A 71,028-nucleotide genomic window follows, 5' to 3' on the forward strand; every position below is an offset into this window, starting at 1 on the left:
TTATTGCAGTGTCACATCCCACTATTAACCCTCCTGAGAATTTCTGCCATCTTTCAGTTCGAGCAGAGAACTCAGGGACTTCTAATCTGTGTTCAGCTGTTAAAATGATTTATCCAGCCAGCAGAAAAGCATATGGACTTGTGTGCGTTTGTGTGTGAGCTGTGCATGCTTTTCCATGCTCTGTCTGCCCGGGTGGCGTGCTTGTGAAGTGTCTGTCAGTGCAAAAGAGGCTGGTGCCTCTGATGCGGTACGCCGCGTAAATATTTTCCTTCCGCATGAGCACGACTGTAATTTCAAACCTCTCAGGGAATCATCGTGTGGCGCATTGACTGGGCGGAGATAACTGACCGAGGCGAACATACACATCCCAGTTCTATTCTATCTCCCCTTACAGCCCACTGCTCCCCATTTGTGCGTGCGCGTTGGGTTTGCATGTTCAGAGACAACAAAACAGAGGCAAACATGAAAAGAGAAACTTATGGCTGCGAATGTTTTATGCATTGCGCATAATGACACGGTGTCATATCTTTCCCCGCAAGTGGATACCTGCTGTCACATCTTCAGCGAGTGTGCATGCAGATATCTGCCATACCCACTGCAAAGCCAGCTAAACCAGGTGCCCTTGCTCCCAAAGATAAACCCCCTAAAGCTTGAATGACAGTTTGAGCACTTTGAGGCCACACACACACAGAAACATACCAATGCACTCACAGTCCCTCTCTCACTTTCTCTTTTCATCTGTCATATTGTCTTTGTCTCTCTGGCCTCAGATTGGACACTTTCGCGTCACCCTTTTCCAGTTGTCACATCCTCATACTTTACAGTGATGTTTTGTTCGTCCTGAGAAACGGAATGCATAAACGCAAATAAAAGCATCTGAAATTCTTCCAAACCTCTTTTGCCGGCCCACTGAGGATTTAAGATTGAGAGCAGAGGGAAACAGGAGGACGCAGTGCTCGGAACCAAAAAGAAAACTCACAGCTGATAGACTACTATGAGAGATAGCTGAGAAACTGAAGAGAAGAGACTGCCAAGCCTCATGTGTTATCAAGGGAAAATTCAAATTGAGATAAAGAGATCTGGATCCTGTAGATGATTTAAAGCTGCTACGTCTGTAGAGAAACTTAACAGGTAACACCCTACGGCCTCTGTTGGGAGATAAGGTGGGGTACCCTGAGGAGGGGATTGGGGGGGGGTGTCCCACTGCTGGGAGACTGGAGCTCTGTTTGAGGGTGTAAGGCCCATCCTGGACATCCGTTCTCCTGTAGAATGTGTTCTGTGAAGAATTTTCCATCGTATATGCAAATTTGGATTTTTACTTACATCGAAGGTGTTAAAACATATTTGCGACCAGCAGTTTTGACCCTAGAACTGATGGAAAGGTCTGTCTCCCACTTTGGGGTGGGTAGAGAGATTGAGTCTTGGACGGTAGTATATCTTTTATAGTAATTTTGGGGTACAGAGGTTTAGAAAAGTCTGCAACCCTATTAGGAAGTTTTAGGTTTAGTTGGTTGAGTTATGGAAAATGCGTTTCTGCTGACCCCGTATTGTGATGTGAGTGTGTTGAATGATGTAAAGTTTCTACTTTGGATTATAGGTTTGAAATGCTTTCTCCCTTTGCTGTTCCACAGAGTGAAGTTTAGCTTTTTTTTGGTTTTGCAGGATGTCAGGGTTGTTCCAGATGGGTGTAAGCCTTCACGGGACAAATGAGAACGTGATTATTTGAAGAAATTCCCTCCAGGCTGTCAGAGAGGTGCTGGTGTTAATGCTTTTAAAACTGTTAGGGTGTTTGAATCTTGAGCTGATAACATCTAATCTACATCTTTTTACATTCTGAGTAAGTTTGGATTTTCAGTGTCTTGTGCAGAATTTGGGCACATTTGAATGTTGCTTACATTGCTTGCGTTGTTTACACGTCCTGGTAACTGTCCTTTACATGGAAGGTGTTGTATCTTTATATACAGTCAGGTCCACTTACATGTTTTAGTTAAGAAAAATATCCTGGTTACAGCACATCCAGCTCAGTCTCACCCCATAATGTGTGACCCATGTTTGTCCGTGGTACAGAAATGTCTTAGTGTCACAATAAAGGCTTAACGAGTTGTGAAATGTCTCGGGCAGCAATCATGTGGCAAATCCCAACCCTGTATTTTTAACACTTTAGCCTAAAGAATTGCACCTCACAGCGAATAGAAACGTGAACAATCTTCAAAGATGTATCAGATAGGAGAAGATTCAGTCTTTTGCATGACACACCTCTCCCTAATATCCATCATTAGTAATTTTGTAAATGTTTGAACACGAAAACATTAGTTTCGGGACAGTTTGATTTAGTGCAAAACGAATGTCGCTGTTTATAAAAGGCAAATTTAGGTATGTAATGATTTCGGAGCCGTCAAATTGTTGTCATTTGAAATGTTGGAGACTTTAGTATGAAACTGCAACGTTTTGCACAGATGCAGAGACGCGGGAGTTGACAAGTCAATGATTTAGAATGTTCTGAGTACAAAGGGAAAAAGAAAAAATATGCACCGGTGAGCTTGGCAACATAACAGCCCTGTCTTTGTAAGCAGAACAAACAACAAAAATAAAAAAGGAAATCACAGAGCAAATACAGAGGGCTCACCATCAGGTGCAAACCATTCATTCACCTCATGAACAGAACACTTATATCAGAATAAAAATAAAAAAACAAGAGCAGTATTGTAGCAGCATTCTTTAGGCAAATGGAACTAAGATCAACCTACACCAGAATGACACAAGGAATATTGCACAGAGAAGAATTGAAACAGCTTAAGATTTGTAGCAAACAACCTGATCTAAGAAGCAGGTTGGATTTAGTTTGATGTCATGGTGACACATGGCTTCCAATGGCACTGGGCTGACTTTCTGCTCACATTCAGCTAAATGCAGCATGGCTGATTGGATGGTGCTTCTGAGTGCAGATGGACAATGACACAAAACATACTTCAAAAGCAGCCCAGGAGTTTTTGAAGGTAAAGAAATGGAATTTTCTGCAATGGCTGAGTCAATTGCCTGTTCTCAACTTGACCGGGATGCACTTAACTTGCTGGAGGCAATGTCTAAAGGTAGAAAAGCCCACGGAGTGCAGAAAGCTGCCTGGCAGAGCATCAAAGAGGGAAAAACCCATTCCTGAGTGATGTCCATTGGTTACACTTTAGACACAGCCTGCAAAGGATTCTGCAGAAAGTGTGAAAACTAAACAATTATAATGGTGTTAATTTGTTGTTGGACTCCATGAGAGAAAGGATTCTGCATAATAAAAAGAAGGCATGTCTAAATCTTCCCTCCCATTTGGATTTAACTACCCTCAAATTAGAATGTGCACACTTTAATTTGTTCTAGTAAACAGCTAAAAAGCCAAGGGAAAAAGTGTGACTGTTTGAATATTTCTGAGCCCACCACTACATGTTCCAGCAAGGCTGCGTTTTGATAAATGATACCCATGTTTCACTATAGTAACAACAAATGTTTGATTCAACACAGATTTAGGTAGAAAATAACCATTTGGCTCATGGTAAGCTGATGCAAACAGCAGTTGGTTGATGAGATTGGGTCAGAACTCCACAGGAGTCGTGCACAACTCCAAACAAGAAAAACTCTCAACTAACACGAGAGCTACAAAATACTCGAATCGTGACTCCTCTTAAACTGCACAGGTCTTTCATTCATCCTGTTGCCATTCCGTGGACATACAAACTTACTGAGCCCAGCAAGCCACGTACGAAATGAGCGCTACTGGAACAATTGTGCGGCAGACTTATGGTTATCTGGTGGTTCCACAACAATGCACATCTCCATTAATGTGGATCTGATGGCTCTGTTGTGTCAGCCATGTGAGCTCAACAAATCCCAAAAGATACTGAGTGTTATGTCACTCGCACAGTTGAAATAATGAACATTAACCAGCGGTAACAATGCGAATTAAGTTATTCCAGTTCACATTAATCCATCAGGTATGTTTAAAATGTACATTTTAAGTAAAGTCCAAAGCCCCAAAATGATGCAGTTTCATTGTAAAAGTGCAAAGAATATAAAATAACTAGGGCTGGGCAGTGTTTACAGATGACTTTGGTTCTGTCGACTCCGCCGTCTGGAAGAACTTTAAAATGAAAATGGCCGAGTAAAAGTTCCGTACCCTTCTCCATGTTTGGTGGATCCGCCGATTACTTTCTTTTCTGGTTCCGCAGCAGACAGCAACAGACTTTTACAAAATAAAAGCCTGTGAGCAACAGACTTTTACAATAATAAAATACATTTAAAAAAAGAAAAAAAAAAGGACTGCGTTAATGCGCGATAAAATATTTATCGGCGTTAAATAATTAGCGAGTTAACACGATAATAACGAGTTAACTCGCCCAGCCCTAAGAATAACTATATAATGATCTCTGTGCAACAAACCGATTACATGCCACCATCTCCCTTTCAAATTCATAACATCCCTACATTTAGGTAGATTCTCAGTCACCCTCTTGAACAGAAGGCAGTTTGGTTTCTTTTCTTGGATTGAATAACATCCCTACATTTTGCTTTGTTTTCTGCGACAGCCCCTCTGAAATTGTGTCTTCAGTGAACAGTGGTGCAATGCCACAAACTGTCACCCAAGAGAGCCAAATTAGAGTCACATCTGACCCAATAATATATATGTTTTTGTCTTAGCTGTCTGTCACAGATTAGGATAAGTTTGAATGATAATTAGTTGAAATTAGGAGAAAAAAAACATGGTAAGATACAGGCTTGCACAATGTACTAAGAGCTTTGGTTCACAAAACAGGTAAATAAAATGGTTGCCATCTCAGAATTTCTGCACCTTTATTTTGACATAATATTTCAGACATGTGGACAAATGTACCCATTACACATTTGGCTGGATGCTTTCAGAGTTTAAAGGATTATCAGATGGTAAAACGCAACAATATTCGACTTGATCTCAGAAGTCCCATAAAGCATTTCTTTTAGGAAAACACTTCCAATGCTGTTGCCGTATTTCAACACGACATCTGATACCTCAGCAGGGTCTCTGCCTATAACAGCCAGTGTGGTCAAGGAGACAAGGTGAGACGAGAGACCTATGAGGAAGGAGTGGTGACCCATGCTATGGGTCAAGCATGGATTCACACGCTGCAGCATTTTCCAGAGAAAACACCACCACTGTGACCAGAGTAGGTCATGTCAAATAGATGCTCACAATTTCAAGCAAGCCACACACACACACACACACACACACACTCAAGCATACCATACAAGCCTACACGCAGCTTAACTCGTGGCTTTGGCAAAGGTGCACAGGCTGCTCAAAGCATTGGCAAAATGACATTTTCAGGCGTGAAAAGGGGGGGGGGGGGCTGGGGGGATTTATCAAAGGATCATTTGGAAACATCTGTGCTCACAATCAGTATACCCCTCCCTCTAATTAACTTCCCCTGCATCCTCATTATTGCCCCCCATCATGTCCTTGCCATCTTGTATCTCTTTCCAAAAACAAATCTTCCCTCTGCTCTCCATTTTGCCTCCATTCTCCTCTATCCATCCTCTTCTTCTCTTTCATTGCACCAAGAGGCAAAAATATGATATATATATATATATAGAGAGGGAGAGAGAGAGAGAGAGAGAGAGAGAGAGAGAGAGAGAGAGAGAGAGAGAGAGAGAGAGAGAGAGAGAGAGAGAGAGAGAGAGAGAGAGAGAGAGAGAGGGGGTCATATATATATATATACAATACTTTAATGGAAGCAAGTGCTGCACTTACACACCAAAAGGAAAAAAAACAAACAAACAAGAAGACATGGATATACACACATCACTTTGATGCAAGGTTGGTTTCTAATGCCATCGTCATGGTAACACTCCCTCGCTCCTTTGTTTGCACAAACGAACAGAGTGCATATCCTAGGAATGTGTGTGGATTCTTATGTAACTACACAACCCCACGCACGAATAAAGAGACGCACAGAAAGACAGACAGATAGATGGGAATGAGTCAGTGCTAGACCACACAGTGAGAACATCTGTCATCAATGTTATACCTTTCACTGTGGCAAGAACAGTATGTACCACTGTGCTACTTCAGGCTCATTATAAGACACATTCTTGCGCACATGCACCCACGCACACACACACACACATCCTCTGTGCTTCACTACAGAGCGAGGGGGGGAAATAGCTGTTCAACTAGTTATGGCAACACCACAGGCTCATGTATCAGCATACTAATTACTACTCTTTCTCCCTGAGGGGGCTCAGCATGGAAATGGCATTGGGTGAGAGTGGTCAGGAGAGCTGGACAAATGAAAATGGGGTCAGTACAGGCATCACTGTAGATATAACGAAGAGGCCGGTAATTCCTCATAGCAGAGCAACAAGAGAGGAAATCGTGTCCGAAACAGAAAGAGAGGTAATGACTTGCGCTGGCATTCTTCGATGCAGTGTATTGATTAAAGAGTGAAGGAGTGAGCAAATGGCAAGTGTGAAAGCACATCATTATATTGCATTCAGTATCTGGAAAGGTAGATGATGGAGTTATTCCAGGATGCTGCGCTTCACCTCCTCTGCCACTTTTTTTTACCTTCGTAGGCATGGAGTACTTAACCTGTTGTTTTCAATCAGCCTCGCCACAGCAAAACAATTCAAATAAATAATAGTTGTATTACTGTAGAGCAACTTTGCCTCCATCTTTTTATTCCAAGGTAATTCTAACACACAAAATGTCACATTCACCAGATGGGAAATGGGGGAGATTTGCCACCGGGTGGAGCTGTTCAGTCATTATCAGATCAGTTCCACACATGTCAGCCAGATTATTGGTCAATTTCTTCCCTGCCAAAAAATGCAGCTCCATGTAATGACTGCAGCTGCTTGATAATTGAACCACAAAAAAAAAACATGTTGGGTCAGCATGAGCAGCTTGTGTTTTCCCCATGTAAAGTTTCTGATGCCTATAGAGATGAATGATTGTGAGAACATAACACCGAACGGTTTTCCACTGCAAACGGAGACGACATCTCTTTAATGAGAACAAATATTGTGACTGCGCAAAATATCCTGAAATGCTGACACAGGGAGACCTTCTCGCTGTTGAACTTACCCTAAAGTGAATGAAAGAAAATAGAAATAGAGTAGAATAGAAAAATACTTTATTCATCCCCCAATGGGGGAAATTCAAAAGAAATGACGCAGTACCTGCAAGACAAAAATACAATTAAAGCCTGATACAGTCCGATCATTGGGCATCTGTTAGCTGAAGTGGTGGGGAAATCTAGATGTGAACCACAACTCAAAGTTCACAGAATTCATATTCCACTCAACAGCAGTGTGGATATATTACCACTATTTCACCTCTAAAATAAATGCAGTTCTGGGCAAAATTCCCAACTTTTTTTTATGTCTTTCTTACAAGGAGACATATATTTTTTTCATTAGCTTTTTGTGGACTTCAGCAATAGTTTCTGAAGGTCTTTCAAAGATGTTCTGTGGTCACTGGCTGCTTTTTCACTTGGTTTCAGTCCAGTTCTCATTTTTCCCAAGTCAACTGTATAATCTAGGATTAGAGCTAAATAAGAACTGAAGTAATTACTTTTCACTTCTTATTGATACGAACAATAGGAAAAATGGCATAATTACAGACAGTTTTACTGTTTTATTAGCAGGGTGTCATACCTCAAACAATGTTAAATTCAATTCTGAAAGTATCAATCTGAGCATCTGTTTATAATGTATAGTCAGTGGTGTTTCTGTTTCACCTACCAACAGGATGAAATCCAACAAGTTGTCCAATCCCTCTAACCTTGTTGCAAGCTGCTTCGGAACAATCAAGTGAGGAGGTATGGTAATTGGTGGCCACAGGCTCACACACAATTGGATAATCAAGATTTCAGCATTTGACAAAGCCTCCTGAAGCAACCGTGGACCAATCATCTCTACCACTCCGAGACAGACCACGTCTGTTTGCCTGTAGTGCATGAAATCTGGCTGTCAGGGTCTGCTGATACACCTGTCTGCGAGACACGCACCGACGCATTTGCACAAGCAAACACGCACATGGACAAACACACTCTGAGCCTGGTAATTGGGCTCATGAAGCCAAAGGACAAGAGCGGCAACACTCCCTTCCCGTCTTTGTGTTGGGTGGTACGTGCACGGTTGCATGATTGGGTTTCCGTGTTTCAGTTCAAATGCCCTGGCATTCCGTTGACTTCCTAAAAGCCAGGCAATTTCCTGTGAAGCCATCCGAGTGTGACAGCAGCAGGTGCCTAATGGGCAAGGCTTAGGAAACAGGGCATTACCACAATCCAGCAAACTCAATTGTATTAATCCTCTGGATTAACAGCTTTAATTCTCAACACGTTTACAGTGTAAAAAGTCTTATTCCTCACTGAAAATGGGAGCAGGATGTGAGGTGAATATTCAACAGTTTCAAGTAGTGGAGCTGAGAGAGTTTTCTCCTTTGCTTTATTCGGGAAAAAGGTTGTTAAAACTTTTACAATGGCAACATTAACGTCTTTTTGTTGTCCCTCCATGAGGATAAAACGAGTTTGGGTGCGTGTTTTCAGATGCACCTTCCAATCACTGGTTCACCTGTCAGTTTCTTGATGAGCTTAGTTCTTGTTAATTCACACTGCAATCAATCTTTCGCTGATACCAAAGACCTACTGTCTCAACCTCACTCCGCACATTGCCCCGAAGACCACGAACAACTGTCAGTTTTAATCTCTCTCTTTGCCACCGTTCCCCTGCCTCACACACAGCCCCCCCCCCCTCCCCTCACACACACCGAGCTTTCAAATAAGGGATTTAGATTACAGTGAACACTGCTAGCCTCATGATAATGAAATGTGTGTACTCTGAGGGTGAGCCTTATTGGAATTCATATGATGTTTGTTGACTCCCTTCACATAAACAGGTGGCTGTGTGGAGATAACGTTCAGCACAGTGTTGTAACGGTGTTGCTCCTGCACACACACACACACACACACACACACACACAGTCATTCTGGTGATGTTGTGAGTGTGTGCATATTTTTTAAAATCCTAAAGCAGTCAGAAAGACATTTATTAATCTCTCTGTTTCAGAAGAAGAGCACCAAAGCCTTTCAGGTGTATGAGCAGAGATTCCTGAAAGGATGTCACCTCGCATCCACCAGGCGCCGAGCTGCGACGCCGCACAGCAACGCCGCCTTTGTTTTGTTGCCATTGCTGCAGAAATGTGAATAATAATAAAAGGTTCCATCTTCCTGTTCCCTATTACCTACCTCCTGCTCCAGCCTGGATGTACTTCCGTCTTATTATCACGGCTCAATTTCACGCATTCAGAAGTCATATGAGTAGCCCAGATATGTGCCCAACAAATAACTGACTACTTTCTTGAAAAGGAAAGAAGGGGTGTGTTCTTTTCCAGAGGCACATGCAATCACACACACAGAGGTCCTTCATGCGAATGCTCATTGTCCAGGTAACAAGAACCCAACTGTCTCCTCAGTGATTCGCGACTCCACTTATCATGAACTGTGAGTCAAACAGACACAGAAGCAATCATTATACTTGTGTGTTTGTCTTTTGGCTGAAGTCTCGGTATGTGTGTGTACGCGTGTGTTTCGTTGGAAGATCGTGTCTAGTCGAGATTATTTTTCTGCTGATGTCTCGGTTGCCTTTACTAAAGCTTTTTCTACACGCTGACCTCGTCACCTCACATCCACTGCCAAGCTAACCTCTATATTGATCTCTTTTTTTTAAAGGCCAAGAAACAGGTGCTGACAGAGCAATCACAATTCATCCTGGCCAAATCAAGGAGGCTCCGATCTATGACGGAACGTTTTAAAAAGGTATAAAATATTTATTTTACTCTGGACTTAAGCAAGCATGTGTCCATGCAATTACACCGTTTGAAGGAGCCCCCCCCCCAAAAAAAAAAACCAAGATGTAATTAAAGTTATATATATTTTTTTTTCATTAAATAGTTTTGATTAGGGAAAAGCAACTGTTTGAGTTCCCCAGAGAACGGCATTATAGAGATCGGTTGTATATAGCTGTAAAATTGAAGGTGAAAAGGTCACTAAAGCCCCTTGGACATGGGTTGTTTTTCATTAATCATGGGGCCATTGAACATTTCGGTAATGGTCCCATCGTCAGTGACACCCCCCTACACACACAACAGATGAAAAATTTACATGACTATTAAATTGCTTTTAGCTGCGTGCTGGCTATCTAACAGGGATTTGCACTGGTAATTTCTATCTTGCTGCCCATTGATGCAACACATTACTAAGCTAACAATTTTATGGCGGCATAGATGAAAACACACACCGCACCAGCAGCGGTTCATTTTCTGTCTCCATTATCTTCAGCGTGTGCAAAGGACTGTGGGTGCTTTTAGAATACGGAAGATGCACACAAGCATCCTTGACATTCTACAGAGCTAACAAAGAACTCAGAGAATGAGATCAGAGCAGATGAAAAAAACTGACAATCCATGAGAGTTTAAGAGATGTGTCCCTCCTGATTTACTGGCTGGTCTTAAATGAATTGGTGACATTGCTCACACCGTGGCTCCCTCCATCATGTTCACACGAACGTCTGAATGAGGCGAGAGAAACGTGAACAGGAAAGCGACCAGTGTGCGACTGACTGAGTGCAATCGCTTTGACAGACTAATGAAGCCATTAATATTACACGTCTGAAAACACAACTTTGAGTAAGAAATATACAATAAAATATACTGTTTTTTTAGCTGGGTACATTGTAATTGTGCCTTCACATTAGCTGGTATTGATCACATTGCCCCCCTCCCGCAGGACCAATAGCAGCTGATCAGTCTAATGATCTGTCATGTGGGATAATGTTTGCAATCATCTCCTGTCAAGAGTGTGAACTGCAATGGCTGTGGCTCAGGAGGTGGAGCAGTCACCTGCCAATCAGAGTGCTTCAACCCCTGTTTTTTCCCAGTTTCTCGCCAATGTTCTTGTGTTGAGACAAGACACGGAACCTTACGCTGCTTCTGATGCATCTGATTGAACATATTTGGGAGTGAACCTGCTCCATCTGTAAATTTAAACTGAGGTGTTTTTTTTTTTTTCCTGTAATTCTACACAGGTGAAAACACATCTTATACATATTACATTGTATTCATGCCAATGGATCCCTTTAAATGTTAAAAATTGGAACTTAGAGGCCAAAATGTAAAGTAAGCCATGCCGAACTGAGACACAATAGTGTTTCGGTTTCTGAGTCACCTGGTTTGTGCATTATAATATAAATAACCTTCTTTAACAAAATGATTCTCTGAAAAGCCACTCCGACTCACTCAGCCCACACGGCATTTATTTGAATAATACAGTAAACCACTAAGAGCTCTCTTACTGTATAAGGTTACAAAGGACTGCATCATCATTGGCTACTGACAGAGAAAAGGTTCATTGGCACAGCAAAGCAGCCCAAAAAACATCTTCTGTTTGATTGATTTCAGAGAAATGAAAATAAAATCCTCTTGGCACAGCTGTGATTTAAAAAAGAAAAGTGGGCTGCTTTTCGACAAAACGCGAACCACAACAATGGAAACCAGGTGTTGCCGTCACCTTTTTTGGAAATTCTTTCTCAAAGCCAGATTGGCTTTGCTTTCGGCGATTAGATCCTTACAAAAAGAAAAAAGTTCTGCTTTAATGACACGCTAATTGGACGCCTCTACTTTAACATTAACGAGCATAAAGTGGAGCTCAACCCTGTAAGAGTATGCTGTATGTTTCATTTAAAGCAACACTAGAGAAGTTTCTGAACCCTAAACTATGTGCACCCTGACTTTTGTTACGCACGTTCCCGGGCCTGAAACTGCCCTGGAACACCCAAGGGACCTTGCAGTCAACAACTTTGGTTTCCAACACTGTTTCGCTTCATGCTTTTGTTGTTTTGCTTGACATTATTTTGAGCTTTGGGAGGCGTCTTTGTGGCCTCTTCGACATAACAACAAAATTCATGTCTATGGCTGTAAATGTGCAGAGATTTGCTTTTATGACAGCGGTGATACTTCCCACAACTGTAAGGGGGGGAGCTGAAGAGCAAAAGAAACTGCCAGATTCTCCAGGCTACTAAAAGGACCCCAAGTGCCCTGACTTTAAATTAATTTAATTTAGGACCTTTACTGAGTGCATTTTTATAGTTTCTAGCTTGCCTTTAGCCATACAAAAGGAAAGCATAATTACAAATTTGCAATGGCATGAAGCATTAATGCAATAAAGGTTTATTAAATGTGACAATTTACATTCAATTGTATTATCATTATTTCACTCGAACACTAAATCCCAAATTAATTCAAAAGACACAAAAACCGGGACAGCATTTCAAAGGCAAGTTACTGAATGAAAAGGGGTTGTTGCCCAGTGCTCGCCTTGGGCTGGTTTATCCTGCAACTGCATGAAAGACATCAAGTAAAACCAAAAGAATGTATCTTTTATCCTTAATTTGATTATCCTTAATATTTTATCATGGATTCATGTGCTTTTAAATGGGTGGCGGGAGTGTCAAGAGGACACGTTGAGCTTATAATACTCCATACATCGTCCTGTAAAGGCGTCATTACTATCAATGCCCATAGGTATGATGTCGTTTTAGCTCCCTCTTCTGTTCATTTGCATGTTCCTGTATTTTTGTATTTCATCTGTTGAGAATTTGTTCATAGAAGTCAGAGGTTTAGATATGCAGTAATCAACCCCACTCGACTAAACTCTTATTTTTACATTTGTGACTTTTGTGCTTTGCTGATGAAAGCCCTGGACGAATGGCATTTCAGCAGCATCATTTAGTAGCTAATTGGGGGTCCTAGCAGCGAAGCTGCAGGAACCCATTGAGTTAGTAGCTTTTCCTATTATTATTAATCCGTTTCTGCTGCAATTGAAGTCTATGGCAGCCCCATGAACGCTATGGTAAAAAGTTGTGAAATTTGGCACACGTAATCAGCTAAGTACCAAAGCCAATATCAAGAAATTTCATGCCCCAAGAGCTTACTCTCTAGCGCCACCAACACGCCAAAGTTCAAAGTGCATTCAGCCTAATAACTTTGGACTACTTGGTTCAAATTTCACAAATGAGGCATCGTTGGAATCCTTGGATCATGACGAGTCCAACGCACCCTATGAAGTCAATTTGCGTATACTTAGATTTTCCGCCATTTTGAATTTTATCAAAAAGCTTAAAAAAGCATTTCAGGTCACAGAAATTGTCCAATTATCACGAAACTTGGCACATAGACTCTTAAGACCAAGCCGCACAAAAGTTATCGTGTGGAATTTTTAATTAGGCTTCCATTTTTCCATAAAAGCCAATCAAACTCGAGGTTGACGCCTCCAAACCGGAAGTGAGGTCATATCTTGGCAACCATTTGATATCATGACGTCAAACTTATAACACAGACTCAAGACTGCTAAGGTAAGAGGCCCAAGAAGTTTGGTGACGTTCGGCCTATAGGTGGCGCTATATGTAGCAAAAATGCATTTTTGCTCATATCTTTGGACCCCTTGGTCCACATTTCACAAATGAGGTACCAGTAGAATCCCTGGATAAGGACGAGGTCAACACACTTAATGACGTCATTTGCGCCACCTTGGATTGTCCGCCATTTTGAATTTAATCAAAAACCTTCAAAACGCATTTCAGGCCACTAAGATTGTCCAATCTCCACGAGACTTGGCACATTGAATCTTCAGACCAAGCCGCACATAAGTTATTATGTGGATTTTTTTATTTAACTTCCGTGTAACCGCGGCAGCCAATCAAACTCCATGCCGACGCGCAAATGGGACATTTGGCCGTATCTCTGCGATGCATTGATGTATCGATGCCAAACTTGGTGCATGGACTCACGACGCCTTCCTGAGCAGCCCAAGCCTTCCCTATTGTGCCATTCTGCTAGGACCCCCACATCGCTGCTTGCAGCTATATTTGGGGGTCCTAGCAGCGAAGCTGCAGGAACCCATTGTGTTACTAGCTTTTCTTATTATTGGGGGTCCTAGCAGCGAAGCTGCAGGAACCCATTGAGTTAGTAGCTTTTCCTATTATTGGGGGTCCTAGCAGCAAAGCTGCAGGAACCCCATTGTGTTAGTAGTTATTCCTATTATTGGGGGTCCTAGCAGCAAAGCTGCAGGAACCCCATTGTGTTAGTAGGTATTCCTATTATTATTGATCTACTTTCCGCTGCAATTGAAGTCTATGGCAGCCCCATTAACGCATTGCGGGAAAGTTGTGAAATTTGGCACACGTAATCAGCCAAGTGCCAAAAGCAAAGTCAAGAAATTTCATGGCCCAAGTGCTTACTCACTAGCGCCACCAACACGTCAAAGTTCAAAGTGCATCTAAATGCATAACTTTGGACTACTTGGTCCAGATTTCACAAATAAGGTATTGCTGGAATCCTTGGATCATGACAAGTCCAACGCACCCAATGACGTCATTGGCCAATGCCTACAATGTCCGCCATTTTGAATTTAATCAAAAAGCTTAAAAAAGCATTTCAGGCCACGCAGATTGTCCGATCTCCACGAAACTTGGCACATAGAATCTTCAGACCAAGCCCCACAAAAGTTATCATGTGGAATTTTTAATTAGGCTTTTGAATTTGCATAAAAGCCAATCAAACTCAAGGTAGACGCCGCCAAAGCGGAAGTGAGGCCATATCTTGGCAACCATTTGATGTTATGACGTCAAACTTCGAACAAATACTCAAGAGCCCTATTGTAAGAGGCCCAAGAAGTTTAGTGATGTCTGGCCTATAGGTGGCGCTATATGCAGCAGAAATGCATTTTTGCTCATATCTTTGAAATTATTGGTCCAAATTTCACAAATGAGACATCATTGGAATCCTTGGATCATGACTAGTCTAACGCGTCCTATGACGTCATTGGCATATGTCTACAATTTCCGCCATTTTGAATTTAATCATAAAGCATAAAAAAGCATTTCAGGCCACGCAGATTGTCTGATCTCCACGAAACTTGGCACATAGAATCTTCAGATCAAGCCTCACAAAAGTTATTGTGTGGAATTTCTTAATTAGTATTCCGATTTTCCATAAAAGCCAATCAAACTCGAGGTTAACGCCGCCAAAGCGGAAGTGAGAACATATCTTGGAAACCATTTGATGTTATAACGTCAAACTTCTAACACAGACTCAAGACCCCTACTGTAAGAGGCACAAGAAGTTTGGTGACGTTTGGCCTATAGGTGGTGCTATCTATGGCAGCCCATTATCGCAATGCGAGAAAGATGTGAAATTTGGCACACGTAATCAGCCAAGTGCCAAAAGCAAAGTCAAGAAATTTCATGGCCCAAGTGCTTACTCACTAGCGCCACCAACACGTCAAAGTTCAAAGTGCATCTAAATGCATAACTTTGGACTACTTGGTCCAAATTTCACAAATGAGGTATTGCTGGAATCCTTGGATCATGACGAGTCCAACGCACTCAATGACGTCATTGGCCTATGCTTACAATGTCCGCCATTTTGAATTTAATCAAAAAGCTTAAAAAAGCATTTCAGGCCACGCAGATTGTCCGATCTCCACGAAACTTGGCACATAGAATCTTCAGACCAAGCCGCACAAAAGTTATCATGTGGAATTTTTAATTAGGCTTTTGAATTTGCATAAAAGCCAATCAAACTCAAGGTAGACGCCGCCAAAGCGGAAGTGAGGCCATATCTTGGCAACCATTTGATGTTATGACGTCAAACTTCGAAGAAATACTCAAGAGCCCTATTGTAAGAGGCCCAAGAAGTTTAGTGATGTCTGGCCTATAGGTGGCGCTATATGCAGCAGAAATGCATTTTTGCTCATATCTTTAAAATTATTGGTCCAAATTTCACAAATGAGACATCAATGGAATCCTTGGATCATGACTAGTCTAACGCGTCCTATGACGTCATTGGCATATGTCTACAATTTCCGCCATTTTGAATTTAATCATAAAGCATAAAAAAGCATTTCAGGCCACGCAGATTGTCTGATCTCCACGAAACTTGGCACATAGAATCTTCAGATCAAGCCTCACAAAAGTTATTGTGTGGAATTTCTTAATTAGTATTCCGATTTTCCATAAAAGCCAATCAAACTCGAGGTTAACGCCGCCAAAGCGGAAGTGAGAACATATCTTGGAAACCATTTGATGTTATAACGTCAAACTTCTAACACAGACTCAAGACCCCTACAGTAAGAGGCACAAGAAGTTTGGTGACGTTTGGCCTATAGGTGGCGCTATCTATGGCAGCCCATTATCGCAATGCGAGAAAGATGTGAAATTTGGCACACGTAATCAGCCAAGTGCCAAAAGCAAAGTCAAGAAATTTCATGGCCCAAGTGCTTACTCACTAGCGCCACCAACACGCCAAAGTTCAAAGTGCATCCAAATGCATAACTTTGGACAACTTGGTCCAAATTTCACAAATGAGGTATTGCTGGAATCCTTGGATCATGCCAAGTCCAACGCACCCTATGACGTCATTGGCCTACGCCTACAATGTCCGCCATTTTGAATTTAATCAAAAAGCTTAAAAAAGCATTTCAGGCCACGCAGATTGTCCGATCTCCACGAAACTTGGCACATAGAATCTTCAGACCAAGCCGCACAGAAGTTATCGTGTGGAATTTTTAATTAGGCTTCCGATTTTCCATAAAATCCAATCAAACTTGAGGTTGACTCCGCCGAAGCGGAAGTGAGGACATATCTTGGCAACCATTTGATGTTATGATGTGAAACCTCTAACACAGACTCAAAACCCCTACAGTAAGAGGCACAATAAGTTTTATGACGCCTGGCCTATAGGTGGCGCCAAATGCAGCAGAAACTCCACGCCCACGCGCAAACAAGACGTTAGGCCATATCTTTGCCATTTATTGATGTATCGATGCCAAACTTGGTTCATGAACTCACGACGCCTTCCTGAGCAGCACAAGCCTTGCCTATTGTGGCGTCCTGCTAGGACCCCCACATCGCTGCTTGCAGCTATATTTATTATTATTCTTCTACTTTCCGCTGCAATTGAAGTCTATGGCAGCCCCATTAACGCATTGCGGGAAAGTTGTGAAATTTGGCACACGTAATCAGCCAAGTGCCAAAAGCAAAGTCAAGAAATTTCATGGCCCAAATGCTTACTCACTAGCGCCACCAACACGTCAAAGTTCAAAGTGCATCCAAATGCATAACTTTGGACTACTTGGTCCAAATTTCACAAATGAGGTATTGCTGGAATCCTTGGATCATGACGAGTCTAACGCACCCTATGACGTCATTGGCCTATGCCTACAATGTCCGCCATTTTTAATTTAATCAAAAAGCTTAAAAAAGCATATCAGGCCACGCAGATTGTCTGATCTCCACGAAACTTGGCACATAGAATCTTTGGATCAAGCCTTACAAAAGTTATCATGTGGAATTTCTTAATTAGTATTCCGATTTTCCATAAAAGCCAATCAAACTCGAGGTTAACGCCACCAAAGCGGAAGTGAGGCCTTATCTTGGCAACCATTTGATGTTATGACATCAAACTTCTAACACACACTTAAGACCCCTACTGTAAGAGGCACAAGAAGTTTGGTGACGTCTGGCCTATAGGTGGCGCTATATGCAGCAGAAATGCATTTTTGCTCATATCTTTGGACTACTTGGTCCAAATTTCACACATGATACATCATTGGAATCCTTCGATCATGTCGAGTCTAACGCACCCTATGACGTCATTGGCCTATGCCTACAATGTCCGCCATTTTTAATTTAATCAAAAAGCTTAAAAAAGCATATCAGGCCACGCAGACTGTCTGATCTCCACGAAACTTGGCACATAGAATCTTCAGATCAAGCCTTACAAAAGTTATCATGTGGAATTTCTTAATTAGTATTCCGATTTTCCATAAAAGCCAATCAAACTCGAGGTTAACGCCACCAAAGCGGAAGTGAGGCCTTATCTTGGCAACCATTTGATGTTATGACATCAAACTTCTAACACACACTTAAGACCCCTACTGTAAGAGGCACAAGAAGTTTGGTGACGTTTGGCCTATAGGTGGCGCTATCTATGGCAGCCCATTAACGCAATGCGAAAAAGATGTGAAATTTGGTACACGTAATCAGCCAAGTGCCAAAGCCAAAGTCAAGAAATTTCATGGCCCAAGTGCTTACTCACTAGCGCCACCAACACGTCAAAGTTCAAAGTGCATCCAAATGCATAACTTTGGACTACTTGGTCCAAATTTCACAAATGAGGTATTGCTGAAATCCTTGGATAATGTCGAGTCAAACGCACCCTATGACGTCATTGGCCTATGCCGAAAATGTCCGCCATTTTGAATGTAATCATAAAGCTTAAAAAAGCATTTCAAGCCACGCAGATTGTACGATCTCCACGAAACTTGGCACATAGAATCTTCAGACAAAGCCTCACAAAAGTTATTGTGTGGAATTTTTAATTAGGCTTCCGATTTTCCATAAAAGCCAATCAAACTCAAGGTTAACGCCACCAAAGCGGAAGTGAGGCCATATCTTGGAAACCATTTGATGTTATGACGTCAAACATCGAACACAAACTCAAGACCACTACGGTAAGTGGCCCAAGAAGTTTGGTGACGTCAGGCCTATAGGTGGCGCTATATGCAGCAGAAATGCATTTTTGCTCATATCTTTGGACTACTTGGTCCAAATTTCACACATGATACATCATTGGAATCCTTCGATCATGTCGAGTCTAACGCACCCTATGACGTCATTGGCCTATGCATACAATGTCCGCCATTTTGAATTTAATCAAAAAGCTTAAAAATGCATTTCAGGCCACGCAGATTGTCCGATCTCCACGAAACTTGGCACATAGAATCTTCAGATCAAGCCTCAAAAAAGTTATTGTGTGGAATTTCTTAATTAGTATTCCGATTTTCCATAAAAGCTAATCAAATTGGAGTTTGATGCCGCCAAAGCGGAAGTGAGGCCTCATCTTGGCAACCATTTGGTGTTATGACGTCAAACTTCTAACACACACTCAAGACCCCTACTATAAGAGGCACAAGAAGTTTGGTGACGTTTGGCCTATAGGTGGCGCTATCTATGGCAGCCCATTAACGCAATGCGAAAAAGATGTGAAATTTGGTACACGTAATCAGCCAAGTGCCAAAGCCAAAGTCAAGAAATTTCATGGCCCAAGTGCTTACTCACTAGCGCCACCAACACGTCAAAGTTCAAAGTGCATCCAAATGCATAACTTTGGACTACTTGGTCCAAATTTCACAAATGAGGTATTGCTGAAATCCTTGGATAATGTCGAGTCAAACGCACCCTATGACGTCATTGGCCTATGCCGAAAATGTCCGCCATTTTGAATGTAATCATAAAGCTTAAAAAAGCATTTCAAGCCACGCAGATTGTACGATCTCCACGAAACTTGGCACATAGAATCTTCAGACAAAGCCTCACAAAAGTTATTGTGTGGAATTTTTAATTAGGCTTCCGATTTTCCATAAAAGCCAATCAAACTTGAGGTTAACGCCGCCAAAGCGGAAGTGAGTCCATATCTTGGAAACCATTTGATGTTATGATGTGAAACTTCGAACACACACTCAAGTCCACTACGGTAAGTGGCCCAAGAAGTTTGGTGACGTCTGGCCTATAGGTGGCGCTATATGCAGCAGAAATGCATTTTTGCTCATATCTTTGGACTATTTAGTTCAAATTTCACAAATGATACATCATTGGAATCCTTCGATCATGACAAGTCTATGACGTTATTGGCCTATTCCTACAATTTCCGCCATTTTGAATTTAAACAAAAAGCATAAAAAAGCATTTCAGGCCACGCAGATTGTCCGATCTCCACGAAACTTGGCACATAGAATCTTCAGATCAAGCCTCACAAAAGCTTTTGTGTGGAATTTTTAATTAAGCTTTCGATTTTCCATAAAAGCCAATCAAACTCGAGGTTGACGCCGCCAAACCGGAGGTGAGGCCATATCTTGGCAACCATTTGATGTTATGACGTCAAGCTTCGAACACACACTCAAGACCACTACAGTAAGTGGCCCAAGAAGTTTGGTGACAATTGGCCTATAGGTGGCGCTATATGTAGCCAAAATGCATTTTTGCTCAGATCTTTAAACCCCTTGGTCCAAATTTCACAAATGAGGCACCAATGGAATCCCTGGAGACAGACAAGGTCATCGCAACTGATGACGTCATTTGCACCATCTTTGATATTCCGCCATTTTTAATTTGATCAAAAACCTTAAAAAAGCACTTCAGGTCACACAGATTGTCTGATTTTCACGAGACTTGGCACATAGAATCTCCACACCAAGCCGCACAAAAGTTATTATGTGGAATTTTTAATTAGGCTTTCGATTTTCCATAAAAGCCAATCAAACTCGAGGTTGATGCCGCCAAACCGGAGGTGAGGCCATATCTTGGCAACCATTTCATATTATGATGTCAAACTTCTAACTCAGACTCATGATTACATTTCTAAGAGGCCCAAGAAGGTGGCGCTATCTATGGCAGCCAATTAACGCAATGCGAGAAAGTTGTGAAATTTGGCAAACGTAATCAGCCAAGTGCCAAAGCCAAAGTCAAGAAATTTAATGGCCCAAGTGCTTACTCACTAGCGCCACCAACACGTCAAAGTTCAAAGTGCATCCAAATGTATAACTTTGGACTACTTGGTCCAAATTTCACAAATGAGGCATCGTTAGAATCCTTGGATCATGACGAGTCCAACGCATCCTATGACGTCATTGGCTTATGCCTACAATGTCCGCAATTTTGAATTGAATCAAAAAGCTTAAAAAAGCATTTCAGGCCACGCAGATTGTCCGATCTCCACGAAACTTGGCACATAGAATTTTCAAAGCAAGCCGCACAAAAGTTATCATGTGGAATTTTTAATTAGGCTTCCAATTTTCCATAAAATCCAATCAAACCCGAGGTTGACGCCGCCAAAGCGGAAGTGAGGCCATATCTTGGCAACCATTTGATGTTATGACGTCAAACTTCGAACACACACTCAAGACCACTACGGTAAGTGGCCCAAGAAGTTTGATGACGCCTGGCCTATAGGTGGCGCTATATGCAGCAGAAATGCATTTTTGCTCTTATCTTCGGACTACTTGGTCCAAATTTCACAAATGAGGGATTGCTGGAATCCTTGGATGATGACTAGTCTAACGCACCCTATGACGTCATTGGCCTATGTCTACAATTTCCGCCATTTTGAATTTAATCAAAAAGCTTAAAAAAGCATTTCAGGCCACGCAGATTGTCCGATCTCCACGAAACTTGGCATATAGAATCTTCAGACCAAGCCGCACGTAAGTTATCATGTGGATTTTTTTATTTCACTTCCGTTTAACCGCGACAGCCAATCAAACTCTACGCCGATGCGCAAACGGTACATTTGGCCGTATCTCTGCGATGCATTGATGTATCGATGCCAAACTTGGTGCATGGACTTATGACGCCTTCCTGAGCAGCCCAAGCCTTCCCTATTGTGCCATTCTGCTAGGACCCCCACATCGCTGCTTGCAGCTATATTTGTAATTCTAATTGTCATCAGGAGCAGCTATGCAACACACTCACTTTTGTTCCTTGGAGGCAGAAAATTGCTTTCAGCAGCGTGTCTGCCTACAGTTTCACTAAATGAGAAAAATTAGTTTGTGGTGTCGCTCATTTGTTCATTAAGTTTGAAGATACACGGATTTGAAGGATTGATGGTTTCCTTAATCCTTTCTAGCCTTTAATGTGTTTCTTATTTTGAGGAAAATGAGGGGATGAGGGAGGATGTTGGAAAAGCAAAATTGTGCAGAGGATGTTTTATGCATCTGCAAACCCTAGAGATACACGCACCGTGAACAGAATAAAGCAGCATGTGCATTGGAAACATGTTTTTTTGTGTGTGTTTTCATTTGGCCTAAAACCATGCTGTAATCTGCAGCAGATTTAAATCTCTGCCTCTGTCCTCCTCATCCCTCATCTCTCTCTCTCCATCTTCTCCTCTTCCTATCTTCTGTTTTCCTCCTTCTCCTTTCACCTCTGTAGCTGTCCTCCAGCTGGTTAGGTGAGATAACTCCTCCACACTGAGATACTCTCATCTCATTGGCCGGATGGTGGAGCGCAGGTCACCAATCAAACGCTGCATCATTAGTCGTGGTGATCATGAGACTAGGTAGCCTGCTTATCTGGTTTTACTGATCCTGCCCTTTTCTCACCCATCTCACACATGCAACAACTCCCCTGAAAAAGCCCCCCCCCCCCCCCCCCCCGGCTTTTGGATACCTAATTTCTGTTTGAATGTAGACTTTGAGAAACAGCTCAGACACAAAGATTATTCTCAAAGGCCTCTGCACATCTGAACTGGAGTTTCATCACTGTTAGTTTAAAGCTGATAAGAGTGCTCAGCAGGATTTCATTTATCCGCATGAGGTTCAGAGTTATTTTTCCTATTATTCAAGGACAATGGCTGAAAATTGCCTACTCAGTTTTGAAAACATCACCTGCTATCAGCTTGGGATTATGACACATCTGGAGTTCAGGAAGGCAATAGTTCTTCCATCAGACCACAAAAAAAAGAAACTAGAAGGGAACTCAGACAGTGTGGATAGACTAATGTTCTGAAATCTTAAAGAAAATGATCTGGGTATGCACCACAATTCATTGGGCCCATTTGCTCAGATTCACAGTCAGCATGCTCTGTCAGGGTGTGTATGTCAGTGCTGACCCATGCAAAAACTAACCTCAGGTCCTGCAGCATCAAGCAGTTCAAAATAAATGTTTCTCTTCCAATGGTGTCCTTGAACACCACTGTGTTTTTATCATTTCCATTTACTAAAAACTGGCTTTTGATTTAGTCTTACACACTTCTCTGCAGCTTCCCACCTGCTGCTACCCACCCAACCAATTAACACAAAAGGAGCAAATCCTCTTGTGCAAAAAAAAAAAAAATTAAAACAAAAACTTTTAACTGAACAAAAACATCAAACTAGTAAATGTGGTTTGCTGAATATCAGATCTCTCCTTTCGAAGTCTCTGTTAGTGAATGAGTTGATTTGTGATCATCATATTGATATATTTTGTCTTACAGAAACCTGGCTGCAGCAGGAGGATCATGTTAGCATTAATGAATCAACTCCCTCTGACTGTTTAAATGTTCACGTTCCTCGAACCACAGGCAGAGGAGGAGGAGTGGCAGCTATCTTCAGATCAGGGTTACTAATCAGTCCCAGACCCAAGATTAGTTTGAGCTCTTTTGAATCTCTGATTCTCAGCTTTTCCCACGCAAAGTGGAAATCCCAGAAACCTCTTGTGTTTGTTGTTGTGTATCGTCCACCTGGCCCTTATTCTGAGTTTCTGTCTGAATTCTCAGAGTTTTTATCCCAGTTAGTGCTGAGTACAGATAAAGTCATTGTAGTGGGTGACTTTAATATTCATGTAGATGTTGAAAATGACAGCCTGAATATGAACTTTAATTCTATATTAGACCCTATTGGATTTTCTCAGAGTGTTCACAGACCTACTCACTGCCTTAATCACACCCTTGATCTTGTGCTGACTTATGGCATTGAGAGTGAACAGTTAACAGTGTTCCCTCATAACCCTGTCTTATCTGACCATTTTTTGACAACCTTTGAGTTTACATTACTTGACTATACAGTTTCTGAGAAGAAATTTACATATAGAAGGTGTCTATCAGAGGATGCTGTAACCAGATTTAAAGAATTAATTCCATCATCCTTTTCTTCACTGCCATGTGCAGATATGACAGAAGACGACTTCCTAAATTTTACTCCAGCAACACTCGACTCTCTTGTTGACAGCACTATAGTTTCAATGCGTACAGCACTGGTCAATGTTGCCCCTCTGAAAAGGAAGGTAATCAGTCAGAAGAGGTTGGCTCCTTGGTATAATTCACAGCTGCGTGCTTTAAAGCAGACTGCAAGAAAGCTGGAGAGGCAGTAGGGTTCCTCTAATTTAGAAGAGTCTCAATTAGTCTGAAAAGATAGTTTAATAACGTATAAGCAAGCCCTTCATAAAGCTAGAACTGCTTATTATTCATCATTGATAGAAGAGAATAAGAACAATCCCAGGTTTCTTTTCAGCACTGTAGCCAGTCTGACTAAGAGTCCGAGCTCTGTTGAGCCACGTATTCCTTTAACTCTCAGCAGTGATGATTTCATGAGCTTCTTTATCAATAAAATTGTTTATATTAGAGAGAAGATTGATGGAGTCCTTCCCACTATTATCAGTGATGTATCATCAAGTACAGCAGCTTTAGAGGTATCTTTAGAACCTGATTTGTATTTAGATGGCTTCTGCCCAGTTGATCTCTCTGAGCTAACAACAGCAATAGTCTCTTCTAAACCATCAACTTGTGTTTTAGACCCAATCCCAACCAGACTGTTCAAGGAGGTTTTCCCATTAATTGACATTACCATATTGGATTTGATCAATCTGTCTTTGTTGACAGGATATGTACCTCAGACTTTTAAGGTTGCTGTAATTAAACCTTTACTTAAAAAAACTACTCTTGATTCAGAAGTGTTAGCTAATTATATACCTATATCCAATCTCCCTTTTATGTCTAAAGTTCTTGAAAAAATAGTTGCAGCTCAGCTTTGTGATCATTTACACAGAAATAATCTGTTTGAAGAGTTTCAGTCAGGATTCAGAGTGCATCATAGCACAGAAACAGCACTGCTGAAAGTTACCAATGATCTCCTCTTAGCCTCTGATAGCGGACTTGTGTCTGTGCTTGTCCTGTTGGATCTCAGTGCTGCATTTGATACGGTCGATCACAGTATCTTATTACACAGACTTGAACATGTTATTGGGATTAAAGGAACTGCATTAGGCTGGTTTAAGTCATATTTATCTGATAGATCAGTTTGTTCTTGTAAATGAAGAATCTTCCTCACACACCAGAGTAAGTCATGGAGTTCCCCAGGGTTCTGTGCTTGGACCGATTCTTTTCACTTTATACATGCTTCCATTAGGTAACATTATTAGGCAGCATGGCATAAATTTCCATTGCTATGCTGATGATTCTCAGTTGTACTTATCTATAAAACCAGATGAACCCAATAGGTTGGTCAGACTACAAGCATGTCTTAAAGACATAAAGACCTGGATGACTCAGAACTGTCTGCTTCTAAATTCAGACAAAACTGAAGTCGTTATCTTTGGACCTGAGCGCTCTAGGGAAAAATTGTCTAGCTATATAGTTACTCTAGATGGTATTTCCACTTTATTATTGGGCTGTCCTACATATTCTCTGAAAAGCCTTCAGTTGATCCAAAATGCTGCAGCCAGAGTTCTGATGAGAACTAATGGGAGAGATCATATTTCTCCAGTTTTAGCTTCTCTTCATTGGCTCCCTGTTAAATTCAGAATAGAATTTCAGATTCTCCTCTTCACATATAAAGCTCTTAATGACCGAGCTCCATCATATCTTAAAGATCTCATTATAAGATATTTTCCTAACAGAGCACTTCGTTCCCAAACTGCAGGTTTACTTGAGGTTCCCAGAGTTTCTAAAAGTAGAATGGGAGGCAGAGCCTTCAGTTATCAGGCCCCTCTCTTGTGGAATAAGCTGCCAGTAAATGTCCGGGAAGCAGACACCCTTTCCACTTTTAAGACCAGGCTTAAAACTTTCCTTTTTGATAAAGCTTATAGTTAGGGATGGCTCAGGTAATCCTGAAACATCCCATAGTTAAGCTGCTATAGGCTTAGACTGCTGGGGGGCCTCATCTGTCACACTTTTCCTCACTTTACTCTCTTTTTCCTCTGTTTAATTGCTCAAATGATATTATGTACATGTGACATTATTGTGGTCATTAACTCCTGTTTCCCTGTTCCAACAGATATCCTTTGAATGGTGTTACAGTGGTTTTTTTCCCCCTCTTTTCTGTCTTCTCAAACCCCAGCTGGTGGAGGTGGATGGCCACCCTTCCTGAGTCTGGTTCTGCCAGAGGTTTCTTCCTGTTAAAAGGGAGTCGTTCCTTTCCACAGTCGCCTCAGGCACGCTCAGGACGGGAGATTGGACTGTTGGTTTCCTTAGCTAGGAAATAGTTTTTGAATTGGCTCTATATGAATGAATCGGATTATTTTATAAATAATTATGATTACAATTAATTGAATTCCAATTGGCTTGAGTTTGACTTTATTATTATAAGTGCCATGAGATGACATTTGTTGTATTTGGCGCTATATAAATAAAAATGAATTGAATTGAATTGAATTTAGTTATGGAGTTTAGCCTGGCCTAAACGACTGCTCCCTGTGGCCTAAACGACTCCTCTGTCGGCCTAAACGACTGCAGGGGGGCCTAAACGACTGCGGCCTAAACGCCAATGGCCTAAACGACCTGTATCCCAAAAAAGCAGCTCTTTAATTTGACACAATCTGTTCGCCACCATTTAACACACTTTCCGTTTATCAGAAAACATATCAGATGCACTGGACATATGTGTAAATGATTTATAGTAAATAAATCCCACTTGTTTCCCACCCTAAACGCTTCCAGTTCAATACTCTTGTAGACTCCACCTTGGAAAAAGAAGTTAGTTATTCTCCTCTTGTGCATCAAATTGGTCTCTTCTCTTTTCTTTTCTTTTCTTTGTGACACCTCTCAGACTCTGTAGTGCCGGAGACTGACTGAAACTTCCCATTCCCATGTGAGCACAGACTCTTTTCTTATCACTGAGAATTAAGTATGTTCATTTTGCCAAAATGCCAAGCAGACCTGCGCCTCCAAAGTAGATACACAAAGAGCAGTCAGTGTTGCTGTTTAGTAAGTAAAGCATCATTACTAAATAAGCTATAATTCGTAGACCCCCCATTTTCTACTCACCTCACTATGTTTCTATGTGTCAGGAGGAGAGCACTTCGACAGCTGGCCTGAAACCCTAATTGCTATCAAGGAACTAGTAAGCAAAAAACGGTGGTTGGAACAGTGTGAGGATTTTTTTTTTTAATTTCTTTTTAAATCACATCAATTACAGTAGGAGGCAAGCTCTTAGTTATGGCTGAGGGATGAGTGCACTCTGGTGGTCCCTCACAGACTGTTTACCTCAATGCAGCTCAGATTGGAAACAGTCCTGTGCTGCCATCCTCTGCTCAGTCTACAGCTGGACGGGAGGGGTGTGCTGCTTCCTTAGAGGACCTCTCCATGTTTTCATCTCAGCCACCATCATTAATCTAGACACAGTCAAACGGGGCGGTAAACAGCTTGATATAAAAAAAAAGGTTTACTGGCCTATCACCACCCACCGACATGCAGGAGGTTGTCGGATTTTTTCTGACAGACCGTTTTGCCCCCAAGTCTGACCTTTGTCGGCGAACATCTCGTCTGCAGGCTCCAAACACGATGACATTTCAAGCTGAAAGGTTAATAGGCGGGCCTGGGCAAATTAGAGAAGGTCAAAGATCTTTTCCCCTGGCGCAATATCACAAAGACACAAGCAACTCAATGGAAGCATGTTCCTGATAGGCCGAATCAGTATGTGATTTGAAGAGCATTGAAATATAATGAGAGCCAAAGGGCGGTCAGGTATACGATCAAAGTACTGCGTGTGGCGTTCTGAGAGCTTTGGGGTGAGTTGAAGGGAACCTAGGCTGCTGGTTGTTATTCGATCGGTTTAAATGAGTCAATCCCAAGTGCTCAGTGGCTCTCAAATGAAGCAGTTCAGAGCTTCAGCCAGTAGGTGGTGCTGCTGCGTAATTGTATAGCACTCACAGGAGTCAATGGTCTCACTGTGATGTTGAGGTAATTCAGAAAAACACAAAGTCATCCAGTGATGTCACACATTAACACCAGGAAGAACCACTCAGTTTCCTTCGGTTCGCTTGACTCTTTTCGCTTGACATTAATTTTAGAGATTATATGCCTGTCCCCCAAATACATTCAAAACAGAAATGTAGAAAAAGCCAAGAGGCTGCTTAGAACGCAAATAAAACCGGAATGCAAAGATATAAGCAGATTCACACGAGTGTTTGCAACATTTTATGGACCATTTGGTTGATACTTTAAATGGGCAAAAATCCTAACAGACAAAATTCAATGATAATGGGGGTCGAGGTGGGGGAGGGGGTGTTTTATTTCGACTGCCTGATCATATCTTAGCAGCTGAGCTCATGTTGAGTCATGCTATTCTGAGATGAGCGGCCTTTTCTGAGACAGATTTCCTCAGCAGCTGCCATCAGCAGTCTGTAACTGTACCTCTGGGAAGTTTAAAGAGTAAAGACCAGCAGGTTTCATGATGTCAGCAGAGGACTCCGAGCTCGTCGCATCACGACTTTATTAGTGCATGAGGTGATCAGGGGATGGTTTGTCTGATGCAAAATAAGGGATATGACCAACATAGACACACAAACTCACTCACACACATGGCAATTATAACAAATTCATTTGATGATTATTTTCTCATTTACAGTTTGCATTCACTGAGCATGGACTCCGCAGTTGTTTCACGCTGGATTTATGACATTTCAAGTAATTAAAGCATCCAAGTGAGACATGTCGGATAACTGAACTGGAACATGGGCTTATGATAGCTGCTTACGTCAAAGTCTTTCAAACATTCACCATCAGAGAAAGCTTAGCTTTTTCCCCAAAATAGTATGGCAGCATGTAGCCAACTCCTGTTGTGGATTGTGGAATGTCAACCACTTTATGTGTAGGTGTTCTGAAAGACAATTTCAGGAGATTTCCTTTCATTTTCTATTTTTTTTTTGCTTAGGTTAAAAGCTCATGGCAGACTTCTGGCTGGAATCTCTGCTGCTTTTCTCGTAAAAAAAACAAAAAAAGCAGAGCTCAACTGAAAACTTCTAGGTTTCTCAAAGTAAACATGTTTCCCGTGGGGTTGAGTTCACCCATTCAGCAACAAACTTTGATGTATGTTTTTTTTTTTTATATCATTCTTTTTTTTTTTTTTTTTTAATCGGAAGACCAAACTGTGCAGAACTGGCACAGACAAGCTACCAGCTGCCATTAAAACGTGATCGGTAAAAGGGAATCAAGAAGTCTTGGTGAGTTGTTTTGGAACTTTCAGCACCACAAAATGAATCATGAAAGTGGGCACTTTTCGAGCATGCATTCCAGAGATGCCAGAATAATTCGAAACTCGAGCAAGGATTTGTTTCCTAGTAAAGATGTGTGCTGCGACGCTTCTGCTCCAAGAACAACTATCCATAGTGTGTGCATGTTTCCACTGTCTCTAATTATCCCTATAGTTTATAAAAATGTCTGAGATTTGTGGAAACACCTCATTTCCCACTCTATGTATTCTGTCAGATCAACTGCATCGAAGCCTAATGGGATTACACAGTTTGTCATGCCGTTCGATGCCGTTTTGCGTGTATTTTCAGATTTTGTGTCGCTGCATGAGGACGGACGGACGCTTTTAAAGGAGGTGGGCCCGCAAACTACAGCTCGTGCGACAAATGCTTCTGTTTGCATCGCTCCTCCATGCCCATCACTGCAAATGAACAGCAAATAACCAATAACCATTTGAATGTAATAACGTTTTCAGGTAGAGATCATAGATATCGGATATACGCAGAACAGAGAGATACAGTAAAACTGTTGAAATACAAAGAAAATAGTGACGGACCATTATGACTGCCTACATTACAACTGATTGTGCAACTGCCTTGAATTTAGTTTGTAGTCTGTGGTTTAGTTTTATGACTTTCACAGCAGAAGCAGATCAAACACTCTTAGTCTCAGCAAACACAATATAAGATATTATATAATACATAAAATACATTATGTTAATAATTAATCATGATCAGTCTCTCATTATCCACACTTAGCAGCTGTCCTGTATCAGTGTTTGCTTTCCTCTTTCCCCATGAACATTAATATTAATGACGGAGGAAGGCTGACTGAGCCTTCAGTCCCTCTCTCTCCCCCTCCTTCCCTCCCTCCCTCTTATACCCGCAGCCTGGATGCAGGAAGGCGCACACAACACCGGCAGACTGTCGCGGCTTCCGTGTTGCTCTCTCTTCTCCATCTCTGCATCGCTATCCCTCCCTGCTTTCTCCGCCGGTGGATTTCAGCCCACTGCCTTGTGGAACAGCGGTAAGAAAGACTAACATTCTTCGCCGGGCCTTTGTTTGCGTGTCTCTTTGTGGCTCTGCTTTTCTAGGATTCACACAAAGGACCGGGGTGTGGCTGGATGGTTAGAAGGTGGCTGCGGTGAAATGATGTTCAAATCAAAAACGGATGGGATGCGTGTGTGGATGTTGATCATGACTGTGCTGATAAAGAAACAATGGGGCAGCAGAGTTTGGATGATTAGGTTTAGTAATGAATGGAATGGGGTGATAATGTGCTACTTGGCAGCATGTCCGGGTGAAATGATTCAGAGTGCTTTATTAAAAACTGTGGACACCTAGAAATTAGTGTCACGAGCCCGGCAGATCTATTTCCATGTCGAACCGAGAATAATTTTGCGGGCTCAGGCAGAGCAGCGGCTTCCACCAGGCATGACTGGGCTAGACTGTGAAGTGATTAGTCAGTCCTGAGGCCAGGGCTGACTGCAGTGGAGTTTGTGGAACGTTGCCTACATCCATACAGCTGCAGGGGTGGATGCAGAGGAAGAGGGACAGACAGAGGGAGGATGCAGAGGAAAAGAACAAAGAGAGGGGAAAGCAGAGACAAAGGAGTAAAAAAACAGGCACATGCTAGCTACACAGACATGTGGGAGAAGCAGAAATCCAGACGGAGCATGTGTGGGAGGCAGCTTCCAGTCACAGACATCCATGTGAACGTAGTCTGTGGGGCACATGTTGTAGCCACTCCCTTTTTCTCCAGTCACTTCCGAAGATTGAACATGCTACATGTCAGACAAAGACTGATGGATCTCTTTTTCGACTTTTTCGAATTCGGAGACTGGTTTTGAATTGTAGTCTATTGCTGCGCATTATGTCATGCTGCATTATCAATCTGATGCTTGACGGGAAAGGTCAAAGCCCTGCGCTCATGGATTTGTCTCCTCCTCATTCACAGCCAAAATGTCTGACAAGCCTGACATGACCGAGATCGCCCGTTTCGACAAGACGAAGCTGAAGAAGACGGAGACTAAAGAGAAAAACCCTCTGCCTACCAAAGAGAGTGAGTGTCCCCCGAGTGTGCGTGTGTGTCTTTATGAGCAGGTCCCGTGATCCCCTGCAGTCATTTTCCTGTCAGTACCAACTCATCATCACTTTCAAACATGCTCAGCAAGCAGAGCAGCAGCAAAAAAAAAAAAAAAAAAAATCAAATAGCTGCAACATCAGCGGGATATACAGCAAATGCCCTCTCCCATGTTCACTGCAACACAAGCCTGCCAACACTCTGTCTTTCTCTTCTTTTCCAGCCATCGAGCAGGAGAGGAAAGGCGATGCCACACCTTGACTGGAGCGCACGAAGAAAAGGAGCTGAGATGCCACAGAAAAAAAGCACTTTCCTTTCATTCATCACAGTATTTGAATATCTTACATTGTCTTCAGAAAAGGGTGCTCTTGAGCTCTCTGGGGTGCTATAAGGGTATTTGGCATCCTCACATGGGGGCTCTCTTACCATTCTGAAAACTTCAGCCTGGGTGCCTGCCTTGTACCGTTAGCCTATAGCTAACATGTCTCCAACATTGCCAAACTGGGGAGTGGTGTAGTGATGTAACACAGAGAGGGAGGCAGACATCCAGGCTACGGGGAGGTGGGGGCAGTCTACAGACACGGGGGCAATCAAAGTCAACACATGTGGGATGTTTTCTTAATGAGCTTTTTACTTTTCTTTATGAAATAAATACGAAGACATGGCAACAGTCCTCTAGTGCATTCTGTCTTATTTATACTGTACGATTCTGGAAATGAATACATTTACAAAGCCACATACACGATGCAGTCACCAGACGTGGACAGTTACAATAAATGTGCAACCGGATCGTAACGGACAGTTCGTATCACCTTCCCATCTGGCTGACCAAGGCCCAAAGTCTCCGTGTCGATGAGAGATGAATAAACCACATCAGTTTTACTTCAGTGTGTCTGCAAAACATGCGCTCCGTGTGGCTTCTGTTAAAGGTGGACAAACATGAAAATGTACATATTCACCACAAAACTGAAAATCAACCATTTCAAATACACACACATATTTCTGTCATTGCTGTGCTGTCAACCATCAATAAAAATGAAACAATTTCCAAATCTTTTAGACTAAATTTAAATGAAAACTCTCTCTCGAGAGACATCATATCAAATGCCGGAACTCAAACACGTTTTTCTTTTTCTTAATATATGCATTTTGCATGAGATAGATGGCAGGTGACAGGAGCATTTTAACATCCAGTTGCTTGACCCCTTCACCTAGCAACACCGTTTGTGTTTGAGAACTGAGGAGACTGAATTTCTGTAGTTTTGGAAGCGAAAGGTTTTTCATCATCTTATTATCGGCTGCGTGCTGAGAACAAGCCAGCTGGGCCATCTGATCTCAGTCTGGGACAACACTCACCAAAGGACAGTTTCAACTTAAAAGTGCACAAATAGATGTAAAAAATACACCTTTAATGAACTGGGGCTCAGGCAAGATATGGCCTGGATCTTCTTCATAAATCCCTTTTTCTTTTGCACTGTGCGTTTAACTTAATCTTAATCTTAATCTGATTTTAATTTCCATTTGTGGATACAGCTACCAACTGTGTTCAGTGAAATTCAGCTTGAATTTCCTTCAGGATCAATAAAGTATCTACCTATCTATCTATCCATCTATCTATCTATCAGTGGCAGCGGTTTGCGGATGTGTCCCTACACCCATGCAGGGATTTTAACAACAGAACTGTATCCGTATCTAATGCATTGCTGCCTTATGGCTCAACAACCACAGCTATTCAGTAATGTTGTTTTGGCCTTGTTACTTCAGTACTGCCAGCTCTCTGAATCTCTGCACATAATCTCTGTGCATTAATGATGAATGATCGATCTTGAATTATTGAGCCATTTGTGATAAACTCAGTCTGTATAGGAAGCTATTTCTTTGCTTATCAACTCCTGAGGCATTCTACGAGGTATTCCTGTTTAGCTTTACAAAACTTTTCCAGTTATTTGAATATATTTTGATAATTAAAAAAAAAAGAATGGCAGTTTCAACCCAGCTCCCTTGGAACAAGGGTTATCCCTCTACAACATTAGAAACTTAACTTGCTGACTTTACTTGACCTGAGAGGAACAATTGATCATTACATGACAAACATAGAATAAGAGGCAACGTTTGGTCAGAGGCTGCATCACGCTCTCAAATGTTAAATGTTTATCTTAAATCTGAACGATACAACAGCTTAAAATATGCACGTGTTGTTGTTGTTGTTTTAAAGCCTTTTACTTGTTTATGACTATCTATCATCGAATTACATGACAAGAGCTAATCATCAGACAATAAAATGTGATTTGCCGAACTGATCTGAAACCCAAACTCTCCGGCCGGCTGGTGTGGCTGACTGGCGTCTCCACTCCTGCCACCCTGCCTCGGCCTGTCAAAGCCGTCACCTCCCGAGCCTTTAGTGCTCCATTTCTCTCACTTCGCCATAAATCAACATTCCCCGGGCGGTCGGATGGCTTTTCAAATGTGTTTTAGGTGTTTTTTCACGAACGTGCAGCTACTTTCACGGTGTTGTGGACAACGGTGGGATTCACTTCGACGCACAAACGAATAACTGATAATGGACTAGAAAAAGTTAATAAAAACACAAGTGCCACCTAACAACTCACGTGGTTTGTCTGGTCAGTTTCGATGTTTATGAGACGTGCAGCACTCACGCAGCTGACGCACGCCCAGTTGGATAGAAAACTATTGTCTGCTGTTATTAGCCTATTAAAACCGTTAAAGGAGCCCTCAGTTAAGCGCAAATTACGAAGTAGTCACAACTGATTCTCAGCCTTGTGCTGAGGGGCTCTGGGTTTCAGTCTTTCTCGACAATGAATGTGAGTGATATCTAATTAGTAGAGATTATCCTCACCCTCAGCTCTCCCCCATTGTGTGGAGGACCTCGCCCAGCCGCCCCGCTATTGTCCTGCGCGCTGAGTGAATTGTCGTTTTAAAGGATTTTGAGTGGCTTAGAGGGGATTTGACAAGTGTAAACGATTTAATTTTTTGAAAAATCGGCCACGTTAATCACTTAACTTAAACTTCTCTCGCATTAAATCACAGCAAAAGTATGAAACGACAGAAACTGGCAGTGGATGATGGTGATTGTGAAAATGGTGAAATCCATTTAAAGTGGTTGAACCGAATTGACTATTTCTATTAAAAAAAAAAGGGAATAATTATCAGTTTATTTATACCCCATATAGCTATGTTCTTTATTGTGGTCCAAAGTCACAATAACACGAGTGACCACACAGCACTTCGGTTTTATGCCTAAAACAAAAGCTCCAGTGTGTTTATGCTCTTGTAAATTCCAGACTGTTTTCACACCAAGTTGTTTCCCAGGAAAACATCTATTATCCTATTATCATGGCGATGCCAATTTCGCCAATGTGTGAGGCAGTATTTACATGACTATATGGGGTCACCCATGAAACGCTTTAATGCTTTGTAGTCGCTGTGTGTCCCCCTGGGGCACCGGTGCCATTTCCCAAACGTTTCAACAGCACAAGAAGCCTCACGGCGGTATTCACTACTGCATTTTTTAAACGTATATCACTGTATTTAATACTTATATGACCCCCCTAATGTAATATGTTGACGAACAAGTTTTACTGTCTTAGTGATGGCATTTGTCTGCAATGACCTTTGTGTGCATGCTTGCATTCGCCTCCCTGGCTCACTGTAATATTCTCAGCTTTATGTATATGTTTCCATATCCTAAACATCAAATTAAATTAATACAGGATGTATTAGTGGTTTTATTTAACCTCTCTATTGGCCGCTGCACATAATGAGCATCTGCAAAAGCTTCAATTCGTGGGAAAAGCATATAAGAATTAGAGCCTGGGAACGACAGGTGAATGAATGAGGGGCTGTTTAACCGTCTGCGTCCCGTCTTTGAAGTGCACTTATGCACCGACGGCTCCTATTTGTCTATAGGAGGCAGCAATTAATGTTGTCGTTGACGCATTTTCACAGTGGAACGTTACCTGCAGGACAAATCTGTCAATCAGAGGGGCAAGACCATATAAATATCATCAGTGTGGAGCGGGGCAGCAGCATCAGTTGCCTTCCCCTCTCTCTCTCTGCACACATTTGGAATACAACAAGCGGGCCTCCATGGGACCACTGAACCTTCTCACAGCTCTGGCCACGCTCTGTCATTTTCAGCCTGCAACCACTTGGTATGTCGCTTACTTTGGAAGAATTGCTCTTGAAATAATGCTGTATTTCTGTTTACTTTTTATGTAATGAAATTAACGTGATCTTGTATTATCTCAACAGGACGGTGAACAATTTCCTCATGACTGGACCAAAGGTACTTCTTCATAAATTATGCGTAAAACCTCTTCAATGATGTTTTATTGCTTGGAAAAATCATGAATAATGTTTTTTTTCTTTATGAGGTGAATGTAACAACACCACCCTTTGCTTTATCTCCCAAGGCGTTTCTGACCTATGCCAGCAGTGTGCAAATGGGAGCACAGAGTGGAATAAAAGAGTGCAAACACCAGTTCGCTTGGGAGAAGTGGAACTGTCCGGAGAGCACGCTCCAGTTGTCCACACACAACGGCCTTAGGAGTGGTAAGAATCAAAAGTGAATGAAAGTCATCTCAGGATGCAGTTTTTGGGGGTACTGGTGGTCGCCTGAGGCGCATTCACGAAAAGCGCTTTTACGCAGCTGTGGTGTCAAATCGAATAATAAATAACACGTTGATGTTTGCTTTGCCTGTCACAATTTGTAGCCACAAGAGAGACGTCTTTTGTACATGCCATCAGCGCCGCCGGGGTGATGTATACCCTCACCAAGAACTGCAGCATGGGGGACTTCGATAACTGCGGCTGCGACGACTCCAGGATCGGACAGACAGGTATATGCCGATGAGTTTCCCATCTGCTGCTAAGTTGAACTACCTGAACTGGATTACCATTTTGTACAAATGAATAACATTTTGTTTGCCATTCTCAGGTGGAAGAGGGTGGGTTTGGGGAGGCTGCAGTGACAATGTGGCGTTTGGTGAGAAGATCTCCAAACAGTTTGTGGACTCGCTCGAAGATGGGCACGACTCTCGCGCAGCAGTGAACCTCCACAACAACGAGGCGGGCAGACTGGTGAGATCCGAATCAGTGGCTCATGTGTGGCACCATTAAAAATTTCAAGAGAACCCACGTCAGTGTGGGGAAAGAGCTGTCTTTGAGCCCGGAAAAGTTTTGGTTAGTGGCATTTACGCGCGTGTTCACATCCATCTAACTTCCACTCCCTTGCAGGCAGTCAAGGCGACCTTGAGGAAAGCCTGTAAGTGCCACGGAGTGTCTGGGAGCTGCAGCATCCAAACCTGCTGGATGCAGCTGGCCGACTTCAGAGAGGTGGGCAACTATCTGAAGATGAAGTACAAACATTCCAAGAAGCTGGAGATGGACAAAAGGCCGGTGAGAGCGGGCAACAGCGCAGACAACCGAGGCGCCATCGCGCACACCTTTCGGAGTATCGCTAGAACGGAGCTCGTTCACCTGGAGGATTCTCCAAATTACTGCCTGAAGAACCGGAGCTTGGGAGTGCAGGGCACAGATGGACGGGAGTGCCTGAAGGGCGATAGGAACACGTCCCAGTGGGACAGGAAGAGCTGCCGCAGGTTGTGCTCTGAATGCGGCCTCAGAGTGGTGGAGAGGCGCACTGAGGTCGTCAGCAGCTGCAACTGCAAATTTCACTGGTGCTGCACAGTCAAGTGCGAAAAATGCACTCAAGTAGTCACTAAATACTACTGCACGCGAAAAGAAGGTGGGAGAAAAAAGCATCAGCATAATAAAACGAAGCGCAGACAGTCTGGACGCCGACACTGATTCCATTTGTTGCATGGAGTATGGACTTCTCAAACACAGAGACATTATTTCACGAGATAATTTGATCAATATTAAGAATGCCCATTTCATTCTTAAGTATCACATTGATAGAAGCCTCTAATTGCACTTTTATCTTATTTACTGGATTCTGTGTATGAATCAAATTGTGTTCTCAAAGACCTAACTCTCCAAGCCAAGCACATAGTTTGAGTTAAATGGATGCTTGGTTGATTTATTGCGGGCTGGACTTCTCCAATGTGTGAAATGTATCAAATTTTATACTTATTTTTGATGGAAAGTGTTACATAATAAATATTTTTTCTACAATATACAAAGTTCAGTCCGATCTGTCAATCGCAACATTCCGATTCCATTATTTTGGTGCCCTGCTGTCACACAGCCTTGGGAAAGAAACGCCATCCTTTGAAGTGCGCATAGAGGCGTTTCCTGAACCAGTCGCCCAATCAGCTTTCTCTGGCCTTGGGAACAAAGAACAAGAGTTCCGTTTGTTCCTCAATACAAATAAAAGGGAAAGTTGCTGCTCACCGGGCCAAAATACCAACATCTCCACGCTGCAGATCAAAATGGCGCTCTCATTATTTTGGCTCCCGTTTCTGCTATCCAACACTTACCCGGGACATGCTTGGTAAGACGTAAATATATAAACTTTGTATTCATCTGATTAAGAAGTGCACTCATAACTAAGTCATATTTTGTTCCTCCTCTCAGGGTCGCAAGTAACTTTCTTATGACGGGACCAAAGGTAGGCTACCACCAGGTTTATTGTAGCCTACAACTGCTCTGATTGAACTAAGATGTCAGGGATAGACACAGGATCAGAAAATAATTGACTCCCTGTTCTCCAGGCCTATCTCACCTATGCAAGAAGCGTGCAGGTGGGCACGCAGAGTGGGATTGAGGAGTGCAAACACCAGTTTGCGTGGGACAGATGGAACTGTCCCGAAAGTGCAACCCAGCTGAAAGGACTTAGACTGGGTAGGTTTTATATCATTCATTTCCAGTTCTGTGGGCATGGTGTAAATATACGGGAACAGATCCACGAGGAAAATTAAAATATCACACACGTTTCTGCAAAACAACTATTTGCAGCACATGTTTACATGGCAGTTAGTGGGTCATTTTTATGGGGTCATTACTGCAGGCAATTCTCTGCATATATAAATATTAGCCCTCCCCTTTTACACCTATGCTTTATATGTATTTCCTCTTCTTTACAGCCACCAGAGAGACGTCATTCGTTCATGCCATCAGTGCAGCAGGAGTGATGTACACTCTGACCAGAAACTGTAGTATGGGAGACCTTGAAAACTGTGGCTGCGACGTGTCAAATAATGGGCAAATTGGTGAGGCTCGCAGAAAAATATACTCTATATACTCTGGCCCTATCTGGGGATGAAAAATATTAACCAAACCTGTGATAGCCCCTCCTTTTAAAGGATCATATTGATTTACTATCAACTTGTGAGCAGGCGGTCGAGGTTGGTTATGGGGTGGCTGCAGCGATAACGTGGATTTCGGAGAGAGGATTTCCAAACTGTTCGTGGATGCGCAGGAGACAGGGCAGGACTCCAGGGCTGCTGTCAACTTGCACAACAACGCAGCTGGACGGCAGGCAAGTTATTTCCACACCACGAGTATTAATCCCCAAAACAAGTTTTAAGTACCCTATAATCAACTCTATTTTCCAACAGGCCGTGAAGGAAACGATGAAGCGCATCTGCAGATGCCACGGCATGTCCGAGAGCTGCAGCGTCCGAACCTGCTGGACACAGCTGTCCGATTTTAGAGAAATTGGCAATTACTTGAAGGTCAAACACAGTCAAGCTCAAAAGCTGGTCGTGGACAATAAGCGCGAGAGGGCTGGCAACAGCGCGGACAACCGAGGAGCCATCGTGGAAGCGTTCGGCAGCATCGGCCAGACGGAGCTCATCTACCTGGAGGACTCCCCGGACTACTGCAAGAAGAACGCCAGTCTGGGGCTCCACGGCACGGAGGGCCGGGAGTGCGTGCAGCACGGGGACGGTCTGACCCAGTGGGAGAGAAGGAGCTGCCGCAGGCTGTGCCACGACTGCGGCCTGAGGGTGGAGGAGAGACGCACGGAGGTGGTGAGCAGCTGCAACTGCAAGTTCCACTGGTGCTGCAAGGTGAACTGCGAGGACTGCTCTCAGGTTCTAGTCCAGCACGTGTGCGCCAGGAGGGACGGCGGGGACGGGTACGGTCCAAAACGGAGACACCGTGGACCCAAATGAAAAAAAAAAGAAAAAAAAAGTTTTATATGCATCTGTAATCTGTCTATAGCTATACTTGCACTTTTCATTCTTTGTTTTAATGTCTTCTTATATAAACACTGGAATGTATATTTATGAATGCTGTTTGCTTTGTTTAATTAACAAAAAAAATAATAATAATAAAAAAAAAAGAATATGAATGAAACACTGACAATGTCAGGTCGTATTTCAATCAACAACTCGGGGAGACTTAATTATTCTGTATAATAAATCCCCCAGCCGCTCAAACCACTGTCAGAACGAACAAATTAGAATACGAATGAGCTGAATACACAGGATTACACGGCTAACATGGCGCAGCTCACGCCTGACCAAGGTGTCGATCCAGCGTTGATCCACCGTCACTTTGATGTCCATGTGTATTGACTTCATTCAAAGAGCGCGGAGGCTTTCAAAGACAAATTAGGGAAGTATTTCCACCTCTAGAAGAAGATATTTGGCTTGATAATGGGGTTCAGCACCGACTATTCCAGCCTGTGTCGCGTCCCACAGGTAATGCAAATGTAACGCAATACATCAAAGCCTAATGGGAGACGACTTGGGAGATGACAGATGCTTGTTTTACTCAACAAACTGGGTCCAGTTGGAGTGTATATGAGAATAATCGTGACTCGCCTTCCTCATTGAAAGCAAGTTAATTTCTAATCTCATTCATTTGAAGGTAATTAGCTCTCGGAGGATTCTTATCTCCCTCCACTGGCCTGAAGGAGCCATTCATGCGCTTCCTTCTGTCCTCTACCCCCTGCATCTCCAAGAATCTTCCTCTCAGCTGGACGTGCCATAAATCTGCCAGGTTCTCAGCTAAATGAGAGATGGCATGGATATTAGCTTCTTAAGGGGTCTGTGCCTGGGAGGCATTTGAGGGAGAGGGGTTTATAAGAGATGGGGGCTTGCAAGAGGACCGTTTTACTCTTTTTGCAGATCAGTTACTGTGGAATAGAGTATATGGCAGATTCAAAAGAACAAAAGCATCTACAGTGAACACACAAATAAGCACACAAAACAATGGAACGTTGTCAAATGGTCACACAGACCTGCAAAAGGAACATAATTGGTTGCAAAAACTTGTAAAAGGCTAAAGAAAAGGATAAAAATGCAGTAAACCGGATTAAAGTCAGTCCCTGGCTACAGAAGTGACACCCTAAAAAAAATAAACAGATATATAACAAAGTAAATAATTACATTGGATTCCTTTCCTTTTGTCTGTTTACTTCTGAGGATGTTTCCCATGGTGTCCTGCTGTGTTTTAATGAAGGTTTCACTCCACCTTTATCCGCCCCTTATCTCCGCTCTCAGCTGACTACATCACTGGTCCCACACTAGTTCCACACTGGTCCCACACTGGTCCCATATGAAGCCCCAGCACAGACCCTGCATCTACTGATAGCCCCACTGTTATAAATTGGCTTTATTCTTAGACTTTATGTATTCATTTTCTGTAGTTCACTAAATAATCTATGTTCCTAGTTTGTACGTTTACACTCTGCTCATACAAACGCAATGTATGTCCAAGACTTTAAGATGACGTAGCGGGATAAAATGGGTCAGATAAAGCGTCTCTATTAGGTCAGATAGGTCTGGTACAGTAGATGCCTGAAACAACACTCACACACACACACATTGTTTGTCACATCCAAAGAACATGACGAAGATGGTGCTCATTTTCGTCATCTGCTCACATCACTAGCAAATGTTCAATGATACGTTGTCGAGTGTACAGTAGGTACAACCTCACCTAAAGGTGAACATAAATATGAAATGTTTCCGGATATCGGCGCTTGGTCGGATGTGAGAACTCTGTCTCTCCGAGTGCAGCGCTGATACTTGACTTGTGACCACCAATAAATATTTTGTTTAACTTAAGATTTCTCCAGCTTGTTCTTGGGCTTCCAATGAAAGAATCGGGCTAACACCACCAAATTCAATTTTCATTCCAAAAACTTCTGCAGTTATACTGTTTGCAAGTTCTCAAAATTTGTATTTAATTATTATTATTATTATTTTAACACCATCTTAAAGGGGCCCAAACAAAAGTGAAGCGCTTTATAAGTGAACTGCATTTCATGCCTCCTCCACAGTGGCAGTGCTGTGTCTTTTGTGGGAGGGGTATGTTCCCTAATCAGGACTAGAGGAGGAAAACAGAGAGGGGTAGGTGTGTGTGTGTGTGTGTGTGTGTGTGTGTATGGGGGGGGGGGGGGGGGGGGGGGGGGGGGGGTCCTCCACAAGGACCCCCCAGGGGGACTCATGTATTCACCCAGACAGGCCTGAGGGCCCGTGAGAATCTGAGTGTGATTGATCACTTCTTCTCCCTGCTGCCCTCCTCTGTCACCTGGGTGTGAGATACCAGGAGGCCTGACCGCAGGACAGGCTGCAGCTGGGATAAACAATATCCAGCACAAGCTACAATCTTTTACAAATTAGGAAAAGAAAGACGTACGATGTCACAATGCGATTTAAAACCCACATCGCCAAGAAGCAACAGACATCCGTTTCTGGTGCTATTTATGCCACCATTATCCACACCTTCGGCAACAAGCTAGCCCAGTTTGTTTGGAATTAGCCAGGTTTGAAGCAGTTTAAGCCTCATTAGGAGACATTACAATAACATTGCAGTCCACACTAGAACACACACTGCACTACCAGCATACCGGCCATCACCTACGCTGCATGGTGTGTGAAAGGAAATGAGCAAGCCTCTATGTTTAGAAACAGTCTAAGTCTGCAATGAGAGCATGTCTCAGTTAGAACTCATTATGACCACTAAAACCTTCTGTTTCTTTGACGCAAGAGATGCTCTTGTGCAAAGTGGTCATTCTCCTTTTCATTTCAGAAGGCAGGTCGAGGGTGAAGCGCACATCCCGGTGAACCCTTCGTTTTAAAGGAAACAATCATGAGTCTGACCAATGTTCCCTCTGCAGAGGAGGTGATGGGATGGAATCCACAAAGTCTAGCAGACTACATGAGAAGGGTGAGTCGTGCTCGGTTTTTGCTATTTTCGAACAGACAGACATGTTAAAAAAAAAAAGAAGTGTCTTTACAGAGCCATACAAGGTGTATGGAAACACAGTGTGTGAGCATACAAATATGATGACCGTCTTGTCATTTCCAGCTAGCATATAACCTCGAATGCTTGTTAGATCTGCAATTAGGTGATTAATACCTTCTATCCAAGGTGTTAAAGAAAGTTAAGTAGCTTTATTAACTCGGGTAGCGTGGGCATAAAAACTAAAAAAAAATCCTCTCAGACAGATTAAACACATTTTGAGTGGCTAAACTTTACAGATGTGGCCATCAGACGATCAAATATATTAGTCACAAGAATTACAAGAAGTGTATGGTCAAAAACTGAACGGGAAGTGCTCAGGGGCATTTAAAAAAAAACATTTTTATTAAAGGTTTTATTGATAGAATGAGCTGGTTGGAATGTTTCGGCTTTAAGCAATCGAAGCAACATCCTTTCAAGTAGTGGTACAAGATGGAAGTGTGGAGCGCTCAATAAGATCAGAACTTTTAGGCTCCAAATACCCCCCCCCCCCCCCCCCCCTTTTTTTTTTCGACCGGCCCGAATAATGACCCAGGCCCCTTTCATCGTCTGACCCAAATCCTACAGAGACCTCGTAAGCCTTTTCTCAAACGTGAGATTCCCACTGAGGGGAAGGCAAGAAACCGGTTAGACAGCTTCTAGGAGGCCGTGGTTGCTGCTTCAGCACAGCTGGTTTGGAAAAAAAAATACATAAATCAAGGAACTGACAGAAGACTCGTGGCAGTTACCGAGAAGAAAGACTTTTTTTTAATATGTTGTCCAGTCACTTTGTTGCCAAATATCTCTGCAGCCTTGCAACTACACCACGTGGAACTCTTGCAGAAAACATGGTTTTCTTGTGTGAAACATCGAGTGTTGAGGCTAATTAATAATGTATCCGTTCGTACGCCCTGATCAGCGCTGATGAATTCATTTCCCCTCATAACTGTGTACACACACTGGAGTATTTAGTGTTTCTTCTTCTTCTTCTTCTTCTTCTTCTTCTTCTTCTTCTTCTTCTTCTTCTTCTTCTTCTTCTTCTCCAAACCCTCTCAGCTTCAGTTATCCAGCTGTGACAGAGTCGTTTTAAAGTTCAGTATAACTGGAGCAAAGTTCATGGTACGTAAGTTTTAACCCTCTCTGAGTTTTTGTCATTCTTTAACGCTCTCTGTAACAGGTTTTCTAATTTGCACCACGTTTCCATCTTCCAGCATATGAAGCAGCAAGAGCTTGAAGTGTTCCCTCGCCACTCTGTCCCGTAAGTCTGAAGTGAAGTGAAACCAGTCAAGAGCGGCACAGTAACCCCAAGTGGGTTATTAACTTTTTTTTTTTTATTGTACCGACCGTCTGCCTCTGCATCTTTATAGAATACTTGCAAATATTCAAAGGGAAATCAACAAGGGAGCGCAGAGGATGACCTTTAATGCAAAGTAAGTCGACAGTTTTTATTTATAGCGCCGGAACTGAATGTGTAACCAACCACAACACCTTATTCTCTGCGCAGAACTACAAGAGAGGCACATCCTGTGCAAGGTAACGGACACTTCAGTTGAACTAAACCTCTAAAGTCAGGTACAAATGCTTCCCAAGTGAACTTTTCACCATTTATTTTCCTTAAGCATTTTCACAGAATGAAGAAGTTTGGGAGTCTGATGAGTTTGTGAGTGAAATGCTACTTTTTTTTCTTCTTCTTCTTACAAATACATTCAGACACTCCAAAGTAGTCCAATATATGCACGTCAGTTAAGCTACTTTAAGTAACTCAATATGTAGTACATAACGGGAACAGTACTGCCTCTGTGATGTGAGTTTTTGAGTCATCGTTGTTGTTGTTATTATTTGTGTAACTTATCTCTGCTGTGCTCAGGACAGTGAAAATGATAATATCTATGAGGGGCCTGACCAGGAGGAAGATGGGGAGGACTACATCTGTGCCCTCGCTGAGCTCCAAACAGCTGAGAACAAACACGGCGGACAGGCCCTTGAGGGCGGCTGCATGCCGCAGGCCTTCGCACACCCAACGAAGCCGCCTAGACCGCAGAGAGACGTGAAAGCTCAGGACAGTCGCAGAGGTAACAGAAAGAAGCTATGACAGCAGCTGTGCACACAGAATTGCAAATGCACGCGAAAACATCTGAAGGAATCATTAGGTTTTGACTGTATAACTGTAAAATTGTTTCCGTACCCTACAGAAAGGAGCTCGAAACCTCCACAACCTCACTCAAAGGGAACTGACCACATATCTCCAAGACCGTTCAAAGTGCCCAGTGGGTGCACATTTCTTGTTTCCAGTAGAATCTGATTCATTGATGCCAACACTGATTTTTTTCCTGATGAAGTAAAACCCGAACAGCAAATGATCTGAACCGTGTTTTCCTTATTCCAGCTCACTATTCTGAGTGTAAAAGAAACAGGATGTTGCCTGAACTACCCGACCCATCTCAGTGGCCTGGTCCAAAATTAGGTAGGTGCAGCTTTACATGTTATGTTTGATTGCTGTGAAAATCTTGTACATGTCTGTGTCCAATCATCACTAATGTCCACAAGAGGGTGGTGTTGCCGTGGCTCCTGGCTCATCTGCCAGCAGGCTCCTTCCACCACGAGCCAATCGGCCCACAGATGTGTCCAACAGGTAGCGCAGCGTCAAAAATATATGAGTTCAGTTTGCTCTACTCTGGTTATTGCAATTATCCCTCCTTTCTCAATTACGTGGTGTTTTATTTCTCCTTTCCCAGGATGAGTAAACTCCTTCCAGCACCTCTGGTGCCAACACAACCTGCTCAGGAGAATAAATCAGTACTGGGACGGAAACAGGTGAAGCCACAGTCTCCATTCCTGCTCATTAAAAGAAGACACAACAGTGGAGCTATGGTTATTGTTACACACCGTGGGCACTTTCAGAGGTTAAACAGCAGATGGCGGTATTGTTAAAAAAAATACACCTGAGAACTGCCATGACTGCAAAGAAAAAAAATTCTGATTAACTGGAATTAGATGCCTTACATCTTTCAGATATTCTCATTTAAGAAACAGATTTTCTGCTGCAACAGAATAGGCAGAAACTCTCTCTTCTATCATGATGAATCCAGGATCTGGATGCCAGCTGGTACGGAGGAAAAGTAAGCAGACAGCAAGCCGAAGCCACCCTCAGAGAGGTGAACAAGGTATAGCGCCGCATCCCTCTTTCTATAGCATGCACAAAGATATAAAAAAGTGCACGTGAACAAGCTGCCGTTATCTTACAGGACTGGATAAATCAGTGGTGTGATGGGTGTGTGTGTGTGTGTGGTTCTGTATCCCGAAGGACGGAGCATTTGTGGTGAGGGACAGCATAAACGGCTCAACCGAGCATCCCTACACCCTGATGCTTCTGAATCAAGGCAAGGTTTACAACATTAGGATCCGTAACCAAGGCAACTTCTACCTGCTCGGCAATGGCCTCAGGAACACCGAGGTAAACTAAAAAAGGATGACGTTGTCAACAACGGGGTTGAGAAAGAGAAATCTTTTCTGCGCACTCATTCAGACTCAACTGAAAACTTCACATGTTACAGCGTGCCTCAGGGAGAGTTTGATGCTGACTTGTGCTGCGCTGCGTCATTAGGTCCCTGTCATCTTCAGTGTGTGTTGCTATGCTTTAGAGTTTCCCGGGGGTGAAGGAGATGATTAACCATCACACACACACCCCGCTGCTGCTCATTGATGCCGCACACCCGAGCTCCACAGAGCAGCCCCAGTGTTGCCTGCTGCACCCTGCGGGACTCTGACCAGCACCAGCACCGGCACCGGCACCGGCACCAGGCGGAACGTGGGTGTTTCGCGTCCGTGTGTTCCTACATGCTAATTTTCACATGTAACTTATTCAAGGTCTTTTTTTAAATGCATCTGAACAAATCACAGTCACAGTTTTCGCCATTTCAATGGTCATTGTTATGCAATCACTCTTTTGGCTACCTTTACTATGCTTAGTGAACAGAATAAGAGAACAAGAAAGACTTTCACATGGCTGAATGCATGTATATTTTCCTAAACTGTGCACTGCAGACACACAGCATTACATCTGTTCCTCGGTTTCAGGTCCAGGTGGGGGCTGCCGCCTCAATACGTCTGGGATCTTCTTGAGAAACACCAGCTTGTCAGGGTGGCCAACACAAACGATCAGATCGCATTGCCTCAGATGGGTTCGCACTGTCAGTCGAAAGAAAATATCTTGTGTAACAACTGCCTCAGGTCTAAACCAACTGCTAATTCACCTAAGACCAAATGGCCTGAGAGAAAAATAAAAAATAAATGTAACAGTATACATATATTCACTATGCCTCTCTCTTTATTTTCTCCCGTTATTTCAAATAGCATCAGCATTTCATGTCAGTCTGACTAAAAGTCAGGTATGTTTCTGTATTCCAACTGCGCAATAATAAACAAATAAAGAGTGTCTCATGCGTCTATAATATCCAGTTCATTGAAAATTGGAGTAAATAGTTCCAAAATGCACTGAAAAACAAGCTAAAACAGAATGTGTTTAAACAGGAAAACTAGATTTAAGCTTCACATTCCAGATTGGAGTTAATACCAAGTTATCACAAACTTAATTGTTCTCACTACAAAGTGGTACAGATTATGTATATATATCAGAATCAGGAGGGGACAAAAGCTCAAGTGTATCACAGTTTCAAAAATCCTGCCATGTATCCAGCTATGTACATCAAACCTTAATTATTTGTTTCCAGGCTTTGAGCCGTTCAACTGAGCAGTTATAACCCAGACAGCTGTCCCCTGTGGCAGAAAAAAAGCTGCTACATAATGCCTCACATCAGATGGCCTGATAGACAACTGTGTGTGTGTGTGTGTGTGTGTGTGAAATTCTTCAGTTGCTCCTATCTAGCCATCAGCAAAGCAAAATCTGAAAAACTTCATGTAGGTCTGGATGGTGCTTATACCTACAAACACGGCTAAGCCAGAGTATCCACTAATCCAGTTTTAGCTATCACGTTTCAAATCCATGGCAGCAGTTTCGTCCTATGCTTTGCATATCTGAAAACGGATGCTGTTCGACGTCTTGGGGGTGTAAAGTGAATGAGATTTACACTCATACGTACATGCTAGTTGATCCATGCTGTTAGACAAGGAGTCCAGCCCTCTCAGGATGTTTTCCAGCTCAACGCAGGCGGTGGAGATGGCTCCTTCTGCTTCCCTCTCTGCGTTTTCCATCTAAATAATGATTAGAAACCAATGTTAAACTGTACCCAAACCTGACAGAAGTTAAACTAATTTCACCTGTTGTACTCCAACGGAGGGCAAATAATTGAATCATATTAGGACAAGGGAAAGGTTTTAGTGTAAATCTACAAACAGAAACAACATAATAATTTGTTTAAATTTAAATGAACTAATCTTTTTGTCAAAAACAGAAAAGTTTTTTTTTCCTTATAAAAACGAACTGTCCACGAATTTGTTTAAATTTAAATGAACTAATCTTTTTGTCAAAAACAGAAAAGTTTTTTTTTCCTTATAAAAACGAACTGTCCACGAATTTGTTTAAATTTAAATGTCTTTATTTAACCAAGCAGCCTACACAGATCAGAAAACATTAAACCTTGACAAAAAAAAACATATGAAGGGCATCCAAACACCAAGTGTCCAATATGAGCAATGAATAAAACGTCTTATGTCAATGCAGCGGTCCAACAAAGACACCGAGTCACTCTAACGTGAACAGAACAATCATAGTTAAACTGCTTCATCTCTGTGAAGAGCTTTTGAATTGAAAACTCTGACAACACAAATAGCATTTAAGTATGCGTTTTGGCCTCAGTCTCAAGACAAGGGTCCATCCCTGGCTCCTGGTTTGGGTCTCCACACACAGCGACTCTGCATCTGTGAAAGGCTTCCTCCAGCTTCCGCATTGAGGCTCCCAGCTCGGGGCTGGTTCGCAGAGCCACCATATCATAAGCCATCCAGGCCAGCTGCACTAAAGGAGGCCAAACAAGAAGCTTTCAGACAGTGACCACACCTCCACGCCACTGTAAAGTGATGGCGCCTATACAACATGACTCGCAGCCTCGCTCTGTTTCACAGTTAAATACCTGAAATATTCTCAACGTCTTCAATCATTCTTTCCAAATCCTTGTTCAGTTCCAACATATCGTTGCCGGTCCGCGGAAGCTCGGGGAAAGAAGATGACTCGGCCATCTATATCATAGACAGGTGTATGGCTTTTATGAACTGTTAGGAGAATCTCATGAAGACTTCTCCGCAAAAAGAAGGTTGGGTAATTAATGGCATCCAGCCGATTACACGTCATGGTAGCAAAGCGTACGTTTAAATCATGTTGGCGTTAGCGACATCTTCCTCTGAAAAGCTAGCATGGAGGGCGTCGTGTCAAACGAGTGTACTATCTCCTCAGCTTTATGTCAGGATGTAACAAAACACCATTTCACTTTAGTTAAGATGTATTATTTAAGTTTAGGAATCTCTAAAATTTACCACAACTTATAACTGACCTGCAGAAAGTAGGGTTGCGGTGTTAGCAATGAAAGCTAATGAGGACTAAAACCGAGCACGCGCCTTTAATGATGTACTCATATTAACGTTCATCTGTGTCTTTCAGTACAAACAGTTACACAGACAAACGTCGACCTAATGGTTTTAGTTAAGAAGTATTGAACGGAGTACAGTCAAATTACAAAGTGCCTGCATTAAAAATACTATTCAAGTTAAGAATAGTAAGTATTTAAAGTGAAATATAGTTAATGTATAGAAAATAAAAAAATATATAGGCCTATGCCGTGTTGTATGCTGGGACGTTAGAGCCAGCTCGTGAGGAATTCGCCGCAATCATTTATGTTAAGAACCAACGTCTACTGGATATTAGATCAGCTCCTTACCTGGAGTTGTTGAATTGCGTCACGGGATGCAAGATTCGCTCATAAACAAACAGAATTGTGCCTAAATCTGATTCCTGCAAAATCGCCCCGTATTTATAACATTCCTAAATAGATTCAGCTATATGTTTGTTGGATGAAGTGTAGTGGATTTTATTGGTTGCTATATTGATACTGAAACTGGTCAAAATTAGATTGTATTTTACTTGCAGCAGACAGATATGTTCAACATTTGGTGATTAAGATTAGATATGGACTGAGATATCCTTTTAGAGCCTATAGTTTGAGCTCACACAAACTATCCAGAAGTTAGAATTTGGGGTATTTGCATGAAATGAATATATGAATATGTCTTTTGACTGTTTCCAGTGAAATAGGATGCAGGTGTCTCAAAAGTTAGATTCTAGAAAAGGATTTTGTCAGACCCAGATCTAACTGAATAGATCTGAAAACGATGATTAAAGGCTTTTTCTTTTTCTTGGATGAGGATGTAAATGCCAGATGTGACCAGTGTGTTTTACTAAATGTTTGATAAGGCAACACTAAATAACCATGGAAATAATAATCAAGATATTTGCCAAATTGTTACTGTAAATAATAGTTTTCATGGCAACGTGTCCATAAGAAGAGTAGCATACGGATGGGAACATTTATTGATTATTTAATTAAATAAATATAGGGATAGTGTAACTCCAATCCCAACCCCCCCAACAACAACAAAAAAAAATCACAATCAATTAATTCAGTTTTTGACTAACAGCGTGAGTGGAAATTTGTTTAAGTGACAGTGAACAAATCCCCTGGGGGGACTGAACGAGCTGACAACAGGAAAAAAAGGAGAGAGGAACAGATAAACTTCTCACCTGAAAAGACAACCAATCAAAATCTGCAAGGGGCGTTGCCTAGGAAAAAGATAAAGCAGGTGTGACGGGTGACATCAAGGACAAACAGACAAGAAAGGAGTGTAGAAGAGTAGCCCATGACTTTGAAGCGCAGAGAAAATCAATTTTAATGAGCTCACACTGAAACACCTACAAAGGACAGAAGAAGAAAAAGAGTTTTGGAAAAACCTTCAAGAGTTTGGCATAGAGAGGAAGGACAACTGCAGGTGAAGAGTTAAGAAGAGGGTGAGAGGAGAGAAGAGCGTTACAATGTCTTCCTTTGACACCCAGAGCCAGTCTCCTCCTCGATGTGGCCCACAGTTCCCAAACCTGGGCCAGGAGCCCCCTGAACTCAGCATGTACGGCGACTGTTACTACCCTCCTCCCTCGCTGCCGAGTCCTCAGCGCACCACTCCAACCTCCTATGACTTGAGCGAGTACGCCACCTCATCCCCGAACCCTTACCTTTGGTTCAACAGCTCTGGGATCAGCACACCATCGTACCTGTCTACTACCGTGCCTCCCGGTAATCCTGGGCCTCCCTTTGTCCCTCAGCACTATGGCATGCAGAGACCTTACCTGGGTCCACCTGGACCAGGGGGACCAGGAGGGGAACTAAGCTGGTTTTCTCTCCCCTCACAAGAAGATTTGATGAAGCTGGTCAGGCCCCCTTACTCCTACTCAGCTCTCATCGCCATGGCTATCCACGGAGCACCAGACAAGAGACTGACACTGAGTCAGATTTACCAATATGTGGCTGATAACTTCCCTTTCTACAACAAGAGTAAAGCAGGCTGGCAGAATTCCATCAGACACAACCTCTCCCTCAACGACTGCTTCAAAAAAGTACCAAGAGATGAGGATGATCCAGGTAATCATTTTTACTTCTTTTTTCTGTTTATTGTTGTGCTTTGAATGCTTCTCTCCTGTAAGCAAGTGCTTATATGAGTATTTCATTTCCACAATTCTAATCAAAACTGAATATCATCCTATAGGCAAAGGCAACTACTGGACACTTGACCCAAATTGTGAGAAGATGTTTGACAACGGGAACTTCCGCCGCAAAAGGAAGAGAAAGTCTGACTCCCTCTCCGGTGGTGACGGCAGTTCAGGGGCTCCAGAGTCGGGTGACAGTGAGAGAGGCAGCCCCAAACACCCTGCCCTCAACATGTCCCCAGCACCAGACAGGGTCCCCTCCCCTTCCCTCACAGGTCCCACACCGTGTCTCAACAGCTTCTTCGCTGAGATGTCTACAGTTTCTACGGGAGGAACAAACGAGGTGGGGGTTGATGGGTTAAGCAGGCCGTCGCAGATTAACCTTCCCATAGATGGGCATCATAGACCCACACAGCCAGGAAGCTTCAGCAACTACTCCCCTAACTCAGGTGGCCCAGAGTGGGTAACACAGGTGCCAGCTCCCTCTGTGCACACCTCCTCACCCAACCACTCTTCTCTAGGTTACTCAAACCCCATCCTGAGCCAGTACAGCGGGTCCAGTGGGCATTTCTATCCCACACTGAGCTCCACAGGAATCATCTATCATCGCGAGGGCACAGAGGTTTGAGAAGACTTCACAAGGAGGGGGAGGGGGGGTTGTGTTTGATACGACTGTTGAAAGAACATTTCACCTGTCTGATCTTAGGTTTGTTTAAGAGATGTTCTGCTGTGAAAAGCAGTACAGGCAGAAAAAAACTGTATGTTTGCGCTGACAGAGACAGTTGAGCTCAGTATAGCGTGTGACAGCAGAGTATGGCTTTGATTCCCACAGGAACAGCTGAGTCAGCTGCAGTAGCTTCTGATTGTCACTCCCTGAAACCACAGTTAGCCTCCCTATCAGATCCTCTGTCAGCTTTTATTCTAACTAAAGCTAGTGTCTATCAGATCTGACTCTCACTAACAGATCATAGAAGCGAAATGCTGACACCAGGTGATTCCACACTGCTATCTGTGATTCTTTGATGGTATCAGCCTTACAACGCACAACCAGCACATTTAGAAGAGTAGTTAAATTACACCATCGTCAACGCTATCCATGTTACAATGTGATAAAAGAATAAATAAGCATGCACAATTGCAATACGTGTGCCTTAATGCGTTGGGCACTGGCACCCATAACAAGTAATAGGTAGACTTTCCTTGAGGTTCTGGTACTGAAATCAATCTTTTTTAACTTACAGACTGTGTATATAGCATGTGATATACAGGTGGAACGTTGTATATGATTGTTGGTTTGTAGTTACAATTTTTAGTATAAAAAATGGATTTTGTAATGTATGCCCCTGCCTTAGTTTATGTGATATGGAATGTTATACATGATTGTTGGTTTTATAGACACTAATAAACTTTTATTATGTCATGCTAAATGGATTTGTAATGTATGCTACTTGCTGGATGTTGTGTTTTTATTTGTATGTCTTGGGTTGTTGTTTTTTTTGTATATGAATAAAAGGTTTCATTCTCACAATTTTATGAAGATTAATGTGTAATGGTTCCTGAGACCACCCCACACCCTCGCACACAAACAAGGAAAAAAAACGGGGAGAAAGAGAAAGTGAGACATTAAACACTCACTGACAGAAAACAGACCTGTCTGGATGAAGCGATGACCGGTAGTGTGGAACCAGCATGTCAGTGTAATCCGATCTGTGTGTGATGGATAGTTAACTGATTCTCCTAAACGGTGAAAATCGGCATTCCCATGCTGTCCCCCTTTCCACCACTGAACACTAAAACCAAACAGATACTGCAGACTGGATGCAAGGGGACCAACTGTAAAAAAGCAATAAAGGTGGTGCTGCGTGAACAACCGAACAAATCCCAATAAGTACCTTCCACGGGCTGTTAAATTCACAATTCCTCCACGAGTTTCACCGCTATGAAGTTGCACCGATTCAAAATGATGTAACGAAATAGGAAAATGTATAAACAAGACGCCATTACAAGAGCTGAAAGAAAGAAATCCACTGTTAGCTTTCCTCTGTGACCGCCATCCAAAGCAAAAGTACTTTAGAGGAGATGGTTTATTTTCACTAGTCAGTGGGAGTGTGTAAAAATATGAAAGCAAAAATAGTTAAACACTGCTATAAAATTCAGTGTGCAACTGATATCCGTTGGGAGCATTTTAAAATCAGGTGTATCTGAGACATTTGGTCAGATTAAAAGGTTTGTTTTATGTCTTTATGTGGCAAATGTAATCTATGCAGCAATGAAAATATCCAGCATGACCTTTTGTTTTTGAAAGCACTACTCTATAAACTAGGCTTGCCATGTATAATTACCCAGCTAAATTCAGCCTTTACATAATCAAAAAGTGAGGGCTAATCAATGTGTAATTGGTAACTGGTTCAACTAAAGAAATAGACTGACAATGATGAAAAGAAATTCTTGTGTAAAAGGGTGACATCAGTAAAACCCTTTTTACAGATGTCCCCCTCAGGCCTTTATTTACCCTGAAACACAGGCAGCATGACAGCCATTTACACTAAACACCAAAAAACAAAGAGGGAGAAAAAAGAATGAAGAGAAGACGAGAAAGTGGATGAAGTGGAATTTAACATCTTGGCACTAATAACAAAGTGTCTTAGAGGTAGGAGGTCAACCTGTCAAAATTTGCATAACTGATTTCAAAACAAAGGGACGAGGTTGCGTTTGGAGGGATCATAAAGTCCTGCTTTATTAGTTGTGTCAGAAATGCTGGCAGTTTTACAGAAAAACTAAATCAAATGTGAAAGCATGTATGAAAAGAAAACCTACTAAATAAGAATAATTTCCAACATTCAACTATTTTAAGAGACATTTTTAGACCATTATCAAGAAATGAAAAAAAGTACGGCATTCCTTCGGGCCAACTGGTCAGAGGAGTTGATTGAGATTGGTGCACGAGTGCCAAGCCATTGAGATTCTAAGGCGATAAGGAGGATCTTGGCCTGAGTTCAGAAGCGTACAGGGAGTCTGGGATAGGAGTCATATGCTCTCTTTATTAAGTGTTCATTAAAAAGAAAGTGTTAGGAAGGAAAGGAAAAAAAGGAGCAAAGACTAAAATACATGTCACACCCCCGTCTGCACTTTCCGAAAAGCTGGTGTGGCCAATTATCTATTTCTCCCCCTATCGTGTTCAGACTTGGTGCTGACAGGTAAAAAGGTTGTGCTGAAGATCAGGAGAGGTCTCCCACTTAGTCGATGAAGCACAAGCCCTCTTCTGCCAACAGAAACATTTCACGGCTTTGGTCTCAGAGACTTTCTTAACAGCAGACATCATCTTATGCTGAGGTATTCAGGCAGTTTCACATTGATGCAAATTTGTAACAGTTAATCACACCTTGGATGGGGATGAAAAGTTCAGTGGGAGACTTTGGAGTTTCAGATGGAGGTTTGCAGATAAAAAAAAACAGTAAAACCTGAAGGATTTCCTGAAACCAAAGTTAATTTGCTTTTTGTTTTATTAAAAAAGGAAATCTGTCAGTATCTTGGAACTTCCCTGTCTGTTTTTTGTTTTATTTTTCTGTACAGAATATTATGTTTTCGTGGACAAGTAAGGTCATGTGCAGGTTGTCCAACATGATATAAGATGCAGTTGTGTTTTTCTCCTTCTGGCATTTCTCCTTAACAGTCTTTCATCCAGTGTAAAACAGAACTTTCACTTGTTTAAAACTGCTACCAGCTGTTGACGTGTTCTATTATTTGCTTTATTTAGCAGAAAATCGCAGCGCTTATAATGCAAAACTGAAGATGTCAGACAGTTATAGTGCAAGGTAATCCATATGTGTTGTTGGGAACGCTTGCCCCTCTATTTGACTGAGGGATCTCCAGCACATCATCCATCAATCATGCGTTACTTTAGCCGTAGACACTCTTTGCCTTGGGCAGTAGAGTTATTTCTCAACAGAGTGACATGATTAAAATCTATAAATCCCCATCTCCACCTGCTGCCTGGCTCGTGGCAGTCTTCCACACACCTGTCGAACTAACCGATCGCACTCGCACACACACACACACACAACTGCGAGTGTGTCTGTGTGCAGAGCAGCGCAGGCAAGTGTGTGATGTTTATAATATAAACTCAGAGGGGCGATTGTTCTAGAGCTGTTGATCATGAGAGATTTGTGTGTACAAGAACTGTGCAGATTATAGATAAGGTAAATAATTAAAATCACACCTCAGTGAGGGTCAAATTTTTTATGTTTGGCAGGTTTTTAACATTTTAACATTTCATTGGATGTTCAAGTTTACGTCCTCAAGAGTGCGGGGAGCCATCGTGTCACAGAGGGTAACTTCTACCTTGACAGAGAGCAAACTTTCCTGGTACCAATTCGACCCAAAACACACTCAAGGGCACACACTCACACACCATTTTCTGTATTTACTAAAACAGTGGTGTCCTATCTGGGCTGTTTAGTAAACGGTAGCAAAGAACGTCAGAGCCTGGAGACGTGTCGTCATGCCCACTGCCATAGCAATGGATCACCAGCTTACTGTTATCTGTAAACATCCACACACACTTCAGACACACGAACACAGGTGACGAAAAGAATGTAATAGGTGTCCACCGGTCTGCAAGACATCCGGCAACCTTTCCGTTTTCTTGGCTCTTTAGAGGTCAGCGGAAAATGCCAGAGTCTCCAATCTCTTCAATATTAGGACTGAAGTTCTTTGCAGAGGTTTAGCAGCCACGGCATGCTCTTGCTTTCACTTTTTGAAAAAAAATGTTTAGTTAAACAGTTAAACACTTAAATAAGATCCTAAGTAAAAGAATTGTATAATGTATCACGATGCCTAAATAATTACACACTCAGCAGGTTGCCATCACCGGCATCCAACAGCCTTAGACCCCTGAAAATGTCGCACTTTGTTAGAAGTCCATGTGTTTTCCATGAAAAAGTTGAAGAGCGCAGTATCTCCTTTGCTGTAGATGTAATAGTGCATCCCAGTGTGTCAGAGTCTCGAGAATAATGCAGCGTGTGATCTCCTCTTCCTAAACATGGTTTATATACACGATTTTTTGGGGAAAACTGAAGTTTGAAGACAAACACAGAAGGCAGTGAGACTGTGTGTATATATGAATCATTGCTATTTTACCCTAAAATATTTCCATGTCAACAAGAAGTAAACATGGCGATATGAACAGGGCTTTTCAGAGAGGGACGGACAGGAAGGAAGAAGGGTTGGGGGTTGAGTGTATCCATATATATGCACACATAATTTTCCCATTTGTCCCATAAACTAGTAGCAAACCTTGGCATGATTCACTTTATAAAATGGAGTCTTGCCAGACATGCAGAGTCAAAGCAGGTGGGAGGTTATCTATTCTCAATGAAAATAGGAAATATATAAGAAGAAAAAAGGAAAACCATTTCATAGCTGTTTTGAGTAATTGTTACAATGTGGAACAGTTACACTAACTTGGTCTTGCCACACGTTTTTGCAACCTGGTTTGTGTTGGAACACGGACGCTCTTCTTCAGTTAAGATAATGTATCAACAAAATAAATGACTGTCTTATGCAGAAGTGACGTAAATATCATATTGTTTGTATCATCTGTCAGGACTTTGTTCTTTGTTTAAGGGTTTTTGAAAAGACATTTAACTTAGTCAATTTTACTTCCTGTTTTATTTTGAAAGTAGTTTTCCTTGTGCACTTTAGATCCCTTGGACTTGTCTTTTTTTCTTTTCTGGCTGGACCCAGAGAAAAACAGGAATCAGCATAAGCCAAACCCCACAGTTTCATAGTTTGCAGCTCCATTGTTTTTATTCTTTTTTAAAGGAGAGATTAAAGAAAGAGAGGGAGTTAAAGAAGCGCTTGAAAAGATAGACACCAATAGCCAACTGCTGCATCTGTGGAGAGAAAAGAAAGCAAACTGCGGCCATACTTGGGATCGTCAGGAGCACCTGCAGAAATGGGAAGAAACACACAACAAACAAACAGCAACAACATCAACAGCAGCACGTAAATGAGATGGAAAATCTCTGTAGATTATCACTAAAGCCAAAAGTCACATTGTAATGTTGGGGTGAGCATGTGAATGAACGAATGCTTGCATATGTGTGTGTTTGTCAGTTATATTGTAAAGGCTCCACATGAATTGTGTATAGTGATGGGGGAAGGGGGCGCAACCACACCCACTGCATAGATCAGAGGCAGACAGGAAACGCCCCCAGGCCAGGGTAACCAGTAACCCCCATGAGGTAAGGAAGAGAGAAACCAGACAGCCAATCACAAGAAAGCCATGCTCCAGCGCAGCAGACAGCAGAAGAAGGCCCCAGGTAAAGCCCACATACCCATCAAGCGAAGGAGCCAGGGAACCAGGGGCAACGGCCCAGGGCCCCACGTTGCCCCCCCCCCCCCCCCCCCTCAAGAGGACCGGGCCACCCCAGACAGCTGCCCCCGACGAGCTTGATTGGTTTTGTACTTGTTGATCTTGTCTCATGTCAAGTGAAGATTTGCAGATTGCCACATCTGTCATGTTAGTCATTACTCTCATCAATATATAAACTACCCAGTATTATTTCTTCTGTTGGCTTGATTTTTTTCTTTTATTTAAGAAAAAAGTTCGGTGTCGTCTCTCTACCTGCCTCTGTCTTTGAGTCTGCATTTGGATCCACCTCTTACTGAAATCCATGTTTGTTTGTGTACCTCAATTATCATCTTTAGTGTGGCTACCCAGCATTACCAGGCAACCCTGAGGAATCAATCATACAATCATTCATGTGCCATTTTTGTTGTTCTCAAGGAATTTCAGCTAATATTATTCCATCTGAAGTTATACATGAAATCCCCTTTTCAGCCAAAGCCCCAACTGATTATATTCAAGACTTCAAGCCAACTGAATTAAAAAAAATCAAGGAGGTTGCAACTTAGGATGCAGGGTAAGGATTGTAGTTCTTTGGTAGGCATTGCGCATTCCCCAAGGTCAAAAAGGACATTTATTACAGGCAGCATGAGGAGCATCCAAATGATGTCCATTTACATGATGCATTGCTGAAAATAACTCCAAACTAAAATATTTTTTAAATAAAACCAACACAAATGATTCAGCTGCTTATCTGTAGATGTAGCATTTAACCTGCAGACATGGACTCGCCTTCAACAAGTTTGCCTCAGGCAGCTACATGCTGAGAATGTCTATACTCATTATCATTAGGATCATAAATGCTTCAGCACAAACCGGAAAAAACACATTTTCCTTCTTAAGAGTATCTTCATTCTAATAATACTATAACCCGAATCTCCTTTCTGTTGATTTTTGAGGGAGAAGCTGTGGCTTCTTTTTTCCTTGGTTTAGTGCTATTTTTTTTTGCCCCGCTGTAAATGGTTTTGGTACCTATAAAATATGCCAGTGAGCATTCTCTGCTTCCTCATCCTCTCACACACAGTGCAAGGTATTCAGTAAAGCATGTGATACGAATAACACATGGTTTTCTCACAATACAACTTTTACAGATTCACTTAACTGTAATCCAAGTTTTTGATCTCATTAAAAGTTATCGACAGGTTTTTCTTTCTGTTACTGACGCCACTGGCAGCCAAATCTGTTAGTGTGCCACTGTACGAGTTGTTTTCTACAGTATGTTGCACAATTGCTTTGCAGTTTTTCTTACTCGATACATTACACCCACCTTTTTAATTTCTGTTGAAAACCTGTGCCCTTAACCTTTCCACTCAGTCCCCGACAGTCACAAATGCAGTAGCAGTTTTTTCTAATACTCTAGCACACTGAGTATTTAATGGTGCAGACTGGGAAATGAAAGGATTTACCAATTTGTTCACGAAACCTATTGTATTGATATTAATGATGAATGAATCTGATGGAAACAGAAAAAATGCACATATATACGATACTATTAGGCTTTTTTCTACACTTCAGGGTAATAAGGCCCAGAGACAATATATCTCAGCACAGAGGGGCATCACTTGCAATCATAAAGCCTTCAGTATGAGGCCTTTTTTTTTGTTGACAGTACCCTGAAGGTTACCTGTGATGGATTACATGTCACTTTCTCCGAGTTAACAACAGGAAATGTCCCAATGAAACTGTGGGTCTTACATGTTCAGCTGCATTAGATGTGCACACTTTCTAAACCCCCATAATCCGCGTGTTATGACACACTGCTCTGAGTTCAGGGACAAAAACAAAGTACCTGACTGCACTGGTCTGGCTAGATGGGTATCGAGGGATTTTCCAGTTCAGTATTTAAAGGCTTAAAAGAAAATGACTCCGATACAAATTCCAGTCAAGTCCAAATTGAGATTGGCAGAAGTGTGAAACACAAAGTCTTTTTTTCTTTTCTCGCCATCGCTCATGCCAAATTTTAATGTTGAACACCTGCAACCAGTTTGGCAGACGCACAGCATATTCATCATCAGTTTGGCAATGTAGCAGATTGACTGTATTTCATGTGCCCACGTGAGATGTAAACTGGATCAACAGTAAAATGCTAAGGATGAGTAAGCTCATGAATAGATCTTCATGAAATGTCAGAGGGTGAATAATGTTCACCCTTTACATGGAGTTGAGTACATTTAGTCAAGTGAGAAATGTTAAACCAACCCTCTACAACCATGAGTAATAAGCATGCCCCTTCTTAAGGCAAGGCAAGGCAATTTTATTTGTAGAGCACAATTCGTACACAAGGCAATTCAAAGTGCTTTACAGAAATCACAAGAAGGCAATCATTCCAAAAAAAACATAAAAAATAATCATTAATTAATTAATTTAAAACTGAAGAGTGCAGATAAAAAAAAAAGGTGTCATATGCACAGCTAAATAGAACATTGTCAGAGTTGAGGCCTGTCTCACATCTTCTGGAAGACTGTTCCAGATTTTAGGAGCAAAAAACTGAAACGCAGCCTCACCTTGTTTAGTCCTTAACTCTAACAGCTCTTGAATTATGAAGTGACACAACGGCAGAAATTTGTGCTTTTCTCAGATTAAAGGAAATCTTGTCTTGTACTTAAGGAAATAGTTATTTAATAATATATCTATGTCCTCGAGGAACATTTTTACTGACGAAAAGCTCTTCCAAAGAAGACGTTGCCTGGGAAACTCCCCTGTGAGTATCTTTTGGAATTTTTGTTTCTCAGGATGAATGCTGCATTTATATGAAAGGGATGTTACATCCCTCACAGCAAACTATCCCTGTTTTTGCACGGCGCCCTGGACCAGTCATAGGAACAGGAATCTAAAATGGATCTCAGTGCTGCATTTGACACTGTGGATCACAGTATACTGCTGAACAGGTTGGAAACCTGGGCAGGACTCAGCGGGACAGTCCTAGAATGGTTCAGGTCCTACTTGGAGGAGCGGAGTTATTTTGTGACCATTGGAAGTAATCAATCTGATCGAGTGGCTATGACATGTGGAGTACCTCAGGGGTCAGTTCTTGGACCCCTTCTGTTCACGCTATACATGCTGCCTCCGGGTCAAATTCTGAAGAAATCTAAAGTCAACTACCACAGCTATGCAGATGACACACAGATATATCTCGCACTGTCTCCGGATGACTGCAGTCCTATAGAGTCATTGTGCGACTGCTTAGAGCAAGTCAAAAAGTGGATGAACCAAAATTTCCTTCAGTTAAATCAAGATAAAACTGAGGTCATTGTGTTTGGCAACAAAGAGAAGAGGTTTGCTGTCAGTAAACATCTTGAGTCACTGTCTCTAGAAACTAAAGACCAAGTCCGGAACCTCGGTGTGCTGATAGACTCAGACCTGACCTTCAACTATCATATCAAATCAGTCACCAAATCAGCCTTTTATCAACTTAAGAACATATCCAGAATTAAGGGTTTCATGTCCCAAACAGATCAGGAGAAGCTGATTCATGCTTTCATCTCCAGCAGACTTGACTACTGTAACGGTCTTCTGACTGGACTCCCCCTAAAGAGTCTCAAACAGCTGCAGCTCATTCAGAACGCTGCAGCCCGAGTTTTAACCAGAACAAAGAGATCACATCACATTACCCCAGTTCTCAAGTCTTTACATTGGCTCGGGAGCCAGATACAGAATAGAGTTTAAAGTTCTGCTACTCGTCTACAAATCACGGAATGGTTTAGGTCCAGAATACATGAATGACATGCTAGCTGAGTATAAACCCAGTAGAGCTCTGAGATCTGCTGACTTAGGTCAGATAGTGGAGCCCAGAGTTCAAACTAGACACGGTGAAGCAGCTTTTAGCTGTTATGCTGCACACAACTGGAACAAACTACCAGCAGAACTGAAATCAGCCACAACTGTAAGCACTTTAAAATCCAGGTTAAAAACATTTCTCTTTCGGTGTGCTTATGGTTGAGTTTATATCTTTCTTTTTCCCCTCTTCTTTGCTTGCTTTTAACTGTGTTTTTAATTTTTATTCTATTTTTTTTTCTCTTTAAATTGCTGCTTTATGCTGTTGTTTTAAATGCCTCGTCTTTATGTAAAGCACATTGAGTTGCCTGTGGTATGAAATGCGCTATATAAATAAAGATGCCTTGCCTTGCCTTGCCTAAAATGGAAAGAGACCATTTAGTGGTCACTGAAAATACTTTACTGGTTTCCAAGGCACTTAAGGGCAGAGCAGATGTTTTGATGCATTTAAATACAATGTGGCATTGCATCAAGATGCTGCAATACTACGTGGTTCCTTAATGCAGGTACAAAAGCCACCAAGTTCTCATGAGTCCATCTGCTTTCTCATTACTTTGCAGATTTGTAAAGGCCAGGTTGGGAATCAATGGGAAATTAATTGCCTATTCTGTCTTAGTGAAACGAGGATTTCACACATGGCTGACTTACAAGGGTAATCAGTCCACTGGAAGAGTGGATTCTTCCTGTGGTAGCTATTTCTTATCCACAAGCATACCAGGAACCAGAATATCAAACAAATGCTATATCAACAGTTGTGTATGTGGATGAATCGAACATTGAGCTGTTAATTATTTCTGTGTGATTAACAGGTGTAATTAACAGGCAGGGTACACAGCCAGATATTATGGAGAACTGTTTAATCATCGTATGTGGTTGGACGGCTAGCCTGGATAAGGATCCACTCTGCTTTACATATTCTAGACCATGCATAGCTATTACACTTCATGACTAGTTAATTCCAAAATAGATAATGCACACCAGACCACATAGGCATCATTAAAAACAGGTAGGCTGTCCTAGGCTTAGAGGGTTGGAAAGTGGAAGATGAAGACAATTTGGTAGAGGGAGACAGAATATAAAGTCAGGGGGATTAACAAGAGTGGGTATAAGACAGAAAATGACCACAAGTTTCTGATAGGGTAGAACACAAAGAAGATGAGCATTTATTTTGACTAAAGCTACTGAAGTATGACAAGTGAGAGAAAACACCAGGGAGCACTCGTAACTCCCATAGCTGGAATAAATGAATTTACTCTCCACATAGCATTTGTTAAAGTAGAATATATTTTCTGTACACCTAAGCAGCCAGCCAAAGTGCTGCTTAAACAGCACACTCACATCCAGCAGAAGTAATCACCAGACACCAATCTCTCCATGTATATATCAGAAAGAAAGTGGCTGCTTGTGTTTGGCATGTTTTATGTTTAAGATTTGTCCAATTTCACAAAAAACCCCTTCACTGAAGTGGAAGCAATGACTTCTCGTGTGAAAACTTAAGTTTATTTATGTGTTTTTACACCTAAAGGGTTTTTTACAGTCAAAAGTGATTTATCATAAAACATTGCTCGTAATTTTATTGGTTTTGCATGTATTTTTGAATATCTTGGTGAGCTTTATTAAGCATTAAGTGCAGACTTCCCACTGAATATATCTGAACAACATTTGAAAGATGTGAACTGACCACAGAATTACAGTGAGGATGTGCAGGAGAAATTCAGCTAGAAACTTGCATTATCTTAGTTTAGAAGAAGATGTGTCTAGAAATTAACATTCGGTGGAGAAGAAGAATTGTCAGTTGTTTTCAACCATCCTTGTATTCTGGGACCGAAAGAGTAATCTAATTAAATGACCACACTGAGTTATAACCAGCTTGACTTAAACTGATTTTGAACTGTTAAAATGTAAACTTTTTGATCACAGCCACCTAACCAGAATTAGAAGAGGAGTAACTACGCAGCTTGCTCATGTTTTTGAGGAGCTTTGGAAAATTATAGGAGAAGCTAGGTGGAGCAGCAAGTTGTTTTTCCACTGATAGCCAAAATGGCAGATGTGACGTGATGCCAGGGGACACTGCTCTCTTCTGGCTGAGGTTCGCTGCTGTAGCTGGATGTTTTGGCTGAGTGGTATCTTCCTTGGGAGAGACGGCTCTTGTGCAAGTAGTGTCTTCACTCTTCTGAACTCAAATTTGAGCCAAAAAACAACAACAAAAAGGCACCTAGGTTTGAACGTTTTACATTGTCATGTTGGTCAGTTGTTGTTTTTTTTCTCTTTGTCTTGTTCTTGTTTGCAATTCGTGCCACGGAGGAAAAAAGAACTACAAGCAATGCATCCAGACGTCGTGTCACAAACACAGACCTTTCTCAGTTAATTGCCGATTTCCTGATCTGTTCGACACAGAGTTTACATACTTCAGTCACTTATAAGTGACAACCATCAAGGGAGAGTTTTTCTAAAAGCGAAAAATGAAAGCTTGGATTAATCAATCAGCATGGGAAAGGGGATCGTGGCCAGAAGAAAGGGAGAGGGAAATGTCATGAGAGTGCAAGTTTAAATGCTCATTACTAAGTAATTGGCTGTTTAGCTTAAATTCTTTTAGTCTTTCTAATCCAAAGCAAAAACAGTGTGCCTTATTATTCTCACTGCACTGCGTCTCTAATATCTTGTCCAGGACAGACACACAGCAAAGGCTTTGTAAACCTTTACCTCCCCACTGGGCTTTTCTGCCAGTCTTTTGTAAATCAACTGGTGCACATAATTGGTGTGTCTTAATCCCCACGGCAAGTAGCGAAACAGTATGTGTGCGCACACTAGTGTGAATGTATGTGTGTGGGTGGAGGAGTCAACCGGACCGTGCAGATGAGTCGGATCACGGAGCTGCAGGGAAGGTCTTTCGATGGGCGGCTCACATCAGTAAAGTAGATCTATTCAGACACCATTCTCCTGATGCACGTGCAAAAACACGCACATGCTCCTAAGGGAGCATATAAGATATTCTTTTAAATGTGCAAACATATATAGGCTTTTTTTCAGCTGTAGCCCAGTTTTCACTCTTAGTTTTCACATATGAAAACACATTTTCCACAAATTATTTACAATCAGATGCTACAGTGACCCTGAGAGCCCAGCACACCATAACTATAGAATGCATATTGTGTATGCTGACACTGGGAAAACTGACAACACACCTGCAGCAAAACACGCCCAAATACAGAAAGAAAGGCAAATATATCAATCAGAGCCTGATACAGGCACGATGTAGAGTTACCACAAAATGGAAATGCAGTTAAAACAATTGAAACATGACATTTGATCCAAAATTCAACTTAGTCAACTTAAAGATGAGTCAACAAACCACACGTAGAATTTGCATTTCAGTGTTTTATTGTGCTTTTGCGCTCTTCATCTCTCTCAAGAGGTGAGAATAATTTGTACATGTCATTTTATTTATTTGTAATTCCCCATTTAGCATCAAACATTTAGGGCCACCCTGCGGGTACAATTGTTAGCTTTGTTAGAATTACACAAACAGATCACAGTAATAGCTTCTAATGCCACAGCAGTTATAGAGTACTGCTTAGTAGTGACAAAATTCAAAGTTAGAAAGTTAGAAACCGTGAGCATCTTGTAAGGCTGTCGTTTTGTATCTGTCAGCGATACAAAATCTTATGTGCCTCGAGTGACTGTTCAGTTCAGTGCAGTTTTATTCATGCAATGCCAATTCACAAAAAAAGGGTCATCCCAGCCATTTTAAGAGATACAGTCCATTTCAATGCAATTATAATCCAATTCAATTCAATCCAGTGCAATTCAGTTGCAATCCAATTTAAATCAAATTCACTAAAATCCAAATGAGTCCGGTTCATATAATGCCAAAACCAAACATTTTTCTTGCTAAGTAAACCAATGGATAACATCAAATCTTAATAAGAAATAATAATGTGTTGTCATACTTTATCCGTACACAATTGCGATATTCAACAGGAAAATTTGCAATTAAAGCCAAATCTATTTGCTTTTTGCAGTTGGAAATCTAAGATGAAATATAGAAGAATTTAGCAGAATAAAACAAATAAACAAGAAAAAAAACAAACAAATAATGGCGATGAAATCAAATTAAACACATCTCTGGAAAAAAAAGAATGCCAGTATCCTGAAGCAGAATTCGTCTTGGTACGACTGGCCCATGAAAGCTGACAGAGTGAATTGGATTTTGGAATAAATTCCCTGTTCTCCTCACCTCCATCCTGTGGAACTGAATGAGATGCCGCTCAGGTCCAGATGATAACCGATCCTGACATTCCCCTCATCTGAATTTCAAGTAGAAGGGCAGAAGGAACGGGATTTGCTCTGAGGAGAAGGGGGTTGTGGAAGGAAGAGACTATGTGTCAATAGACTCATTTGTCATGTGGCTGAGGAACTGCGCAGGAGGTCTGTAGAAAAAGAAAATGCAACAAAGCCACACTACATGCCTTGATGCCACCACAATGAATGGAAAAAAACATCATCATCATAATGGTACATTATTACTTATTATTACAGTTGCACAAACTGGGAGTACCTCCCATTCTTTCGCAGTCCTGTCTTTCCCCACATGCTGTTGCCAAGGCTATGGCTGATTAGATCACACGAATCACCAAAAAATCCCTTGAGATTTTCCAGCCTCGTTGATGGAGTCACACTGTAGCTCCTCAATAAAAACAGATTAGAGCACTCAGAGCGGGGGAGCAAGGAACAAACTTTCCCTTGATTGGCTAAAGTAGAAGTGGTCGATAGAAAGATTAAGAGCACTAAGAGGATGTAAAACACACAAAGAGCGATGGAGTCGCACTTGCTGAGCCTCCAGAGATTTGTAGCAAACAGGATTTTGCTCTCTCGTCGTTTGTCCACCCGATTGACTGATGCAGTTCCTGTTAAGAATCATGACGATGAAGCCTTATAAAAGGAGTGGATACAGACCCGGAGAGCGCCTGTAAACTTGTCAATTTTTTCATCTCTTTAAGGTAGATATGAAGCAACTGCTAACAGTCCTTTAAGCACACAGACTGCAAACAGAAAAAAAAAAAAAAAAGTAAATAAAGAAAAAAAAAGAAAAAGAAAACAGCAAGGCCGTGTGAGAAATCTAAATCTTAAGAGTTTAGGTCACCTTTGTATTTCCACATAACATAAATGTGTGACATTTTTTTGCTCAGCAAGAACACAAGCTGCCCTCTATCCTTTCAGAAAATGCTCATTAGTTTTCAAGCATAACCATGACTGCAAAGTCGATAATGGGAGCAGGAGCAAAAACAGAGGCAGGATGCAGGCGAGTGGAAACCAATATGCTGGTAATGATCAAGAACCCTAGCAGTAGTAATAAGAGGAGTTTTCCTCAAGCAATACTCTCCATTCAGGCAGCTCTCCAACTCTGGTGCTCCATTTTTCAGATTTGCCCCTCCAAATATTTCAGCTTTTGGACACATTGTATTCACCAGCACTTAACCAGACAAATTAAAATTCAAAATCCTGCTAATGTTCAAGTTCAGAGATTGTGCTATCATCACAGAATAGACTGATTGAATGACATATTTCAGACTCTAACTGGCCCTGGAGGGCTTCAGATTCCCAAGTGATTGGCTAGGGGAAAATAACAAGTCCCACAGCTGTGCAAGAGAAAGGTAAACCCTGAATTTCTGATATGATGGAAATACTTTTCATCCAGGTGGTTCTATTCTTGCACGGTTTGGTGGTGGTTAGCACCATCGCCTCACAGCATGAGGGTTCCAGGTTCAACTCCCAGCTGGGGCCTTTCTGTGTGGAGTTTGCATATTGCATGGATGGATGGATGGATGGATGGGTTTGATTCTGCTGATGAAGATGAGTTTACAGGCTTATTAGCTGCTGACAGCTCCAACTAACCCAGCTGACCTCAGGCAGGGAAGGACTGAGGAAGAGGGTAACAGCCTTTGCATTTTTTTTGTGTAATCATGGAATTAGTGTAATGCAGTATACAATCTGTGTCATTATCATTGTAATAACACAATCTGCATGTCACCAAGGCTTATCCCTGAGGACAGAACGATCAATGAAAGTTTAATGAGGGTAGAACTGGAGGCAGAAGAGTAATTACTTGTAGTTATCTGGGGAAGGCGATTAAAAATTAGATGAAGTTATGCAAATTTTCTCTGCCAAAAAAAGCTATCTTTCAGATCAGATCACTCACAATTACAGCATACCTGACTTGCTTTCCAGTAATAAAGTGTACTCCTGATTTCTTTCAACTTGTGGGAGGCCTTGATGCTTAACATGCAGCTATTTATGAGAAACCAGCTCAAGAAAAATAAGAGGTCAACATAAAGGGAGAAAGATGTTTTCAGACTTAATTCAGTTTCTCTTTTATCCACTCTTAACTGAATACCAAAACTAAAAGTCCCCGTGGGAAAACTGGCACGGCAGATTTTTTTTTAATAGATCCTCTTTATTTTTTAAGTTACCCTCATCTCCAGAACCGTTGCCTGCATGCAGACTTATCTTCATAACTTCAGCACCTCTCCTCAGGGCAGGTCACTCTTCATTGTATTTTGTTGTCAGTGCATTACACAGCTCACTCAAAGATTAAAAGATGTGAAGAGATTAAAATCCTGAATGTTTTGTCTTTGATTTAAAAGAATATAGCAGACTTCTTTAATACTTACAAGCTTACACAATTCTGATTCCAATATAGTTTGACAAGAACCCTAATCTTTGTTTTCACTGTGTTGCGCCATTGATAAAATCTGACTTTTTAATTAAACTGTCTGGATTGAAGCTATTCTGGTTCATGTGGGAGCCCTTTTAAAAAGCACAGCATTTCAAATCAAATGCAGCTGTTTGATGTTGTTTTTAATGATTTGCTGTTCATACGTTCAATATATTTAACAAGAAAATGAGACTTCTAAGAGATCAGAGAGCCCGTCGTGATTTTTATGATGATTGTGATCTTGTAGGGAATTACTTTTAAATTAGATACTTCACCGATCCACCAGAGTTGTGTTTAATAGTCCTTGCCATTGGTTCCTGCTCCCAGTCCCAAACAGAATGTTGCTTCCTCGCTCAATAAGCATTGTTTTCATAGCATACTAATTATACTTTGTGAACATACTGTTCTTCAGAGACCTAACAGTTAGTGTCATGCAACCGATTGGAAGGTAGGAAAGGATAATAGGACAAGAAAATGAAACCTTGGCAAAGAGATAAAAGGCAGAAAAATGCAGAGATAGAAAAAAGGGGATCTGTTTGACAGGAACTTGCATTTTTTAAAAGATATCGAATACACTTAAGAAAAGAAGGATACTGAAGCGGTTGACACTTTGAGATCAACAAGTGCAGTGACAGAAGTAGGATCCAGTGAGACTTAGTAAATGCACAAACATGAAACAGAACAACTGCCTGAAAGTGTCCAAGAAACTGAGGCCATGAGCCGTACTTTAAAGAATGAGGAAGAAGTTCAATTCCGACTTAGTGTTCATGTCTGAAGAGAGACAACAGAAAACACAGCAGTCATGGGAAGACATGTCAACTGGCTCAGGGGAGTGAGTGTCAAGGCCACATCAATTTATATATGTTCCTCCTGGACCTGGCAGCCGTCACAGTCATTTAGGGGAGATGTATCCCCCATCCCTCTCACGGGAATTCCTGTGACATTTCCATTTGTCACATGACAGCCAATCACAGGGCCAATCTGTGGGCAGGGGCATTTTCAAGATTAACTTTACCTGAGACACGGCATCATCACAATGCCTGCTTGCTCTGAAAGACAGATAGCAAGAGGAAAGATATTTAGAAGAAGATTAAGCAATAAGGAATTCATCGTAAAAGAACTAAATTGTAGTATTACTACTTGCAGGATGACGGATGAGAGTGGAGCATGGATGGATGCATGAGGAGTCCGAGCAGTGTAAAGGCAACTTGATTTAGTATAGGTACAGCAATGCAGGAATGAGCGACACATGACTCGAGGACGGTTGCCATGGCAGCAGAGCATTGTCAGAAAGATTAACCGACTGCATCTGACATGAAAAACTCAGTAACGTAGTTGTCAAAAGGATCCTGTTAATGAGACATTGCCCTTAATAATGAGAGCTAAAAATGGAAGGCTCTTGCCTAACAGGCTAATAATGGACACACAAACAGAAAAAAAACGATAACAGCTTAGATGTATGTAGACAGCATTATCAACTAATTTTCATGAGGTGGAAAAAAAAAGGGAAAACTTATAGCCTTGCAAGAAGATGTAGAAGATGAAATAACAAGCAGACACATTGGGTAACGCAGGCAGCAGGATGCTGACTAAATCTTAGTCGTCTGCCATTCTGACATCACTGCTGAAGCTATATTTGCTCATCAGGCCCCTAACTCACATGTAAAACATTTATATCTTTCCCTTCAGGTGCTTCACAAATGTCTCCATCTGTCGCTTTCACTGTCCAAAACTCAGTGCACTCTAATTCACATGAATCCTGAGGTGAATGCAAATCAGATTATGCTCACTCCACAGCACTCAACACCATCATCATAAGGAGCAAAAAGATTATTCCAGACATAACGCCATTGGAGAAGGAAATTAATTGTCCAGCAGCTTTGTAACTGTAATTAAGGGATGGACAAAATAACCTGGGAATGCAACGTATCAGCTTGTTAGTGACTTGTTCGCAATATTAGCACAGGCAAATATTGAGTGGGAGAAGTTATGAGCACCTGCGATGAGATCTCATCAGGAGCTCTTTGGTGGGGTACCACAGAGGTTTCCTCACACATGCCGGAGCTCCAACCAGTGGGTTGTTGAATGTCAGGCGACTGTATGTAATTACAGCTAAAGCTGAGCTGTGAAGCCATAGGAGACCAGGGTACTCATAAAGATTAATGACATAATATTAGCAGCACTGGAGATAAATGACTGTTGAGCACATATAACTGTGGTGTGTGGATAAGTCAGCATCATCCCCATTAGAAATACCCGCATACCTGTAATAACCATCATCAACAGCAATGACATATATGTGAACACAGTAGCTTTCTTAAAGCTTGGCTACCACGAGTGTTTTGACACCCATCTTTGTAAAGAAAGGTGGTTGAAAATATTACCTTTACCCGAGCCATGAGTGCACTTTTTTGAAGTCAAGACGGCGCTAAGAGGGCACTAGATCAGTTGATGACGCTGATGCAAAGGAACATACATCGGAGGTGAGGATAGTGGGGGCATGCAGGAATCAGACAGGGGTGAGCTTGGGAGCCCAGAAGGGGGAGCAGTGTCAGGATCGATTGGAGGAGAAGGTGGTGGATAGAGATCAGAGGTGCCAGAGGGATAAGGAGCAGGTGGGAAAAGAAGTGATTTAGAGGAATAAACTAGATTTTGTGAGAATGTTTGTGTATTTGTGTGTTGACTTGTCTGTGGGGAGTGAGGGGCATTTTGCCAAGTGACAACGATTTGGCTGACACATTTTCCCACCACTCACAATGCCTGTTGCAGGGTTAACACTTGCTTTAAGACACACACTTAGAATAAAGGTTTAGGTTTGGGTGAGGGTTGGGCAAGGGAACGATTTTTGTTGGTCCAGGTTAGAGCAAGGGACTGGGGAATTTGTTATCTTAGTGCGTGTGTGTGGAGGTCGGGGGCAGTGGAAAAAAAAGCTACAGCTCAAATGTGATGCTGAGTGGTGCAAACAGAGAGAGGGATAGAAAGGAAGGAGGGCGGGCTACACAGAGGCTCTGTGGGGAGATGAATAAAGCTGTGCAGGGAGACGGTGGGAGTTGCACAAATAGTGAAACAACCAACAGCTTCTCACATGTTTGGATCCCATATTAGACACAGCT

The 71,028-nt window shown here is 42.0% G+C and overlaps 6 protein-coding genes across 6 annotated transcripts in view; all 6 read left to right on the forward strand.

Moving 5' to 3' along the window:
• Positions 1-29,951: 29,951 nt before the first annotated feature.
• Positions 29,952-31,829, forward strand: tmsb2 (thymosin beta 2). The gene is made up of 3 exons (XM_075480565.1): positions 29,952-30,100; positions 31,031-31,135; positions 31,380-31,829. The coding sequence occupies exons 1-3, from the start codon at positions 29,968-29,970 to the stop codon at positions 31,415-31,417; spliced, it is 276 nt and encodes a 91-aa protein (XP_075336680.1). The 5' UTR covers positions 29,952-29,967; the 3' UTR covers positions 31,418-31,829.
• A 3,434-nt stretch (positions 31,830-35,263) lies between these two features.
• LOC142397224 (protein Wnt-8a-like) lies at positions 35,264-36,985 on the forward strand. The gene is made up of 6 exons (XM_075480566.1): positions 35,264-35,328; positions 35,429-35,462; positions 35,590-35,728; positions 35,890-36,015; positions 36,114-36,256; positions 36,413-36,985. Exons 1-6 carry the CDS (start codon positions 35,264-35,266, stop codon positions 36,983-36,985), a joined length of 1,080 nt encoding a protein of 359 aa, XP_075336681.1.
• Positions 36,986-37,569: 584 nt separating this feature from the next.
• Positions 37,570-39,255, forward strand: LOC142397226 (protein Wnt-8-like). The gene is made up of 6 exons (XM_075480567.1): positions 37,570-37,631; positions 37,715-37,748; positions 37,852-37,981; positions 38,224-38,349; positions 38,476-38,618; positions 38,698-39,255. The coding sequence occupies exons 1-6, from the start codon at positions 37,570-37,572 to the stop codon at positions 39,253-39,255; spliced, it is 1,053 nt and encodes a 350-aa protein (XP_075336682.1).
• A 4,434-nt stretch (positions 39,256-43,689) lies between these two features.
• On the forward strand, positions 43,690-46,719 carry lcp2b (lymphocyte cytosolic protein 2b). The gene is made up of 11 exons (XM_075481033.1): positions 43,690-43,849; positions 43,936-43,976; positions 44,184-44,388; positions 44,509-44,583; positions 44,703-44,780; positions 44,864-44,948; positions 45,052-45,130; positions 45,406-45,480; positions 45,621-45,770; positions 45,958-46,124; positions 46,394-46,719. The coding sequence occupies exons 3-10, from the start codon at positions 44,313-44,315 to the stop codon at positions 46,081-46,083; spliced, it is 744 nt and encodes a 247-aa protein (XP_075337148.1). The 5' UTR covers positions 43,690-43,849; positions 43,936-43,976; positions 44,184-44,312; the 3' UTR covers positions 46,084-46,124; positions 46,394-46,719.
• Positions 46,720-50,145: 3,426 nt separating this feature from the next.
• On the forward strand, positions 50,146-52,545 carry foxi3b (forkhead box I3b). The gene is made up of 2 exons (XM_075481031.1): positions 50,146-50,952; positions 51,077-52,545. The coding sequence occupies exons 1-2, from the start codon at positions 50,352-50,354 to the stop codon at positions 51,643-51,645; spliced, it is 1,170 nt and encodes a 389-aa protein (XP_075337146.1). The 5' UTR covers positions 50,146-50,351; the 3' UTR covers positions 51,646-52,545.
• An 18,475-nt stretch (positions 52,546-71,020) lies between these two features.
• gabrp (gamma-aminobutyric acid type A receptor subunit pi) overlaps positions 71,021-71,028 on the forward strand; it is a 4,747-nt gene continuing 4,739 nt past the window's right edge. The window contains exon 1 of the mRNA XM_075480568.1: positions 71,021-71,028. This exon is cut by the window's right edge and continues 184 nt beyond it. The gene's annotated coding sequence lies outside the window, so the exon portion shown is untranslated.

The sequence above is a fragment of the Odontesthes bonariensis genome, chromosome 13, assembly GCF_027942865.1.
Source record: "Odontesthes bonariensis isolate fOdoBon6 chromosome 13, fOdoBon6.hap1, whole genome shotgun sequence".
In the NCBI taxonomy this organism is placed as follows: domain Eukaryota; kingdom Metazoa; phylum Chordata; class Actinopteri; order Atheriniformes; family Atherinopsidae; genus Odontesthes; species Odontesthes bonariensis.

Excerpts from the sequence above, each read along its gene's own strand:
- tmsb2 (XM_075480565.1), top strand. The coding sequence starts at position 29,968 with ATGCAGGAAGGCGCACACAACACCGGCAGACTGTCGCGGCTTCCGTGT. Across the intron at positions 30,101-31,030 it reads CACTGCCTTGTGGAACAGCG|CCAAAATGTCTGACAAGCCT; the intron begins GTAAGAAAGACT and ends CCTCATTCACAG. Across the intron at positions 31,136-31,379 it reads CCCTCTGCCTACCAAAGAGA|CCATCGAGCAGGAGAGGAAA; the intron begins GTGAGTGTCCCC and ends CTTCTTTTCCAG.
- LOC142397224 (XM_075480566.1), top strand. The coding sequence starts at position 35,264 with ATGGGACCACTGAACCTTCTCACAGCTCTGGCCACGCTCTGTCATTTT. Across the intron at positions 35,463-35,589 it reads TCCTCATGACTGGACCAAAG|GCGTTTCTGACCTATGCCAG; the intron begins GTACTTCTTCAT and ends TTATCTCCCAAG. Across the intron at positions 35,729-35,889 it reads ACACAACGGCCTTAGGAGTG|CCACAAGAGAGACGTCTTTT; the intron begins GTAAGAATCAAA and ends CACAATTTGTAG.
- LOC142397226 (XM_075480567.1), top strand. The coding sequence starts at position 37,570 with ATGGCGCTCTCATTATTTTGGCTCCCGTTTCTGCTATCCAACACTTAC. Across the intron at positions 37,749-37,851 it reads TTCTTATGACGGGACCAAAG|GCCTATCTCACCTATGCAAG; the intron begins GTAGGCTACCAC and ends CCTGTTCTCCAG. Across the intron at positions 37,982-38,223 it reads GCTGAAAGGACTTAGACTGG|CCACCAGAGAGACGTCATTC; the intron begins GTAGGTTTTATA and ends TCTTCTTTACAG.
- lcp2b (XM_075481033.1), top strand. The coding sequence starts at position 44,313 with ATGCCGCAGGCCTTCGCACACCCAACGAAGCCGCCTAGACCGCAGAGA. Across the intron at positions 44,389-44,508 it reads AGCTCAGGACAGTCGCAGAG|AAAGGAGCTCGAAACCTCCA; the intron begins GTAACAGAAAGA and ends CGTACCCTACAG. Across the intron at positions 45,131-45,405 it reads CAGTACTGGGACGGAAACAG|GATCTGGATGCCAGCTGGTA; the intron begins GTGAAGCCACAG and ends TGATGAATCCAG.
- foxi3b (XM_075481031.1), top strand. The coding sequence starts at position 50,352 with ATGTCTTCCTTTGACACCCAGAGCCAGTCTCCTCCTCGATGTGGCCCA. Across the intron at positions 50,953-51,076 it reads AAGAGATGAGGATGATCCAG|GCAAAGGCAACTACTGGACA; the intron begins GTAATCATTTTT and ends ATCATCCTATAG.